The following is a 72,089-nucleotide window of genomic DNA, read 5'->3' on the forward strand; positions in this document are numbered from 1 at the left end:
GTTATTCTTAAAGCTTCTATTTCATGTACTAGAAGATCCCAATTGTCTAAATCCTTCCACATCCATTTCAACACTAAGGATTTGGGGTCATATTCGATATAATCCTTAACGTTTTCCCCTAATTATTTAGTATGAGCTCTTTCATTTCTTGGAAGTTTCCAAGGTTGAGCTAATTAGTCACCTAACCACAACCCACCACCCCCCCCCCCCCCCCCCCCCCCAATGAGTCAACTTAGAAGATTTTTCTTCTTCCATCATTAACATCCTTCATTAATTATTTTTTTATAATCAGTCTCATCTTAGTAGGTGAGGCAATTTCATATTTTGGACCCTTTAGGTGGATTAGCTATTCTAAATAGGCTCATCTAATAGTGATTATCCCTATACTTGTGGTTAAAAATCATGACCCATTTGAAAGTAGGATTCTTGGAAAAAGTCAACATCAATTTTTTTGGGGAGAGCCCTATTTTATCAATCTTGAATTCTAAACCCTGTGCCACCCTCCTCTTTTGTTTCTAAAATATTCTCTCAATCCACTAGGGAAAACTTCTTTGTATTTGTGACTCCTTGCCAATAAAATGTTCTAAGCTTAGTGTCTAGTTTGGTGTGTATCTTAGCAAGGAGAGGAAGACATGATAGATCATATTGTAGACACCTAAAAACCTTTAGAAAATAAAGTATTTTATTTTCTGAAAAATTCCTGATGACATCATCATTTATTAATTAATCATTTATTTAATTAATTAATTTATTTTTATGCCATTAAATCCCTTTATCTTAATTAAAAATATTTAATTAAGGAATCCCTCCCAAAAATGTTTAAATCTTATTTAAACATTATTTCCTTATTTATTAATTATTTAATTAATAAATTGACCAAAAATCCTAAAATTAAAAAAAAATTATTTTTTGCCCAAAACTTGGCCAATTTCCTTATGACCAATAACCTCTTCCAAAATCTTCTAATCCTTCTTTAATTTCGATTAAAGGCTAATCCCATCATTTCCTACCCCTAATCCCAACTCAAAATATTTAATTAAGATTAAATATTAATCCTCATGTTTATTAAAAAAGTTTTAATAAATATCTCCTCAACCCAAACCCTTGAAATAAATAAAACTTTATTTATTTCCTAAAAATCTAATTTATCCTCATCCTAAGAAGTTCTAGACTCTTCTAGAAAGTCTTCATCCTCATCCTAGGAAATTCTAGACTATTCTAGAAAGTCTTTATCCTCATCCAAATTCTAGACTCTTCTAGAAGATGTCTTTAAACCTAATCCTAATCCCCTCCTAACCTTGTCACATTCCCTAAAAATGGGTTAAGACTTACTAACCCAAGCCAAAGTTAACAAATATCTCCTCCTTCACCCACCCTCATTAAATGCCATCCACTTGCCTATCCCTAAGCTAATCCTAAACCATCCTAATCCATCCTCTAATCATTTGCACAAGCCTAAGCAAGCTTAAAACCTCCCTAATCAAGTCCAAGTCGAAATTGCTCTCATCACCCTCAAAATATCTCAACCATAAAACTTTATGAAGTCCACTAGGTCATAAATGACTCTTACAAGCCCTTTTATTGCTCTTACAAGTCATTATGAGGGTCTTTATGAAGATTTTATCCCTTGAGCCTCTTTTGTTGACTCATCCTTCCCCTTTCCTCCATCCTCTCACCATGTGACATGTGTCACTCCTTGATTGGCTATAAGGAAGCACAATCCATGTGCTCTCTTCTCATGCAATCTGAGCCCTCCATGAGCTTTTTCCCATCCTTGCATCTTAGCCCTCAATCCCTCAAGCCTCTTTCCTATAAATTGGATCCTTCCCTTTTGCAAAATAACACAATCCATGAAGTAAAGTCATAATGCCATTTTGAGAAGCCATTTTACATCAAAACCATACACTCACATCCAAATTCCAACTCCATTTGAAGCCCTTTTTGAAGCATAAGCTTGAGCATACATCCTATCTATTTAGACAAAGCCACTCAACAAGAGAGCTTCTCATTGAGAGAGTCCATTAATGGCTCATATTCTCAATTGAGAGTTCATCTTAGTCTATCTTGAAGTTTATGAATTTTGTTTAGTTTGTAGAAGCTTTATTTAAATTTGGTTTCTATTAGCATACTAACATTGCTCATATACACATATATCATATAACATGTTATAGTTGATAGTATTGATTTGATTGTATTTTCTTTTTGCTCTTGTAATAACCATGTTCCTTTCCATCTTCAAAGTTTATTATCTAGTTTGGAAAGGACAAAATCTCATAGCTTACTAGATTGGTTACCACTACCTACTAGAATCCCTAAATATTTACTAGGCAAGCCTTTCTTCCTAAATCACAATGTATTAATTATTTCCCTTTCAACTGCATCACTACAATTGAAGAAGAATATTTCTAACTTGTACTGGCTAAGTGCTTGCCCTAGTGCTTTAGAGTACCAATGAAGTACATGTGTTTTATATGTATTTATTATTGTCTCTTTCCTTCCCCAAATAGTAGTGCATTAGTAGAAAATTGTGGATTTATTACTAATTGGAGATTGCTTGTGACTTTGAACCCTTTGATATAGTCATTTAACCGATAATTTTATATCCCTCCCAAGGGTCTCAACCATGTTATTATGAATAAAAATGGGGATATGGGATATCGTTGTCTTTAACTAATCAAATAATTTATTATATTCTTTTTTGATATTTAATTTTATTTGTGTGCTTGGTTTTGCATTATATTGTACCGAATGAATTACTTCTTGAGCTATGATTATTTCATCAAAAATTGACCTTTTAGGAACAAATCTAATCTTCTCTACAACAATAATTATATGTAAGAATACTTTTAACCTATATTCTAATGTGTTTGCCAACACTTTGTGTGCCATACTATATAATGATATGGGTTTATACTCATCTAAGCTTTCATATTTTTCCCTCTTGGGGGTAAGTGTTACAATGAAAGGTATTATTGATCTCTCTCAAAACCCTTTCAGTTTATTGCACATTCTAAGGCCTCTCCCATCTCTTACACTGTTAAGTACCATCATTTTTAGAAGAAGACTAGAAAAATGTTTGGACTTGTACCCTTATTTGGGTGAAAAATGTCAACTCCCAAAGTTTCCCTTAGGATGGATATCAACCTCTATGAGAAGTCTAGTGAGTGTGGAACAATTATTGTGCCTTGCTAGATGACCTCTGGGATTTTAGAAGCTTTGTGGAGGAGGGAGAGGTGTAGAAAGAGATTGATGAAAACTAAGGTGATGTGCCAAAACTTTTGACTATGTGCACATGATACCCCAATGTGGGATATTGAGGCACAAAAATGAATCTCTTCGACCATAAATAATTACTAATCTCTAAAGGATGGAACTCAAGACATAGAAAAAATCATATGATAATAAACATAAACATAAAAGAATGATGCATAGTCTTATCAATATTTATTCACATATGCATATTAAAGTCAAAGTTTTGTATAGAAGACATTCACAAAGAGGATGTGATTACAACAAAGATCAAGGGTCCCAAGAAACGATTGATTATATAGAGAATCTTCAAAACTTAGTTACAATCTTAAGGTATACAGAAAGAAATCCTCTCTATCTCACTAACAATTCCCAATTTGATCTCCTTTATAATGTTTCTCGTTTCCCCATTTTGAAGATCTTGAAATATGCCTTATAAGGAAGGGATATACTACTTAAACTTATAATTTCATTTCTAATAATTCCATGGAGGAATCCAAACAAGATGACATGTAAGAAACCATGATTCACTCCATGTGTTTGATAAAGAGAAGTAAGAAGGAACATAAGAACATAGGCTATTGCACACCAATCCAACTTAGAAAGTTTTGTAATGTAATCTATATATAGAACAACTGTGCTAGATCACAAACATAGATATACAAATGTATAGATTTTAACAATATGATGTAAATCCATACAAAATATGTCTCAATAATATCTAACACCTAAATCAGAATAAAATTGTAATGAGTTGGTCTCACCAAAACCAAAATGTATAGGGGAAAATGATGAGAAATACTAAGAAGATTAGTAAATTATGTGGAGTTCACTACACATTGGAATACAGACCCTCTCTTAAGCAAGTATGATTAACCAAAAGAATGAATGGGTGCTACTCTAGAATCTATATGAAAAAATATTTAGATTCCTAAAAAAATTGTTTTTTATTTAGCTAATCCTAACATATGCATTCAATTTCACAATATCTTAGTCATCCATTCATAATTATTAATATTGATTACAAAATGAATGCATATCTTATATATACATTTAATTAATTATCCTAAGCTAATAGTAAGTTCAATCATTATTCTATTTTAAAGAGACCCTCTAGAGTAGGGTTAACTTTAGGTGGTGTTAAAACGGTGGCCGACATTGATAAACACATGCTATTGTTGGATGCCTTGTAAACAAAGAAACAATTACGTAGAGGATGAAAAGTTAGTAAACTCCTTATTAGGTTGAAACGTTGCCTTCCAAGGATTCGTTATAATGATTTGAAGGTATGCTTTTCTTTGTAATTGGGGTTTCCAATCCTCATTTCTTTGGAAAGCTTAAAATTTTCAACTATTTTTATTTTAATATCAATATAATAACAAACTCATGCAAAACCTCCTTCAAAAACAAATCTATTTAAATGCATACCGTGAGTTTTACATGACAATAATTATCAATTGTTCTTTCAACATCATAATTGTGTTGGTGACATTCAATTTAATTCGTAGCGTGTTGCTTTCCTTGTGAATTATTACAAAAAGTAGCTTAGCCACAAATTATAGTTTACATTTGATTGCTTTGCACATAACATTTCATCTACTTACACGTTTCAATTAGAGTGTTATTCGTCTAGCCACATACTTCAAGAAATATGCACGTGTTCATAGTTAAGACATATAATTTGTTTTAATACATCTAATTTATGTATGGATTTGGAAGCCTACCTAAATAAGTGACATAAAGAGAATAAATTATTGAGGAGAGTGTTCTCTTGTATTACAATCTTTCATAGATATGAAACCAATCTCAAGCCTAAACTTGTCACCTAACTCCAATTCCAATGAAATAGCACCTTTAAAATCCATTTCAAAATTGACTTTGCTTCCACTTAGGAAATGAAATATTCGTTAGAAGATCACCTCGAATATTTTGTACTACATCAAATCTATCATGGTGGATAAACAAACAAACGTAGTCCACAAGTCCCTCCAATATTTCGGTTTCACAAATGAGGAGTCTGATTAATGTCGATTGAGTGGAAATTGATTTGGCCTACATATATCCACTACTCTTGTTTTTTTTTTTTCATAAATACCAAAATACGCATTCTCGTGCAATACGAGTTAAGTTGGCGTTGTCGTGTGTACATTCCCTAGGCCAAGAAAAACAGACGTGGAGAAAGGAGAAGAATATACCGACGTAACACATAGAAGAGGGGAATCTGATAGTTAGAATATTAGGATTCCCAAAAGAGGGCGATTGAAAGGAAAGGAAAGGAAAGGAAAGGAGGTTTTATAGTCCACGACACTATGCCATAGTTTTTGGGTTTACATATGGTGACAGTGATATGAGACTACCTCGTACTCTTTTTCGAGAGGCGCTTGGCGCTACAAATGAGGCATACATACCCTACCCCCCAGTGGGATTTGAACTTGTGACCTCTCTTTCAAGAGTACAAGTTCTCCACCGCTAGGCCAACTCAGGCTATATTGAAGAAAATAATTGAGTTAGAACAGGTAGTCTACGTCGGTATCATCCACCCATTTGACATTTAGTAGGCCAGCCATTTCCTAAAGTTTCGATTTATGAACGGCATTGGTTTGGATAAGAATGTAAGAATATAAGAATATGATTGCAGATACCATAAGATAAAAGATAAACTATTTAATAGATATTTGGAAAACTATTTAAGGCATAGGTTTGAATCAATTGCAATTGTGGACAATAAAATAATGGGTGAAATCAAATACTAATTTCTACATTTGCATAAGGGGAAGGTCAAATGTTCTACATAGCGTTAAAAGTTTTTCTTGAAATTTTCAATTTAATTGTTGTTTTCTTTCTTTTTTAAAGGTAATCGGTCAAAGTTTAGATTATTTATTATTCATTTTATTATTATTGTTAGATTAATTGTTAATATGTGTTAATCTTGAGTAGATTCGAATCTAAAGCCTCTTCGATGAGAGACCCACAATTTAGTCCTCTGTCTTGAATTGTTATTCTTGTGATGTAATTCTTCCGTGATATCAGTTAATTCAATATTACTAGTAATTGTATCAGAAGGAAATATAATAACTAAGCGATAGGAAAAAAACTTGCAATAAATATAGTTAATTCGAGAAGAGAATTGCCTCCAAAAGTGTATAATTAGTTATTTGATAAGGATAATCTATGAGACAAAAACTAGTGTCAAATGAAAACTATCGTGTTCTAGTATTTGCAACTTTAAAATGCTATTACAAGAAAAATGTGGATCAATTTTTTTTCCACAAACTAGATATTGATATTATGTACTTGATAAATAGATGTTTGGAGAAAAAACTTATATGCATTTTTTTGACAATGCTAAGTAGACCTTTTTCTAAAAAAAAATTCAGCAATAAAAAATTGCATACAAAATATGTTTAAAATATATTAAATTATCTTAAAACAAAAGTAACAAGGATAAACATCATGAAAATTTGTACATTTTATTAGTTTATAGTATTTTAAAATTGACATCAGAAATGACACTTATATGCAACTTAAGTTGAATAGTTTTTATTGTGTTGGTCATTTCCTTTATAAAAATGTGACACAAGTTTGTATATAGAATTTTTAAAAACTCTACTCCAATTAATTTCAAAAGAGAAGACAAGGTTTGTGTCAAGTAGCTCCACATTTGATTGGAGAATAATAGCATAGGAAGTCATACATTCAATTCCAAGTGATAAAAAATCAAGCATGATAATTAAATTAGACATTAAAAAGTATATGACACTTTGATTGGAGGTTTCTTTACAAATGTTCAAAAGCATTTGGATTTAATTAAAGAAATACAAAAAATTGATATATTATTGAATTTCAAGTCACTAATTCTTAGTTTTTGTTAATGAATCTTCATATATTTTATTTTTGAAATATCTCAAGGTTTAAAGAAAGGAGATCTAATATCACCATTCCTCTATATAATAATGGTAGAATCTCTAGGAAGATCTGTAAGAAAAAGAGAAAATTAGAAGAATTAGAATCACCAATAAAAATTTCCAACCATATCGCACCAACAATTTGCAAATGTCATGACATGCTCTTTGATTTTGGAGAAAACAAGACATAAGACAATTCAAAAACATCCTAAATATGTATTCTAAAGCATCAAGACAACGTATTAGTCATGAAAAACTTAGAAGCATTATTTTTTGTGAATCCTAGAAAAGCAACAAAGATAATTAACAGTTTAGGGTTCAAAGGGGAAATTTTTTCTTGCAAATATTTGGATATATCATTAGTAAAAGGCATTAGATCCACAAAACTATGCAAACCAATTGGTAAAAAAAAACATGGAATCGTGAAAAAACAAGATGTCTAGCATTGGTAAGAAGAGCCACCATGTTAAAATTAGTATTATTTTCACTACCTATTTATTAAATATCTTGCATACCCCTATCAACTACATTATAAAATAAAATGAGATCATTTGATTGATTGGGAATGGTTGAAAAGAGATATAAATGATAATGATTATACAAGAAAAAATATGCAAACCAAAAGAATTAGGGGACATATGTTTAAGAAACCAAATTATGAAAAAAGATAGCATTAAGGGATAAATTAGTATGTAACATGTTTAAATAACCACACTTAAAATTCATTGAAATATAATATAAATACTTAAATAGAATAAGTCTTTGTGAAAATTTGAGAGCACCAAATTCACTAAAAGGATATAAGGCATCAAACTTCATGATGAAATGTAAAGATTTGTTCATAGAGTAGCTCACATGGGACATTGGAAATGGACATAATATATCATTTTAGAGTTCTTCTTGGATAGGATACAAGACAATAGACAATATCATGATTTTATGTGTTATGCTTCTAGATAAGATTGTGTGAGTTTTTTTTATCATGAACATTTTGGATCATACTCAATGATCCATCATCAGGATGAGAGAGCTTATTAATAGGGCCAAAGTATTATTGGAACAAGTGTGGAGAGTGCATGTAAGTGGTTATGTATAAATACCTAGTAGAGTCCATCCTTGGAATGAAAATAGAAATCACTTGAAAATATCCCACTTCCAAGAGAAGATATAAAACCATTGGAATACATTCTACAAAATAAAAAGGTAGTAAATTCAAAAATAGTGAAGATAAATTGGTGTGGCATGGGACTAAACTAGGAGAAAGTAACTTTTGAGATTGATATACTTTTGCAATTAAGAAAAAAGAATCTGAAAGATAGATATACTGATACAACATTTTGGGGATAATATGTGCCTTCCAAAGATAGAATATTGACATGGGCAACATTATAGACTTGTAGCTTCATTGTAGAACAGTTTATAAAACTTAGGTTTGTTGTATGTAATCTAGGAGTGTCCTCTATAAAAATTCCATGTCTTTCTTAATTCCCTTTTAGCTTAAAAGTGTTGGACATGGTTGTACGATAAATTAGGGTGGATAAATTTCTTACCCAATTACATCACGAGTCTTAAATTTTTGTGTAACATACCCTACTAATTCTACCTTGAATTTGTTAGTTTTGATTCAACAACATTTTGTCAAACAGTTGGTGTACAAAGTCTGATTTATAATTTCTGAGTTCTTGTTCAGATGTTATAATACTTCTCTGCCAAACAATGACCATATGATCTGAAGAATAGCAAGGACAAATATCTTGGCACTTGAACACTACTACAAATATGCAATGTAAAGAGTTCTTATGGACTGATCGTAAATGTTCCGTACACTTATTCCTCTATTCAAGATATACAAACTTCATATAGCTGTGTACAAAAGTGACTGAGTTTGTAGTGCAAAGACTGTTACACAGTGACTGAATATGCAAAACTCTTTATAATTATGACACCTATACATTCATTGAACTATTATAATCGGGTGTAGAAGAACCTGGAAATAATATGATCGCTGCTGTTCGAAATTTGAGGATGGATGTCCAGTTTAGCAACCCATCTAATAGCTGCTCGGTTAGGGTATGAAATATGACCTCCAAGTACACAGAATGAGGATTGTTCATGCGCACTATTCACATGCACTGTAGCAGCACTGTTTACCCACAAACCTGCTCCAAATCTCACCTCCAAATCTGCTGTCCATGCTGTTCAATGTCTGCAATGATATGCCTTTGGAAATGGAACAATTTCAATCTTACCTGTAGCTGAAAAATTGAAGCTGAATGCACACAGTATGAAGCTAATAGATCTTAAATCCCTTGACTCTGTCTTCCAAGAGCGAAAGGATTGTCACCAATGGAGGATTTCGTCTCCAAAAGCCAGCAACCAAACCAACCAAACTAAGCTTGAATTCATCAATCTCTTCATATCTCCACACCCCATTCATGGCTGTATATAAAGTCCTCTTAGAGGGTCGACCCCCACTCCACAAGCAATGTGGGATTAAATCTCATATTTGCATTTTAATATATTGTTTCCATTTATCACTTTAAAGTCCCAAGGAGATCATTTGGTGTCCCACTCTTGGGCACACATATAAATACAAAATATAATAAAGTAACCTTATAATATTAATTTAATTGAAGTTACTTTATTAAATAACTTCCGGCATTAAAATTCCATAGCAAATGATCTCGAAACACCACAAATGATAGCTTGTTAGAAAGAGCTAAGAAAAACACATCCAACCCCATCATCAAAATTATCATCCGGCTAGCCTGGCTGACTTACTAAAAATAGTAAGTCACATTGTAAATGCCTCCAAACGAACTTAGTTGGCCCCAGAACAAAATCGACTAGGCCAAAACACCACAAGATCCCGTCCATGTCCTTGTTAGCCCCCGAGACCACATAGAAGTAGGCTAACGACAACATATATCCAAACTGGTTAAACAGGGGACATTACAGTCCGCCCCTCTTGAAATTGCTTGTCCCCAAGCAATCTCAACTCTGGATGTTGAAGAACCTGCTCTGCCTCCCATGTTGCATCCTCAATAGGTAGGTTCCTCCACTTCACTAGGTACTCCCTGATAGTCCTCCTGCGAAGCACCCTCTCCCGGGTGTCAAGTATAGCTTCAGGAACCAAGATAAGCTTTCCCTCATCATCGAGAGGTGGCAATACTACTGAAGGCACCACATTGTGCCCCAATGCCTTTTTAAGGCGTGACACATGGAACACATTATGCACTTTACTGTCTGCAGGCAGTTCCAACTCATAAGCTACCTCGCCCACTCTCCTGATTACTCTGAATGGTCCATAGTAGCGCGGTTTCAATTTCTCTGTTCCACTCCTCTTGAGAGAGGACTGCCTATACGGCTGTAACATGAGGTACACCATGTCTCCCACCTCAAAAGACCTCTCAACCCTGTGCTGATCAGCATATTGCTTCTGCTGATTTTGTGCCTTTTGCAAGTTTTCCTTCAAGGATCGCATAATGTCCTGACACTCTTGCAAAAGATCCTTGGCCTTAGGCACCCTACTGTCCCCAAATAACAAATCCAAGAAATTAGGAGCATCATACCCGTATAGTGCCATAAAAGGGGACATTTGAATAGACATATGGTAAGAGGTATTATAGCAGTACTCCCCTAGATGTAGCCACTTCACCCAAGCCCTCTGCTGCCCTGCAATATAGTTTCGGAGATATCCCTCAACCCACTTGTTCACTATCTCTGTTTGCCCATCAGTTTGGGGGTGGTAATTGGTACTCGGAGTGAGCTCTGTTCCACATAACTTGAACAACTCCTGCCAAAAGTGGCTCATAAATCTGCTGTCTCTGTCACTGACTATGCTTCTTGGTATCCCATGTAGTCTGAATACCTCTCGAAAAAAAAGTTCTGCTGTTTGTGTTGCTGAATACGTAGACGAAATTGCAAAGAAATGTGCAAATTTCGTCAATCTGTCTACCACAACAAAGATACAATCCCGACCCTGTGCCTTGGGGAGGCCTGTGATGAAATCCATGGAAATGCTATCCCACTTCTTCTCTGGTATGGGTAGGGGCTGTAGTAAACCACCTAGAAAGGAATGTTCCTGTTTGTTCTGCTGACATACTTGGCACTCTCTAACAAATTGAAGCACCTCTGTTTTGAGTCCTTTCCAAGTGAAGCGCTCTCTCACCTGCCGATATGTCTTAAAGAATCCAGGATGTCCTGCCAATGGTGAATCATGAAACGCCCTCAAAATCTTCTGCTTCATAGCAGACCCGGGTACTAAATAAATCCTTTCCTTGTAGATGATCAGATCATTTACAACAGTGTATCGGCTATCCTGAATAGTTCCTTCAATAATACTAGATGCCCAACTATCCTTGGCATACTCTGCCAAGATCAACTCTCTCCAATCATCCATGACTATCCCAACAGCAAGCAAATGAGGCCTTCTGGATAAAGCATCTGCGACAATATTTTTCTTCCCTTTGACATAGACTATGTCGAAATCATAAGCTTGTAACTTACTCACCCATTTCTGTTGCCTGTCATTAAGATCCTTCTGCCCAAGGAAATGTTTCAAGCTGTTATGATCTGTTTTTACTGTGAATCGGCTCCCTGCTAAATATTGCCTGAACTTAGCTAGCGCGTGCATGATTGCTAGCATTTCTTTGTCATAGATGCTGTAAGTTCTCTCAACACCTCGTAATTTCCTGCTCTCATATGCGATGGGATGTTTGTCCTGCATGAGGACAGCTCCTACGCCCTCTCCCGAGGCATCACACTGCAGCTCAAAAGGCCTGGTGAAATCTGGAATGGCTAAAACAGGACACGTACTCATCAGCTCCTTGAACCTGTCAAAACAATCCTGAGCCCTCTCTGACCACTTGAAACTGTCTCTCCATGTCAAATCTGTAAGTGGTGCTGCTATTTGTGAAAATCCCTTCACAAATCTGCGGTAGAACCCACAAAGCCCGAGAAATCCCTTGAGTTGTGAAGTGTTCCTCGGCGGTGGCCAATCCAGAATGGCCCTGATCTTGTCTGGGTCAACCCGAACACTTCCTGCACTAATAATATGCCCTAGATAGAGCAACTCTGTCATCCCGAACTCGCATTTACTCATCTTGGCATATAATGACTCCCTCTCTAGAATACTGAGCACTGTATCAATATGCTTCAAATGTTCCTCCCAAGTATGGCTGTATATCAGTATATCATCAAAGAATATCAACACAAAATTCCTCAGCTGATCTCTGAACACTCTATTCATACAGGACTGGAAAGTGGCGGGAGCATTAGTCAACCCGAAAGGCATGACTAAGAACTCAAAATGTCCGTAGTGGCATCTAAAAGCTGTCTTCTCCACATCCCCCTCTCTAACCCGTATCTGGTGGTAGCCAGATCTCAAATCAATCTTAGAGAAGTAGCATGCACCGTGCAATTCATCAATAAGCTCATCGATGCGCGGGATAGGGTATCGGTTCTTGATTGTCTTCTTGTTTAGCTCCCTATAATCAATGCACATCCTCATTGTACCATCCTTCTTCTTCACCAATACTACTGAAGAAGCAAAAGGACTCTTGCTTGACCGTATGTGCCCCATGTCAATCAACTCCTTGATTGCCTTTTCTATTTCATCCTTATATCTCTTGGGGTGGCGGTAAGGTGTGATGATAACTGGCTTAGCCCCTTCCTCTAACTCAATAACATGCTCGATTCCCCTATCTGGGGGTCTTCCTGGAGGTATCTCATCAAACACCTTAGTATGTTTGGTTATTATTTTTTGTACATCAGGTGGATACTCCTGTTTATGCTGCTCTGTCACCTCAGGCATTACTTTGAACTCTATTGCCCACTGCACCTGATCATGTCTAAAGAAACTCTGCATTCGTTTGAGTGAGACCACTCGAAGTCTCCCATCTGACAAACCTCTGAGCACTATCTTCTTACCATTTGCCTCAAACCTCATTTCCATTTTCTGGAGGTTAAACGTAAACTCTTCCAGAGACTTCATCCAGTTCATTCCAAGCACCATATCCTGATCACCAATGTTGACCACAAAGAAATCTCCTGTCATGTCATAATCTCCCAAACGAAGCTGCAAGTTGGAGATTTTCTTGGTACAGTCAATTTTGAAGCCATCGGCAACCATCACCTTAAATCCCCTATGCTCCTCTGTATGTAGCCCTCTGCGTGTCACAAACTTCTCATCAATGAAGTTATGTGTTGCCCCTGTATCAATGAGTGCCACAAATCTCTGTCCATCCAAAGTTCCCCTAACTCTGAAAGTGACGGCCTCCTGTATACTAGACAACTGAGCTATCGTGCCATCACTACGTGCTTCCTCATGTGAAGAATTATCATCATCTCCATCTGATTCTGATGACTGCTCTGAATCTCCATCCACTGACTCTTCAGCTGAAAAGTACTCCATCTGCTTAGCTTTTGCTTTCAATGGACACTTATGTGACAAATCCCAAGGCTCCCTGCAATGAAAACAAAGCTTCTTCTTCCTGAGATCATTAAGTGTTTCATTGTCCAACCTCTTACTTTCCTCCTTAGGTGGCGGAGGCTCTCTATGAAAAGGTTTCCTGTCCTTATCTTTCCTTGAAGGGAAACTCTTTGCCAGGAATTTATTTTTAGAAGCTGAAGAGGAATCCATGTCACGAGCTTTCTTAATGGCTTCCTGCAAAGTGGGAGGGTTGAGAGCTTTAATCCACCCTCTCAACGGATCAGCTAACCCATCCATAAATAGAACCAGTATCCTCCGTTCAGATACATCTGTTACTAACACTGCAAGTTTCTGAAACTCTGAAATGTATGTCTCCAATGATCCCCATTGTTTAAGCTGAGCTAACTCATTGAAATGGAGTTCTGGATCCTTCCTATCAAAACGTTCAATCAGTCTTTCCGTGAACTCCACATATGAGGTAATGTGTGCATGACCCATAGTGACCATACCATGATGCCACCACTCGTGTGCTAACCCCTCCAGATGAATTGCTGCGTACTTAATAGCTTCTTCCTCAGGCATAGGGTTCAATTGAAAGTATGTGTCAAGCTTTTGAACCCAAGCTCTTGCTGAAGACTTCCCCGAGCCATCATAATATGGTAACTGAAGTTTCCCTACTTTCTTCCGTAGCTCATAGTTCTGGTTCCTGTCATGTCCACGTGGCATATGTTTCATCCGCACATCCATATACTCCCTAAAGGTAATTGCAGCAGTAAAATCTGGACCTCCGGCTTCCCAATCTCTCCTCAACTGGTCCTGTATATCAATGATCTGGGGTTCTGGTACGGGCTGCTCTGGAGCTCTAGGAGGGAATGTGGGAATCATGGGCCTCGAACTCACGGTCCTAGCTTGCTGAGGTGCATGACCGAAATTGTTCCCAACTTGTTCACCTCCATTATGTGTCCCATCCTGATTATTCCCATTCTGATTGTTACCATTCTGATTATTACCTCCACCCATGTTAGCATTCAACCCCATTTGACGAGCCATCATCTGCATCATAAGCTCCAATCTCTGATTCTGTTCCTGTGCCCTTTGTTCTGCTAATCGCTGTCCCTGTGCCAAGGTCTCTAATAATTGTAAAAATCTTTCCTCTCCAGGCTCTGGACCGGCATTCCCGCCTCCACCTAATCTTGTATTCCTGTCATCTCGGTCACCCATATTGCTGTCTTGATCAAAAAATACCTCCGCTGTGTCTGTATGACTGGATTCTATACCCCCCTGTACGGATGAACTAGACTGTTTGCTTTGCAGGTCTGAACTCCTACTTTGTCTTGCTCTGGTATTGCGAAAATTATAAGGCCCCTGTCGCATGCTCAAACATAAATGCTCTGATTTTAGTGTTTTGACAAAAACACTTTCCCCTCTATCCGCCAGTTCCAAATTTCCTATAAGACCTCCACAGGATGGCAGGACTTATAGCTCTGATACCACTGTAACATACCCTACTAATTCTACCTTGAATTTGTTAGTTTTGATTCAACAACATTTTGTCAAACAGTTGGTGTACAAAGTCTGATTTATAATTTCTGAGTTCTTGTTCAGATGTTATAATACTTCTCTGCCAAACAATGACCATATGATCTGAAGAATAGCAAGGACAAATATCTTGGCACTTGAACACTACTACAAATATGCAATGTAAAGAGTTCTTATGGACTGATCGTAAATGTTCCGTACACTTATTCCTCTATTCAAGATATACAAACTTCATATAGTTGTGTACAAAAGTGACTGAGTTTGTAGTGCAAAGACTGTTACACAGTGACTGAATATGCAAAACTCTTTATAATTATGACACCTATACATTCATTGAACTATTATAATCGGGTGTAGAAGAACCTGGAAATAATATGATCGCTGCTGTTCGAAATTTGAGGATGGATGTCCAGTTTAGCAACCCATCTAATAGCTGCTCGGTTAGGGTATGAAATATGACCTCCAAGTACACAGAATGAGGATTGTTCATGCGCACTATTCACATGCACTGTAGCAGCACTGTTTACCCACAAACCTGCTCCAAATCTCACCTCCAAATCTGCTGTCCATGCTGTTCAATGTCTGCAATGATATGCCTTTGGAAATGGAACAATTTCAATCTTACCTGTAGCTGAAAAATTGAAGCTGAATGCACACAGTATGAAGCTAATAGATCTTAAATCCCTTGACTCTGTCTTCCAAGAGCGAAAGGATTGTCACCAATGGAGGATTTCGTCTCCAAAAGCCAGCAACCAAACCAACCAAACTAAGCTTGAATTCATCAATCTCTTCATATCTCCACACCCCATTCATGGCTGTATATAAAGTCCTCTTAGAGGGTCGACCCCCACTCCACAAGCAATGTGGGATTAAATCTCATATTTGCATTTTAATATATTGTTTCCATTTATCACTTTAAAGTCCCAAGGAGATCATTTGGTGTCCCACTCTTGGGCACACATATAAATACAAAATATAATAAAGTAACCTTATAATATTAATTTAATTGAAGTTACTTTATTAAATAACTTCCGGCATTAAAATTCCATAGCAAATGATCTCGAAACACCACAAATGATAGCTTGTTAGAAAGAGCTAAGAAAAACACATCCAACCCCATCATCAAAATTATCATCCGGCTAGCCTGGCTGACTTACTAAAAATAGTAAGTCACATTGTAAATGCCTCCAAACGAACTTAGTTGGCCCCAGAACAAAATCGACTAGGCCAAAACACCACAAGATCCCGTCCATGTCCTTGTTAGCCCCCGAGACCACATAGAAGTAGGCTAACGACAACATATATCCAAACTGGTTAAACAGGGGACATTACATTTTGGCCCAATTTAAACAAGAACAATCCATATTGAATAATGTGGATTGCTTCACTCTTATCATTAATGTGGGAATTATGAAAAGAAAGGAATTGATTTTTTTTTGAAAAAAATGGTATTGAGATCTCTAATCAACAAGATACAAGAAACAATATTAAAATTCATCAACCAAAAAATTGCAACATATCACCCAAAGATGCTCAATTCACCAATTGGGATGGGTAAATCAGGATTAGATGATACAAGCTCGTGATTTCTACATTCTATGGAAATGGGGGAATAACAAGAAAAAATGATATAACCCAAAGTGTATGAACTCCACCAAAACTAGGATGGTTTGTACTAAATTTTTATGGAGCCTCTCAAGGTAACTATAGAGCCTCATGAATTGGGTGTGGGATTCATCTTAAGAGTGGATTAGCTTTAGTTAGATTGTTCAAGACTCTAGAACAGTAAACAAGCAATATGGAAAAATGAAGGCATTATCTGGAGGTTTACATCCATGGAATGATTTAGGTATTTAGAAGATAGAGATTGAAGAAGATTTATTCACAACAATAAATTATCTTAGAACATGATCAACCCCAAACTGGAAATTGAATGCCTTATTCAGAAGATCATTAGATTTATTATAAAAAAATGAAGCAACAAAAATCAACCATACATATCGAGAGGCTAATATGGAGGTTAATCGAATATATTGAAGTTGATAGAGTGGAGCTTGAAAAATTTGAGGCAACGGATTAGAATATTTACAACTTAAATTTAGTTTGGAAAGAGACTGGGCACCATATAATAGATTAAGAATCACTTTGAAAAAATGAATAGACAAAATAAAAAGAGGCCAGACTATAAAAACAAAATAAACTAAAGCTTGGAGCAAGCTACATGAATGACAATGTTAGCACTTATTGGGGTACAACAAGGACAAAAAGAATGGTATTAATAAATTGATTAATCACAATGCAAGAGGGGGGAATAATCATTGAAATGTATTACCACATGATCAAGACAAAATACCTAATGATATGACCACATCACAATTAAGCACATCATTCCTACCTTTTCCTCAAACTTAGTGGGGATTGACTTGTTATTGATTTATACAATAATTTGTAGACCAAGAAACACATGGTTGGTATTGTGGACTATAAAAGGACCTTTCCATTTTCCATCTTAGTATTTAAAGACATTCATTTGAGCATATATTATTTTCTAGAAACCATTTAAAACCCTATCAAATAAAAAAATTAATCTACAAAAATTTAGTTTGGAGCACTAACAATTATCTAAGATGTATGTGTGTTTGATTACTATTAACCATTATTGTTAAATGTTATAAAGCTATTAAAATAAGATGTTCACTATATAAATTGTTAAACATTATTAACAACAAACATAAAAATAAAATTATATTTTTTGTAATATCAAAAAAAAGAAAAGTGGACACTTTATTTATTTATAGCAAATGCTTTAGGCTAAAGTTAGCCCTAGGTGGCATTGGCTATTAAACAAAGAATTTTTTTTTGTAGATAAACAATATCTTTATCTTTATTTTTTTTATTAATCATTTTGAAAAATTAAAATAAACAATAATATTGTATAAAATAAAATAAAAATAGATCAAATTAATTGTACAAAACTTAAAACTTATGTTTTCTTGAGTAAACCGATATGTATTAATCAAATAAAGTATTAAAATTCTAATATATTATAATTGCAAAAAAAAAATCTCATTCTAATTAAAATAATATCCTTAAATTAAAAAATATAGAAAAATCTAAATACAAATATAATGGTAATATCTTCACATTAAAAAAAAAATTATAATAATATTTGAAAAACTTTATAAACTAAATTTTAGATTACTTTTATATGAACAATTAAATAAATAGTTTCTCAATATTTTATTTTCACAAAAAAATAACTCATCTATTTATTTAATTTAAATAAACAAAATTAAAAAATATTTTCTCAACATACATTTTTTTGTCTATTTGTCAATGAATAAAATAAATAAATAAAATAATCAAAATAAAACATCTTTTATGAAATAAAAATAAACATTAATAAGATATCTAAATCTCTAGAATACTAAATAAAATAGATTTGTATTAATTGCAAAATTTATATTTAATTTTAATTTTGGTAATAAAACTTTAAAACAATATTAATAATTAAAATAATCAATATAAATTGTCTATTTTATTAAATAAAAATACAAAAATTATATTAAATAATATGACTCGTAAATCTTTAAAACAATAAATAAATAAATCATTAATTTTTTATTATTATTTTAAATTTTCCTAAAACCTATGCATAAATCTTGTCATGTGTTGAACTTTTGCCTATAAACATAGGGTCAAGAGTATTTCAAATAATCAAAAATTTGAGAAGACTCATATACTAAAAAGTATTTGATATTTCATATGAAAGAAGTTCAAACTAGATTTTTAATTGTCAATATTTTGGTAGTTGTCTATTTTGTAGAGTGTTAAGTATCAATTGTCCATTCAATATACCGATTATCGTTAAAATGGAATAGCTGTTGCAAGCACTGATATTCAAGATTTATGGGTTTGTGTTTCAAGGCCATTTGAATAGACCCAAAGTATTTTTTCAGAGACAACTTGTCACCTGGTAATATATTATAGAATGTAATAATTTTTTTGGTTTATTGAATGGTATGATTTTAGGTTCAAACTAGTCCTCTGAAGAATATTGCAAATGTTTTCAATTCACTTTTAGTAAGTAATTATTACATGGATGTTATTTTTTTGGGTATACTAACCTTCACTTTCCTTACTTTTTGAACATTTTGATCAAGATTTAATGGCTTCGGATGCAAAATGTTTCATTAGTATCTCTATAATTGATATGAAAAGTAGAGTGTGATAGACACTTGGTTTATTTGAGCTAACTTTGATAAGAACAATTTTTCCTAAAAATAAGTCTTTAAGTAGTGTTACTATATTTTTTCCTTCTTATTGCATCTATAGGTTTGCAATTAAGTGGAGAGATTCTGGCAGTTGGTCATCAAAATGTTTTTCATACCTCCTTTGGGATGAAGGGGAGTTTTATGTCCAAGATTGGATATCAACATGTGGGAAGGGTCCACTCGACAATTCTCAAAATATTAAACCATCAAGCAGACAACTACAAAACATGAAAAGACAATTGGGAATATGCTCTCAAACATTTTTTTTAACCTGATAGTTTGTCAATTCCAATCATTTAGTTTCCTATGAACAAAGTAAAGAGTGTTGAAGCTTTGAAAGGAAAATCACACTTGCCTTGATACAACCATGACAAATGACAAGGGAGACAAGAAGGCTTTGTCTTAGAGGCATCCTTCAATGTCACAATGAAGGAGAATGGACTTGATGCTCTCTATAAATTTGAGAGTCAAGATAGTGCATGGTGCTTTTCCCTAGAATTTTCCACGGTTGAGTAGGCTGAGATACCTTTCCTTTTCTTGTTTCTTGAGTTATTGGGTTCATCTTACATGACAAGAATTTGTGGCAAAGAAACCTATCTATTGAGAAACTTTGTTTTTCATGCCATGACTACAAGAACCAAAAAAACTCTTTGATTGGGGCAAATGATGAACACAAAAAGAATTACCTTGATAATTTGTACAATTTTACATAGTTGAATATATAAGTAATTAAGTTAAAACATACAAAATTACCTATAGACTATTCCCCACAAGTTATAGTTATTAATACTAACTATTCATACTAATGAACACTTTATTTATTTATAGCAAATGCTTTAGGCTAAAGATAACCCTAGGTGGCGTTGGCTATTAAACAAAGCAACAACTTCGTAGAAGATGGAAAACTCGTATAAACCTTACATAGGTTGAGACATCGCACTCAATGGATTCGTTATAATCATAGAAAGCTCTCTTTTTCTTCATACAAATGGGGCTTTCAATCCTCGTTCCCTTCAAATGCATTTTTCAGAACTTGCTTATCTGTTAGCATTATATTAACGAAATCAACTAAAACCTACTTTTTAGAAAATCTATTAAAATGTATAGCGTGAGATCCAAGCTTGAAGACTTTTCATGACAATAATTCTTATTTCTTCTCTCACATCTTGAATGTGTAGGTGACGTTTAATCTAATTTGTGGCGTGTTGTTTTCCTGGTGAATTATTATTACAAAAAGTAGCTTGGTCAAGCGCCTTTGCCCACGTCCATTTGATTGCTTTGCACATATTTTTTTATCTACTTACACGTTTCAATTACCGTGCTACTCATATAGCCACATATTTAAAATATATGAACGTGTCCATGGTTAGTCCATACAATTTCTTTTTTAATACTTCTCATTTATTTATGCACGGATTGGGAGGCTACCTAAACAAAAGGCATAAAGATAAGAAATAATTTGGTGAAAGTGTGTACATTACAATCTTTTCTAACGATGTACCCAATCTCAAGCTTAAACTTGTCACCCAACTCCAATGAAAGACAATTGATCTTCCTTCCACCTAGGAATTGAAGTACTGGTTACAAGATTACACGGATAACATGAAATCTAGAGCGGATAAATGGAGTCCACGAGCCCCTCCAATATTTCGGTTTCACAACTGAGAACTCGATGAATGTCGTCCGTGCACAAAAACAAAAGGATTTTAAACTAGGAATATGCCGTAGTGGTGTACGTTAAGAAATAATAATTAGGGCCCCCCCTTGAATTTAATTTTAATGTATGGGGTCAATTTTGTCAAAGTAAAATCATAGGGCGAGCTTTGTTTGTACGAAAAGATTATTAAACAACGGTTGTCCACGATGCACGTATTTAAAATCAATATTGGAATGGGGTCTCACCCGTTTGTTTTTGTCAGCAAGCAATAGTTTTGTTTTGCCACGAGGATGATCGAAGAAAAGAATTGAGTTGGGATAGGTACTCAGTGTTATATGTCGGCATCTCCCACCAATCTGACATTGAGTAGACACTCAGTCCCTTGTTTAGATGCAACTTCGATGTAGGTTGTTCTCGTTTCAGCTGAGATTTCCCTATTGCGAAGAGTAAAAAAGTGAAGAATATCAAAAATATTTGTTCTTTTAAATTTATTCTTCTTATTTGGATGTCCATTCGTACACTTAATAAGACTTGATTTTTGGTTGGCTCATTAAGAATCACCATTAGAACAATGGCATGTTGATATTTTTCATATCGTCTTTTCTCTTTTTCAAAATGGAAGGAGATGAGGTTAAGAAAGACAAACTAACAACTTAGGAAATATAAATAATAGTATTTACAACCAACAAAAATTTAGTTCTTTTTTTCAAAATGGATTGTAAAGGAGATAAGCTTAAGAAAGACAAACTAACAACTTAGGAAATATAAATAATAGTATTTACATCCAACAAAAAATTAGTTAGATCTAATCTGGATTTAACCAAAAAAAATGAAGCGTTCATTCTATCTTGGTAGATCTGGCTCCACCTCCTACTAGTCTGGTCCCCTCTAACAAATTAGACCCTTCTTTGACTGTTATTGCTCTTGATTTGCCACAACCTTCGATTTTTGAAGTTCAACATTGTCAACACTCTATTTCTGGTGTTGTTTGTGATTCTTCGTCTTTAGGGATTCATTTGCCCTCTTCTTGTGGTGAGACACTTTCAATAGTATCACCTGGATGATTGCCCTATGGTGAAGGAAAAATGATTTTGTAGTCTCTCATTCTCCTCCCCATGTTGGAGGTGAGATACATACCCACTTTTGGTATGGGTTACTAGCTATGCTACTAGTATATTGTCAGTGATCTCCTTTGACCTCATTGTAAATAATTGCTTTTCTCTATAATTTTAGCACCTTGTAGCTATATTGGTCTAAATGAAATCACCCTTGGTTTGTTGCTTTTAATATAAAAAATAACTCATTTCAATGGATGTAATACCACTAGTTGATTTAATGCTCAATATTCTAGGCAATATAACACTAATATTTGTGACTTTAAAATTGTTATTAATGATGCAACTAGACTTAGTTGAATGAAATGTATCCCTTAGTTCTAAAAAGAATCAAATAATACTATGACACATCAACACACCAATAAAGTATGACTAAATGCACAAGTGTCATTCTCATTTTTTATTGAGTTGTTCTAGACACCTTGACAAAAAACATGTTGAAGTATCATATTTGATAATGTGGTTGTGAAGCCTTAGTAATAAGTAGCGCACTTGCTAGATAAGTAGTTGTAAAAAATTGAGACTAGTTTGAAAATTCCACATAAGATTTTGATAAGTGAGAAGTTAGAATGTTTAATGGATGCGTTCTCTCCCTTAAGTAGTATAAAGAAACCCTATAACAATTGTAACCATCTTATTTTAACAAAAATGCCATCACATCCATGAGAATAACAAGCAGTCAATCTTTTCTGTCTTTTGTGTTGTCCTTTTGCTTTCCTAGTGCTATTTCTTTGCTATTTTTTTCAGCAGTTTTGTTTGTGACCTCTTGTGTTTCTTTTTGGAGGTCTGTTTTCTTTTTGTTCCTAAATGATCTATCTTTTCTGAGATTGTCTTTTTGTAATAAGGTTTCGGGTCCTTAAAACCTATTTTTACTTAATCAAAACAAGCAATCAATCTTGAAAGGATGTTAATTCCTTTATCGTGATAACCCTCTTTTGTAGCATATTTTGATGATACTTCCCATGTTATTTCTATTGTTGTCACAAAGTATGGTAATTTATTCATGATCCATTTAATGGTTTGTGCATTGCATGTTAAGTTTGTGTTATTATAGTAATAGAAAATTGCTTTCTCCATCTTCTCCTTGTCATTTGATCTATGGTTTGGGTAATTAATGTTCTATACAAATTATGAAAAAAGTTTTCTTTCTATTAAATTTCATGAAAAAGTCCAAATTCAAAATAGATTTGTCAAGTATTCATCATAGGGATTTCACTTACTATACCTAAATCATATCACGTGGATTCATATCATACTAAAGCCCTAGTTTCAAAAACTATTGGCCCAACTACTTTTTTGTCACCCTCTACAATACCCACTAAATACCCTTTACACATATTTTCCTATATGAATCCCCATCCCATGTCCCAAAACCCCCCTCACCCTATTTAGGCAATATATTTCTCCCCTTATTTGTTCATTCTAAACCCCCCAATATGAATGTATGCGGCATTGTATTGCCTCTTCAATGAAGACTACCCCATGGTATTCATTATGTTAAAGGTTGAAGAGTTCATTTACTCCAAGAACTGTAGCTAGTTTTAAGAAGGAAACATTATTCATGATGATGGATCACAAAGTATGATATGAAATATTAAAGTTAACCAAGTTCATCGATCTAATCTAATGATTTTTTGGTAGAAATAAATAAAGCTATTGGTCCATATGGTGCTTTCTAGTTGTAGGACCTATTGACCTACTAACTTTGATGATTTGTTGAACCAAGAATGGGAGAAGTAATGGTTTTCTTGCGTGATTTGATCTCCATGATCGATCCCAACCACTCCTAAGTTATGGTCATGCTAGAAAATCATGAAAGGCACATTGCTTGCCTCTTAGTTATCCATTTAAGGGATTTTTGCATTAATGGCACCATTTCATGTCAAGATTAGGGTTTCTTCCATTAGGGTTTTGATGATTTCCATGCCTCTAAAGATGTACTAGATTAGATCGATCATCAAATTTCATCCAATCACCCTCTGACAGTCTTAAATGCATGAATGAAATTGTGAAGCAGCGGGGGAATTATACTTAAACTATAAAAGCAAGTTTTGTTGTCTTCTCAAGGGTCTCTCTTTTTTTATCTTCACAACTCTTCTGTAATTTAGCCTATGCTCAATAGAGATCTTCTCTGATGTATCCATTCTCTGTCAGCCAAGTGTGTGTATACTCTTGTGGCCTCACTCGCTCAATGTATTTTGACAGTTGAAATATCATATGATCATGTTCATATTTGGTGACTGATTAGATCAAGTGAATCCATTGCATTTGTTCTCTGATTGTGTTATCTTTTGGCTTATCTAAGATATTGAGATTGAAAAGGTGTAGATAATGGGATATTTTGAGAAATCTATTAAGTTTTAGTACATTAATTGGAAAAGAAGTAGACCTACATACTATTTGGTGCAGATGTCACCCTTTAGATTAGATTAGGTAGTTTTTCTTGCATGCATTCCTTCCCCTTTTCCTCTCAAGAATCAGTTAGGTACACCTTGATAGTAAAGAAAGTTAACCTTCTCTAGAGACTCAATCTCAAGTTGCAAAGTCCCACACTTTCAAGATTGTTTCCATGTTATATGAGGTTGCCTAAGAAGTATTCCCTCAGGCTAGGGTGCAAGCTTTTGTGTCAAAAACTAGCATGATAGGAGTGTAAATTAAGGCCTAGATTAGATAAGTATCAATTAAGTGCCACGTCATGGGTATATGAGTGATTGACACTGCAATTACATAAGTAAGCATTATATCCTAATTAGGTAAAAATTTCCAGTGTCTCCAAATGTGAAACTCGAGAAGAGATAATGTAATATATGAATAAGGAATCAAATCCATTGACTAAAACCCATCCATTTCAAGCTACCTATCCCTAAGTTTTTCTTACAAAAGTGTTGATGCATGTTATTTGATTGAATTAATTAGCCGATAGGCTATTATAGGTGGGAACTTCAACAAAACCTGTCTATTCATGGAAAACCAAAACTAGTAGTTGTATTTGGAAATTGCTCATCAAGCAATAAATGAAAATCTTATCTAAATCTCCAACACCAACCATATCAATTCATTTAATTTATTTGGATAGATTTTTTGCCAAAGAGATCGAGAAGACACTCCTAGGGGAAATTGAGCAGCAAATTTCAACACTCAGACGCTGACTGGAGGAGCTTTATCAATAGAGGAAATTTGATGTTCTTGTGAAGAAGCCAAGTTTAACAAAAAGTGTTCTTTTTTTCGTAAAAACATATGATCAATGGTGGCAAGGAAAGGAAAAAGAAATTCCAGTGGGAGAACAATCTGAGATCAAGCTCATGTGAAAGTGGGTCAATGAGGAGACATCCATGGAATGATCAAGTATCAAATTCCTCACCTTGGAAATAACCAATGGTTAGTAATGGTAAGGAAATTGCAAGAAGAATGGTTTATTGGGCACCATTGTTTGTCACAAATGAAAGCTCTAAGCAGAGTTTTGTGATGTTGAGGAGAAAGTAAACGCAGATTTAGTAATGAGGGAAGTATAGTTGTTAATGGGAAGAAGGGAATTAAAGGGTATTTTCTTTCACCATTTTCATGGGTCTGTCTACTTTGTTAAACATGATTCAAAGTCCTTTTTCCTTACATAGGTCTAAACTCAAGGTTCCTCCCCCAAGAAGAAAATAAGATGGAGGGTGAAGTGCAACATACTTTATTTACTATTAATACTAATGCTCATCTTGTAGATGAGATTTACAAATTGGAAATGATTTTATATAATACCAATCAGTCATGGGCAAAGAATGTGAGAGATGTTGTTTTATTGGAATCCAAGAAATTATGGCAACTTGTTGTACCCATAGTAATAGTTTATACAATAAATTATGTAATGAGTATGTCCACACAGATGTTTTGTGGACATTTGGGCAACCTGCAAATTTTTGTATCCTCTCTTGGAAATATAGGGATCCGAGTATTTGCCTATGGTCTCTTGGTATGTTTTTAAGTTTCATAAGTTGTCTTTATATATCCTATAGGTCTTCTTTATTTGAATAATCAGATGTATTTTATACTTAGAAAAGTTCTTTATTAAATAAATTATGTCTGTGTTGATTCTTATAGTTTACTAATGGGGAATGTATATGACGTGTAAAAATCTATGATATCTTATTAATCTCAATATTCTATTTAATATTATTTTTTATTCAATTTTCTTATATGTTTTGTGGACCTTCCACCACAATAATTTAAAATATCACAACATTTTAAAATTTTTTTATGGTTTTTCTATTTCTATATTAAATTATAAACCTAGTGATAATTAAAAAGTGTTGTTGTCAATCAACTTTATAATGTTAAACTAAATATGACTAAAAATATTTGGTTTTGTTATTCTATAATAAACACTGAAACAATTTGTGTTCTTGATTGAGAAATAGGGGAGATGACCTAATAGTTGCCCTGGCTAATAGAGTGCGACGTGGTTTAAAAGTGTCATTTTAAAATGTTGGCCAGGAATGTTATGTTCACCCCCAATAGCCACTCACAAAAAAAGTAGTACTTTTTACACAAATGGACCAATCAGCAACCAAGAAAGAAAAATAATATCAACTATTGGTACATGTCCTATCATTTTTTGAAACTTTTTATAAATGATAATTAGAGGAGATCTACTATAATATAACGTAACGATCATTAGACCCTAATAGCTACTAGATCATCTCTCCAATTGACACTCATAGGGGAGGGATTAAAGAAAACTCAGAATTTATGTGATAGAGAAATGAGCACGCAATGGTAGGTTGACAATTATTTTAATAAATTATAAGAAAATTGGTGAAAGCTTTGAAGTCATCCTATGTGATAGAGAAAAGGTTTGAGATCATCTTATCTGATAGAAAAAAGCTTGGCAAGGATTTGAATTGGGTCCATTCGTACTAGGCTAACAAAGTAGAACTTTTGTTTTTAGTCTATGTTTCACTTCATTTGTGAGATCAGTTGATGATATTATTAATCACTGATCCCCATTACAAAAGAATTGTGGTCATTAAGATCTTTGAAAAGTCAAATAAAGGATTATGTTATTAATTCTGTTATGCAATCATAGCAATATGTAATCAAGGTTGTCAGTTATTTGTTGTGTTTACAGTATTTATAATGATAGCAATTTTTAGAATTATTTAAATTTGTTTCTAGATTAATGTTTTTAAACATACTCTTTAATTATAGTATGATTCATTATTCAGATGAGAAAGAATGTAAGAAATAGAAAAATGATAGATCATAGACCATTAGAAAACATAGGAATCAATTATGAGAATTCACCATCTCTATTCTATGCATGTAGTTGTATGCACGTCAAGCCTTCTATACATTTCTGCATATCTATAATGATAGGCAGATTGATGTATGTATGCCTCCTCTGTAATGGAGTAGAATGGAAAAGATCAACTGGAATACTCAATTTCAAGAAACCAAAGCAACCACCGAGGGCACCATGGGAAGATTTCTAGGTCAAATCTTACCACTCTCAACATAAGAAATTTGTCAAATGCATAACCAGTTGCTTAACCAATTGAATAAGCTGCCAGCAATCAATGGTGGCTACTAAAGCATAAACTGCTAGTCACTCCTTCCACGTGAGTCCTAAATACCAAAGGCTGAAAAAGCTACAAAGAATCACAAAAAGAGAACAACACTTCTAAATAAAGTAGCTCTGAAGAAGAAAGAAGAAAATTTGATCTACAATTGTTGGTGCCGAGTGAGATTAGTTAGACTAGAGATTGTGCAGGAGGATGTTCACAAGATGATGATTGAGGTGGAGAACTTTGATTGCTTTGGAGAAGATGATGTTGGATATGTTACAATTAGAGTTGATCTTGGATGCATGGCTTTTGACAAGGGTGAAAAGGTCTTGCATAAAAAGCCCCCTTCCCCACCATTGAAGAGAAATTGCCAGAATTGCCCCTCGAGACTTGATATTCTCCACCCATTGTTTATTATGAGAAAATAAAGCTTCATGAATTCTTTAGAAACTTTCATGCAAAGGCAACTGCCAGGTGTAAAGGCAAAGGAAAATCCTTTGCCACAACCCTTAGTACATGTGCCCAAATGTAGGCTTCAAACAATGTGTGCACATCCAATTATTTTTTAGATATTATAATTATTGCAATAATTGGAAATGTTATCAATGGGGAAACATAGACAGAGAATTTTAAAAGATTAAATTTAATTTAAAACAAAATTATATTAATATAATTACTTTCTTAATTCTTAAAATGTTAGACAATTGCATATGTAAACATCTATCTGCATGTATAAATTGATTTGATAGCTTACAAGATTAAAAAATTATCAATTTGTAATAAATTTTAATTTGTATATTATAAACTATTTAAAAATAAATAAATAAATTTATCTATAATTTTAATCTTTATCTCAAATGAACTTAAGTTAAAAAAAATAAAATTAATTAAATTAAATATACAAAAAAATTATTCTATTTATCATTCTTATTTATCTATTTACAAATCATCTTTAATGAAACTAAATTTATCAATTCAGATTTGATTTATTTTCGTATAAACCTGCTTTACGTTTTTCAAGAGGCAGCGACACAAGCTTGAATAGAGCTCTTATTAATTTGTGTTTTCTCAAAGATTTTTTCTTCGTTCTATTTTCCTTTTAAAGTTGTGTTGGAATGTTTCTTTTAATCTTTATAAAATGTTTTTTACACTTTGTCTAAAGTTCTTTTGTACTATTTATTTTGAAGGTCATAGTTTTTAAACTAATTTGAAATTAGAATTTAAATAATAAATTGAATACTTTTTTTTATAAAAATCTAATTTTATAATAATTTTAAATATATATTATAGTTTACTAATTTTAGAAATATACAGGTTAAAGGAAAAATAAGCATGTACAAATTTTAAATTTAATTCAAATAAATTTTATATCATTAAAAAATAAGTATTATAAATTTTAATTTTGGTATTATCATACAAAATAGTTAAAAATTCGATTAAAAAGGATTTACCAAATTTGTTTATGACATGGTTGGAATTCAATATTTAGTTTAAATGTTGAATTCACCAAAACAATATAGTAAATATGTTATTATCCATTTAACTCTACCGAAAATTTAAGAAATGGTTTAGCATTGATTATAATTATTATTTTTATATCTGTATATTTTAAAATATTAATTTAATCAAATAGATTGTTAAACAAGCATTTGCTTTTCTCCTAACATATTGGCATGAGATTAGTTTTTCTTTTCCTTGTTTCATTTGTTTTAAAATGCTTATTCCCCATTGTCCTTTATGAGATTTAAATAATTTATTGAAATTTTTTCAGTTAGTTGTGGAAAAACATCAAATTCTATGGATATTATTGCGATAAACAGTAGCAATGTGCCCCCCCCATGTTACTAAATGAGTCACCACCATCGATCAATTGGGGAGGTGGTAGATATTGTGTACACACCTAGTTGTAAACCTCTAGAACTACCTCTATATGTGGTTGTTTGATTTGGGAATTCCAACGACCCACCTTGGAACCAAGATCACCAAAAGCATTAACCTATATAATACATATATCCCTAGGTAATCTTAGAAACATACTACTATCCATGTCATCAACACTCACCATACAAAAATCCCAAGGATTCGCACTTCAGAAAACAACAATTGATATTGGTTCAAGAGTTAAATCAATAGAAAACCTTCCTAGAAGGCAACCAATCTCCTTTGATTGATATTTAAGAATGAAAAACAATCCATATACAATTATCAAGGAAAAGGAAGATTACTCGTCACTTTTTTTATTGGTTACGTTTATGCATTTCAATATCCTCTTTCCCTAATGAGCAAAGTTGTTGTGGTATAGGTATGGTGAGAAAATGCCCCCTACGATGCAGATTGTGTTTTTTTAAAAGCATTTGTACTACCGATTCAAACTTCTACTTTTTGAAATCCATTTGTTCTTGCAATTAAAGTATCTTTATTTTTTTCCCTCTTCTACATTTCTTTTAAAGTTTTATGATGAATATTATGAATTGAAGAACAATCAAATTTAACTATTTCAAATTAACAACGTTTAATTTATTTATTTGAATGTTAAGTTTCCTTTTATATTAATTAAATGTCTATAAAAAACAAATATATGTGTGCAATCATCTTATAGACTTGTAACCTTTTCGACTATCGACGTACCCCTTGCTCCATCGGGTGCAAGTTCTAGTTTTATTATTTTATTAGCCTATATGCATCTACTTAGTTATGGCAAGCTTACTTGGTTTTTGGTATCAATTAGTCACATGCTTTCAAATTATGTACATAATAAACACTTGTGTACTTTTAATCATTTAATCGCCAATTCTTCTAGTCATCTTCATTTATTTTTCACATCTAGATTTAACTAGATCAACTATCATGAATTAATCCTTCATATATTACTTTATATTACCAACTATTAAACCTAATTCATAGATTATACAGTTACTTTACCACCACCACCACACCCTTAAATATTTGGAGTAAAAGTTTTATGGTGGGCATTCCAACAAGGTCCCATCTCCCACTTTTCCCACCTCCACCAGCATGTCAAAATACTGCTCCAACTCCCATGAATTCCAACTATTTGGAAGATATATAGCTCAAAAATACCCGTGTTCAACAACAGGTATCCACTGAAAAAGACTATTCTATTGAGATCCCATACGTCTGTGTGTGTCAGCAAGCAATGATACTCATTTGATTTCGCGAGGTTGAGAAGAAACTAGTTTGGCCTACATCTACTTTTATGAAATAAAATATAAATCTAATCATCGCCAGATTACCGAAAATTATATTATCATACCAAAAAGAAAGCTAGCGTGGCGTTGTCGTGTCCATTTTCATAAAGTGTAAAAGTAGACTTGGACAAAGTACAAGTATCGGTGTCCATCTCAACACAAAGGAAGGGAAGGATAACAGAGGGGGCACTTATAGTTTAATATTCGTGTTTGTCGGCATAGCCCATTGGACATTGAGCAGTAGGTCATCTCTTAAAGTTATGACGTGATTATGACGTAGGTTGTATGTATTATTATTTTCTTTTCTAAATTTGTAATTTTAAGATTTATTTTACATTAAAAAAAAAAAAACTTATGGAGTTCATTTAGGAAACTATTTTAGCCATTCAATACTCTTAAGAACACAACTCTTAGGCTAAACCTTTTAAAGTGAGAGTCAATGACGTTCCCATTCCACTAAATTTGGTCGAGGTACAATTATGACCTCATCTCTTATTTCTATGTCAAAACCTTACACTCATAAAGGCTTGATCCATGGTGGGTTTATTAAAAACCTTTCAACTTCGACAACAGACTAGGGCCTATTAGCATTTTCAAAGTTTTAAGATAAGGATTTGCTCTGTAGGGCTCACTTCGTGTATAAACAATTCTTATTAATATGTTTCTTTTATTAATTAAAAAATACATATTACAATGATTATATTGTTGCTACAAATTGCAAAAGAAGACTAAAGAGTACAAAAGAAACTAGTTGAACCTTACAAAATAGCAACTAACCATTACATGACAACAAAAAGGGCACTAAATACATAACAATATAAACGACATCTTCTACAACAACACCATTAAACACATTGTATAGCAATACATTCACTTGTCTCGTTTTTTTATTTTCAACAAAATACATATACTGTTTGTTGTTGTAATTTCATTCGCAATGATAATCCTTCCAAACAGGATCAAATAAAGACCAAAACATATCTTGAAACCATCATAATACCTTTGACTCTTAGCCATTACAACCATCTTCATTTTGTTGAGCAAATGCTTAACTTGAAGTTTGATTTGTTGGATTTGGAGATCAATCTTTAAGTTTTTTTCAACCTCAACCTATAGTTGAGAAAAGTTGAAGTCAAAGAATAAAAATGTCTAAGTAAAGCCCTAGGAATGCAACTTCTTAGTGAGCATCATTAAGATTAATGAATATAACTTTGCACTTTTTATCTTCATATATGAGACAAAAAAACATGCTTGACTTCATCAACGATACTATTACCATGTAAACCCACACCAAGAAGGGATTCTTTCAAATTTAGTTGTGTTAAAAAAAAAGATACTAAGTCAATATGCACAAGATTCCATTATTTTCTATCAAACTAACATCCCCAAAAGATAAGCCTTAATTTTCTTGTCTTAAAGAGAAATGACAGTTGAATGGTTGATCCATCATACATTTCAACATGTTCGCAACATGCAATTTGAAATGTAAAATATTTCTAAGTAATCAAGTGTGCATTTGCACTCCCTTTACATTTCCATATTTGAGATCTACAATCAATCCTCCCTTGGAACCAACCCCACACTAGTTCAAGCCATGACAAAGATGTCCACCAAACCACCTTGTCAGTCCTTATAGACCTATTCTTTAACAAGCCATTGAGCATCTCCAATCAAGCCCACCTGCAAATACCAGCATAGAAACAAAACGCTAACTCCACATTGGTTGTGTATCTCCTTTCCTCTGAGACATGATAATTTGCGAGCATGATCATAGCTTTATGTGAAATCTATTCATGTTCAAAGAAAAAGATGATCTTATATGTAGACACCTTAGCATGAAAGTTAGAACGTTGATATAAGATTGTTTTGAAGTGAAGAACCTATAATGGAACAATCATTATTTTGTCAATGATATCAAACCTACTACTTACTAGTGAGACAATTGCTTTTTGGTCTAAAAGCTATCATTTAGTTGATTGATCAAGAGGATTTGAGAAGAGGAGACAATAATAGCACCTAGAGAAAGGTTGAGTTATTTGGTATGTAAAAGCCTTAAGACCAAGTAAGAAATTGATACTATAGCGTATTGTTTTTCTACTTAAAGTTTGAAATGAAAGATTACTCAAGTTAAGATTGGAAGGAGATCAAGTATGAAAAGAGTCTGTCGAGCCTTGTCGAGCAGTCAATGCAAGCTGAGTAGAAATCAATGGAAGCCGAATGAAAAACAAGAGGTGCTGAGCAAAGATGAAAAATAGTGCAAGATGAGTGATCATCAATAAATGCTGAGTAAAGTTTAGTTGATGTTAAGCATCAGTAAAATTTAGTTTTCGCTAAGTAAACTAGTGAAAGCCAAGTGGAAGAACAATATAGAAGCCGAGTGACAACATATTGATGCCAAGTGCAAGTATTTGTGTTAAATCATAGATTTGACGAGTCTAAGCCAACTATTTTATTTTCTTGAATTATGTGAAGTGCATGGAAGATAACTATGATGAGATGGTGGCACAAAATTCAAGGTAAACTAATTTGTGGCAAATTCAAGGAGGATTGAAGAAGAAGTTTCTAGAGGAAGCAAATAGAAAAGTGGGTAGATTTATTTTATTTTCTTGAATTATGTGAAGTGCATGGAAGATAACTATGATGAGATGGTGGCACAAAATTCAAGGTAAACCATTTTGTGGCAAATTCAAGGAGGATTGAAGAAGAAGTTTCTAGAGGAAGCAAATAGAAAAGTGGGTAGATTCATTATATCCTACCTAATCCTACCGAACCCTAAAATGGATGATTGTAGTTAAGTGGCAAAAGATCATAATTCTCTATTTATAGAGAGAGTTGGTTAGAAGCAAAGGTTCTCATGTGCGAGAACCTAAGGAAGACAAGGAGTCTAGGTATTGCTTCATTCAATGGCTGAATAGAAGAGACTACAATTGGCATGCAAAGTAAGAAGGCTTAAGAGTATGAATGCTTGAAGGGTGAACAAGTTATCAGAGATGAAGTGTGTGAATGCCAAGCAGAATGGAGGACTGAAACAAGGATATGTAATCTACAAGTGAGTTGTAATTTACTATCCGATCAAGCCTTACTGCTACTTTCTAATCATTGTATCAGTCTAGGGTAAATCCTTTGGATTAACATTAACCTAACAGTCATTTGTAAATCCTTTAATTGGGTGACATTCTAATGGAATGGTCTAAAGTCCTCTAACAAGGCTCACTCCTAACAAGGTGATTGAAATCCTTTAACCGGGTCACATTTAACAGTGTGCATTGTAACCTTTAACAAAGTTGGCCTTTCCTAGGGCATCACTTCAGAAGAGTGAGAATTAGTAGCATGTTACTAGTGGTTTTCCCCAAATTGGGTTTCCACATAAAATCCTTGCGTCCAATGTGTTATTGAATGTGTTATTTTTCATGTTTACATTTATGCAAAGTTATTTTGACCTAGGATAGTAACCTACAAGTTTAAGTATTGTATGATCTAATGGATGCATGCATAATAAGGTTTTATGGATATGACTCTACTAAGCATTAAATTTTTTTATTTGTACATATGGACCTTGGATAACTGATTCACCCCCCTCTCAGTTATTCTAAATAATTCCAACAATTGGTATTAGAGCCATCATGCTTAAGGGGACTAGTTTGAAGGTACTAGAAGCAAAAGATAAAGATGTTGAAGAGAGAGGTACCCAAGCTTAATAAGGAGAACTTCCTTGCATGGAAAATTCTGATGAAGCTACACCGAGGAGGTCTTGGAGATCATGCACAATCTACCATCATCACTGAGCATGTCAACCTTGCTGGAGCCCTAACTACTGATGATCTAAAAAAGAAGAAAGAACATAATCAGGCAATGCTGGAGATTGTCTCTGCCCTAAGTTATTCTAAGTTCAATGACATCAAGGGTTGTGATTCTACACAAAAGATGCGGGATGCTCTTCACACCATTTATGAAGGTGATGCAAATGTTTTGAGAGCCAAATCTAAAAGTCTTAGAGGTAAGTTCGATGACATGAGGATGCAAGAAGGTGAGAATGTTGCTCAATATTGATCTAGATTAAACAATGTTATTAATGCTATAAGAGGAGCTACTAGTAAAATTGAATATGAGACTGTATTAGGCAAAGTATTGAGAACACTGCTGCCCATCTATGCTATTAGAGTTTCTACCATACAAGAATTAAGAAGTATACCAGGTTCTAATCTAACTCTTGAAGGTCTGGTAGGTAGGCTCACTGACTTTGAGCTCTCTAATTTTGATAATTTCAAATCTGAGAATATTGAATCTACTTTCAAAGCTAAACTATCATTAAAGAAACCTAAAGAGAAAAAGAAAAAGGTAAAATACGTTTCTAATGACAGTGATACAAATGAGGAACATAGAGGCAAAGGAAAATTTAAAGGTAAGTTACCTATCATGTGTTTTAATTGCAATGAGGTTGGTCATATTGTTGCTAGATGTCTGTTGTCACAAAAGTTTGCACCCTTGCCTAAGGAACTACTGTAGACACCTAAAAATCCTTTAGAAAATAAAGTATTTTTATTTTCTGAAAAAGTCCTGATGACATCATCATTTATTAATTAATTAATTAATTAATTAAATAATTTTTATGCCATTAAATCCCTTTATCTTAATTAAAAATATTTAATTAAGGAATCCCTCCCAAAAATGTTTAAATCTTATTTAAACATTATTTTCTTATTTATTAATTATTTAATTAATAAATTGACCAAAAATCCTAAAATAAATAAAAAATTTATTTTTTGCCCAAAACTTGGCCAATTTCCTTATGACCAATAACCTCTTCCAAAATCTTCTAATCCTTCTTTAATTTCGATTAAAGGCTAATCTCATCATTTCCTACCCCTAATCCCAACTCAAAATATTTAATTAAGATTAAATATTAATCCTCATGTTTATTAAAAAAGTTTTAATAAATATCTCCTCAACCCAAACCCTTGAAATAAATAAAACTTTATTTATTTCCTAAAAATCTAATTTATCCTCATCCTAGGAAATTCTAGACTATTCTAGAAAGTCTTTATCCTCATCCAAAGTCTAGACTCTTCTAGAAGATGTCTTTAAACCTAATCCTAATCCTTTCCTAACCTTGTCACATTCTCTAAACATGGGTTAAGACTTACTAACCCAAGCCAAAGTTAACAAATATCTCTTCCTTCACCCACCCTCATTAAATGCCATCCACTTGCCTATCCTTAAGCTAATCCTAAACCATCCTAATCCATCCTCTAATCATTTGCACAAGCCTAAGCAAGCTTAGAACCTTCCTAATCAAGCCCAAGTCAAAATTGCTCTCATCACCCTCAAAATATCTCAACCATAAAACTTTATGAAGTCCACTAGGTCATAAATGACTCTTACAAGCCCTTTTATTGCTCTTACAAGTCATTATGAGGGTCTTTATGAAGATTTTATCTCTTGAGCCTCCTTTGTTGACTCATCCTTGCCCTTTCCTCCATCCTCTCACCATGTCACATGTGTCATTCCTTGATTGGTTGTAAGGAAGCACAATCCATGTGCTCTCCTCTCATGCAATCTGAGCCCTCCATAAGCTTTTTCCCATCCTTGCATCTTAGCCCTCAATCCCTCAAGCCTCTTGCCTATAAATTGGATCCTTCCCCTTTGCAAAATAACACAATCCATGAAGTAAAGTTATAATGCTATTTTGAGAGCCAAATCCATACTAAAGCCATCTATCCACACCAAAAATCCACAATCATCCATTGAAGCCCTTTTTGAAGCATAAAGCTTGAGCATACATCCTATCTATTTAGACAAAGCTACTCAACAAGAGAGCTTCTTATTGAGAGAGCCCATTAATGGCTCATATTCTCAATTAAGAGCTCATCTTAGTCTATCTTGAAGTTTATGAATTTTGTTTAGTTTGTAGAAGCTTTATTTAAATTTGGTTTCTATTAGCATACTAACATTTTCTCATATACATTTTGGCACGCCCGGTGGAACCCCGCATGGGTCATCTTCATTAGCTTTTTTAGTCAAATTTTGTATGTTATTTGCTGATTTTGGCTAATTTTTCTTGTTTTTGTGATTGGTAGGATTGTATAAATTGGTTTTGTAGGTCCACATGAGCATGAAGAAGACAAAGGAACTCATAATCTATCTTATAGTGTTTGCAGATTTTTCAAGCTTATAGGTGGACAAAGAACTTGAAATTATTCTTCCTCTTCTTGTCTATATTCTTCTTATTCCATCTACTTCTTCTTCTTCTTCTTGTGGGAGATCTTGGCTATTTTTTTTTTAAGGAAGCAAAATCATACACACTTCTTTTTAGTGCTTAAAATGAACCCCCAAATCATACTTAAATCCATTGAAAAATTAAAAATTTGCAAAAAAGAAAAAATCTTTTAAAAAGTGAAAGTAAACCAATCTAATCATTTGCATCCTTGCAACATCAAGGTTTTAGATGCATTCATGCAAAATTAGGAACACTTCATTTTTGAGAATTTAAAAAGAACTTCAAGTTTCCATTTCAAAAGGTTCAAAATCAACACTAAGTGCACACTAAAGTTCTTTTAAAAAAATCTCATGAAAACTAAGAGTCCTAAATGGTTGCCAAAAATTGTCCTAAAAGCTTTGTTATTTGTTCCAAAAAAATTTCTTGTTGCAAAATCTTGAATGTTTCTTAGGTTTTTCATGCATCAAAACAATCTAGGAATATCTTTTTTGGGCTTAAAATATGCAAACTAGAACACAAAATCTTGAATGAAAACCAAAATCCAAAGAGTCATTTTCACTTTTGAGTCCAAAAACAATCTTGAATGATCTAAGGTTAAAACAAAGCACTTCAAAGTTCTTAAAACAACACACAAAATCTCAATCTTGAATGCTCAAAAGAAAAAACTTGAATGTTTAATCACTTGTCTTTGAATGCGTGTTGCTAAACACAATCTTGAATGCCTAACAATCAATGAACATTGCATGGTTTTGATGCATTTTAATGACGCTCGCATTTCTTATGCTGACGAATTCTCGATTTTCATTATGTTGACGACGCTGTCAAGTTGGAATGAACATTGTATGTCCTAATCACGAGTGTCTTCAATCATAGCTTACAAAATCTAAATCATCAATTGGAAAAGAACAAGCGTGTTTTTTAGCCCAAGATCATCCAAGTCTTCTCTCCCCTTGTCGTCTTTCGAGGCCATCTTGGGTGCATAAGATTAGGATCCAAAATCTTGTCTTAGCTTTTTAGGAGGCTTGCTTGGGGATTTCATCACCCCTTGGGACGACCTCAACTCCAGCGTTCCGGCGGAGTATAAAAATCGGGAGGTGAATCCAAAGACACCTCTCTTGGGATCAAAATTTTGTCACTCGGGCTAAGCCTCAAGGAACTTTATACCCTTGAAAAGTGAAAGAGGAGAAGTGGGTTACCGCTCCTCTCGGCTGTGTGACATCTTTTTGGTTTCATCTACGGATTTGGGCCTCACGTACCTTGCGTATATCGAGGACTCCCTAGCTAAACCAAATTTCATCCTTGTAGAAAGCTTCCTAGGATGTTGGTGTGTTTGACGTGCTTGCTGAAAACTTTTGTCTGCTTGTTTGTTCATAGCTTTTGAATGAATGTTTTCCAATTTTGGTCAAAATCCCAAAAAAGTAGAAATCTCCCAGCTCAAGGCATACTTAGCGTAGTCACTGCCTTATCAGAAAATTATCCAAGCTCCCCTGCTGCAACCGAATCTATCTAGTTCTTTGCCTTAGAACAATCCCAAATCCAAAGTCCATCCAAATCATCCCCCTAGCCAGCTAGCAACAGAATCCAAAATCACCCAAGCCTTTAAAGAGTTGTTGTCACTTTACCAAAATTTTCTATCCAATCAATCTATCCTACCAATCCACCAGCCTCACCAAGGTTATCCCTTTGACAGAGCTTTGTCTAGGGTAATCTAGCTTTGTCACTTGTTATCCCTCATCACCTTGAGCTAAAGGTTGGGATCCACAAGTGGTCAATCTCGTGTCATGCCCATAGGATCATTAGTCTATCCTTAAGTTGACACAATCTCCACCAATCCAGCGCATAGGAAACCAAAACTCTCACTTTTTGATAGCATTCCCTTGAAGTCTTCCATCCACACGAAAGCCAAAAATCTCCAGCCAATCCTCCTTAGGTCTGTCATACAGCTTTGACTCTCCCTAGGAAATCCTTCATCAACCAATCCAAAATCTGTGCTTAACCCAAATCCAACCATGAGCTTCCGTGTTCATCCATACGCAAGACCCCATCCCCATCAAACTCATCATCAAAGCATGAAGTACCAATCCTATCATGATGTGTTTGGTCGCATTGTCCTTGCTCCCGCCACCTCCTATTCCAATGATGATGAAAATCTTGTTGACTATGACGGGTATATTGAAAGCCTTAGAAACATTTCCCCAAGCATCCCCCAAAATCGAAGAGTTATTCCAAACTATCTAGTCATGCCATCTGATATTCCAGCTTCCCCTCCATCACCTCATCAACCAAGCTTCCAATCTTCCACCCCCATCACACTAGCTATTCCTGTCAATCCACCTCCACCTTCGACACACGAGTCTCCAAGGAATCTCCTAGAGGAAATACAAGAAAAGTTGCCTCCAACAGTCGTTAAGCCATGTCATCTAATCCAACCATGTGAAGTAGTCAGTGATGAAGCTTCCCCATCTATAATATCACCTCCATCTCCCATAGCTATCATCCCCATACCATCCATCAAATTGCTTAAAATCCTTCCACTTCCCGCAAGCATCAAAATCCCACCACCTATCAAATCCCTCCAAATTCTATCCACATCGCCTCCAAGCATTTCCCAAATCTCTCGTAATGACCCTTATGCATCCATCTTCTACTCACCCATCTCCACTACTGAATCTCCCATCTATCCATTCGCTGCCTTTGAAGAATCCATCCCTTCACCTCCTATCGCACCATCCACTCCAAACCAATCCTATCAAGATCCTGCCCAAAAGCATGTTGACATCCCCCAAAGCATAAATGAAGATATCATCATACCATGTCTTCCATCCATGGTGCAGTCACCATCTCCTCCATCTCCAAAACCTCGAGCCATATCTCCTCCACTACAAGATATCTTGTCATCCCACCAACTACATCAAGATCCTATCCTTCCATCTCCCCCACTCCATGCTTCCATCTTACCACCTATCCAAGCTATTCCACCATCTATAATCTACCCTCTTGGTTCACTTACATTCATCCACGGTGGCCCTCTCTTAGCAGAAGAATTAAGAACAGTATCTCCCCATTGCAATACACCTAATAAATCACTTCTACCATTTTCTGCAAGCAAAAAGTTTCCTCAGCTTGTTCAAATGCTCAATCGATGGCATTATCAAGGTCAAGGTTTAGGACCACAAGAGCAAGGAAACAAAGAGCCTATTATTGCACAAAAAAATCTAGGATTTCATGGTCTTGGATATGTATCCAAAGGCTCACCATCTAAAGGTGTTGGTACACCACACCCCCAAACCAAGCCTATCACCAAGCCCACCATGCCAGCCTCCCATAACTCCTTCAAGAAATCTTATGTCATCCCCCCTCCACCATCTTTGCAACCCAAAACAACCTACCATATCCCCCCTTCATCCACTAAATCCATTTTGGGTCCCTATGTCCCAAAATCTACCATCCTCCATCCTCCTATCAACCATCATAAAAATCCCATTCCATCCATTCCTATGCAAGATCAACAAAGGCACATATCAGGGCACATCATCCATCATCATCCCCCTACATGCTCTTTCATATCCTCTCCATCTCACAAAGCTTCTCCTAACCATCTTCCCAAAGCTTACCACAACAATGTGAATGCCAACTTCAAAATGCATAAAGCTAAAAATCCACATCCTAGGCAATCATATGTCTATTCTAAAAGACATACTCCAAAAAGGCAAAATCCAATCAAAGAATGCAAAACAATGCAAAAGCCTATGAAAAGAAAATCCAAAACCATGTGGATCCCCAAGAAAAAAGTTGAAACCCAATGCATAATGGCATCCACCATTGCTAATCCCCCATCTAGTGACTCATGTCCCCCATCTCCTAACTCCATCTTGGGTGCCTATATCCCCAAGCACTCTTCCACAAATCCTCCATCATGCCCGCATCTACCATCTATCCCCCATATGCTCTTTTCACACCCGTCCCAACATGTGCCAATGTTGCTCTTGCAAGCATCCCCATCTCATGCTCCTTTCTAGCATTTTCATCCCTCCATCTCCTATCATCAATTCCATCTAATCCGATCTATTGCATAAATCACACATCCGGTGTACCAACAGCTAGCAACAAAATTGAACATTCCAATAGCCAGTGAAAAATCCCAAAAAAGCCAAAAGAGCTGAAGAAAGCCAAAATCATTCCAGCTAAGTCCAAAGTCAAAAAGTCAAAAAATAAAAGAAAAATAAAGCGTCCACTGGTGAAAACTTGGCAATTCAAGCACCTTGGACAAGTACCATGATGAAAACTTGGCAAACAAGCGTCATGCGTAATCCCGCCATCCCCAGCTTAGCCTATCACCCTCATGCTTTTGGTCATCTCTTGACATCCAACTCCATCTTCCAATCTATCCACCTATCCTCCATCCTCTAGCTTCCATCTCACACCATCCACTAATCTTATGCAGCTTCAGCCAATCATCTCAGCTATCATCCATCTCCCTAGCCCCTTCAGCTTTTTCCATCCTAGCTTCAATCCTATCACATCCATCATAAGACCTCCTTCCGCATGTTATCTTCTGATTGGGGGCACTATATTCCTTGGAGATCTTGTCTTGTCCATCCTCCCTTGTCATTGGTATCTAGCTCTAGGCTATCCTCATGCAAACCCAATGTCATCTCTTTATATCCATCATAATCCTAGCTATCTACCATCCTATCCAGCCATCTCATCCTGCTCCTCTAGCTATCCTTGGTCACAAAATCTCTCATCATCATTGGATGCATCCTGCCAAATCCATATCTTTCGCTATCACCCCACCCTTAGCTTTCGCATCTTGCACCAAATTGAGCCATCCCGTATCCTCTCATCCTGAGCTTTTTATCCATCTGTATCATCCCTATCATTGGTATATTAGCTTGTACCATATCTTGATTAGCTCGCTTGTAAATATCTTGGTCCGTCAGCTTGTACATCCTCTTTAGCCTAGTACCATTGTATCTATCTAGCTTTTGAGTCAGTTCCTCCTTGATCAGCATCTTGCACACATCGCACAACCCTTGGTTAGCTATTCCAATGCATCCTTTAGCTAGATCTCCTGTCACCAAAGTGCTATCCTTCTTAGTTCAGCTTGCCAGACGCATCACCCATCCAAATCCATCAGCTTAGGTGCTCTCCGATAGGTCCTTGCAGGATATAGCTTTCCTCATGTCTGATCTTGGTCCGTTAGTACCTCGTCCTACCCATCTCGTTGGCAAACGGTTCTCTTTTGGATTTTCGCTTTCTTTTGATTTGGAATCTTCCCTTTTGGGTCTTGAAATATCTTTTCCAAGCAATCTTTTTGTTTCCTCCTCAAGGTTGCCACGATCTTCCATATTATGGTATGCTGCGAATGGGGCAATTAGAGCGTAAGGTCTTGATCAGGTCTTTTGTTTGTTTTTCTTTTCTGCTTGTGGGTTCTCCAGTGTCGTTTTCACGCTGCTTCCTCTAGGATTCATGTGTGATGCTGAGGCAATCCTTGCATGTTTGTTTTGAGTTAGTTTGTTAGTCCTTTGGACAGTTGGTGAAAAGGCCTTGATGTTCTTGGTAACCTTGGAAATTAACCAATAGTCCTATAGCAAATCTAGTGCTCAACTACATGGTGGTACTTCTCTTTGAAGTATCCCCCCGCTCAAAAAGCTTCAATGGGTTTCCTTCATCTCCATTATCCCCCATCCATATCCAGCATCCGTCTCTCCTACCCCAGCCTATGCATCAGTATCTCTTAGAATCACTCATCACTCTTAGCTTTATTGATCCACAATCCTAGTCTTAGGGATCCACCAATCCAAATCAACCCACCAAGCCTCATCTTTCGAGATCCACAATCCTAGTCCTAGGGATCTCCGAAACCCATCTTCCGCCAATCTAACTCTTTGAAATCCTGTTGCATCAGCTTTATAATCCCCTCATCCATCTCCCTATCCTGGATTCTTTTTTATAGCGCTTCGCTCCTTCATCCTCTACAATCCCTGAGGTCTTAAGCTTGCTTCCTCTTGTGCATCTGATTCTCCTTTATCATTCTCCCACAGTGAGAGTTTGAGCTAATTCAACCCCTTCTCTTTGCCAATCTGAGTTTCCTTGCTTATCCGAGATTCTTGTACTTTTCAAGAAGCCATCGAGCCTCGCTTTCTCTCCCCGCTGCCTTCTTGAGGGGGCATCTCACTGTCCATTCTCTCCTCTTCTGCTCTAGCCTTGGGCATCTTATTTTCTTATCTTTGATGCCATGCCACTTGCGGCATCACATCAAAGAGGGGCAAAATGTAGACACCTAAAAATCCTTTAGAAAATAAAGTATTTTTATTTTCTGAAAAAGTCCTGATGACATCATCATTAATTAATTAATTAATTAATTAATTAATTAATTTTTATGCCATTAAATCCCTTTATCTTAATTAAAAATATTTAATTAAGGAATCCCTCCCAAAAATGTTTAAATCTTATTTAAACATTATTTTCTTATTTATTAATTATTTAATTAATAAATTGACCAAAAATCCTAAAATAAATAAAAAATTTATTTTTTGCCCAAAACTTGGCCAATTTCCTTATGACCAATAACCTCTTCCAAAATCTTCTAATCCTTCTTTAATTTCGATTAAAGGCTAATCTCATCATTTCCTACCCCTAATCCCAACTCAAAATATTTAATTAAGATTAAATATTAATCCTCATGTTTATTAAAAAAGTTTTAATAAATATCTCCTCAACCCAAACCCTTGAAATAAATAAAACTTTATTTATTTCCTAAAAATCTAATTTATCCTCATCCTAGGAAATTCTAGACTATTCTAGAAAGTCTTTATCCTCATCCAAAGTCTAGACTCTTCTAGAAGATGTCTTTAAACCTAATCCTAATCCTTTCCTAACCTTGTCACATTCTCTAAACATGGGTTAAGACTTACTAACCCAAGCCAAAGTTAACAAATATCTCTTCCTTCACCCACCCTCATTAAATGCCATCCACTTGCCTATCCTTAAGCTAATCCTAAACCATCCTAATCCATCCTCTAATCATTTGCACAAGCCTAAGCAAGCTTAGAACCTTCCTAATCAAGCTCAAGTCAAAATTGCTCTCATCACCCTCAAAATATCTCAACCATAAAACTTTATGAAGTCCACTAGGTCATAAATGACTCTTACAAGCCCTTTTATTGCTCTTACAAGTCATTATGAGGGTCTTTATGAAGATTTTATCTCTTGAGCCTCCTTTGTTGACTCATCCTTGCCCTTTCCTCCATCCTCTCACCATGTCACATGTGTCATTCTTTGATTGGTTTTAAGGAAGCACAATCCATGTGCTCTCCTCTCATGCAATCTGAGCCCTCCATAAGCTTTTTCCCATCCTTGCATCTTAGCCCTCAATCCCTCAAGCCTCTTGCCTATAAATTGGATCCTTCCCCTTTGCAAAATAACACAATCCATGAAGTAAAGTTATAATGCTATTTTGAGAGCCAAATCCATACTAAAGCCATCTATCCACACCAAAAATCCACAATCATCCATTGAAGCCCTTTTTGAAGCATAAAGCTTGAGCATACATCCTATCTATTTAGACAAAGCTACTCAACAAGAGAGCTTCTTATTGAGAGAGCCCATTAATGGCTCATATTCTCAATTAAGAGCTCATCTTAGTCTATCTTGAAGTTTATGAATTTAGTTTAGTTTGTAGAAGCTTTATTTAAATTTGGTTTCTATTAGCATACTAACATTTTCTCATATACAACTACTTCTTAGGCAACCTTATGAAACATGGAAACAATCTTCAAGTTGTGGGACTTGAACTATGAGATTGAGTCTCTGGAGAAGGCCGGCTTCCTTACTATCAGGGTGTACCTAACTACTCTTTGGAAGGAAAAGGGAGAAGGAATGCATGAAAGCGAACTACTTAATCTAATCTAAAGTGGGTGATACACCAAAATAGTTTGTTTAGTCATATCTCTGCATAACAATGCACTATTTATGAATATGATCTTAGAAGACACTGATTCAACCTTTTTTTTTTTACTCAACAACCACATACAAATAAGAAAACCAAGTTGATATTATGTGGAAGGGACTTCACTCCATAAAATTCGATGGGGCAATAGTAGATACTCTTATGCATCTTGAAGAATGAAAACAAATACATCAACAAAGGTAAGAATATTTTACACTTATATTAATGGAGAATAAGGCATAGTAGATATTACATTCACTCATAGAAAAAAAGAAATATACCATAGAAGACTATAGAATACTGCTGTTACAGAATCAAAGAAGAATTCACTGACCCTAAGAAGGGTTACAAAATTTGCTTTTATAGTTCAAGCATAACTTTGATAGCTTCTACCCTAAGGCAAAGCACAACAATTATATTTAAGATGATAGAGAACAATCACTGCAAATATGGGGGAAGAATCTGATCATGGTACACATTTAGACATAGAAAAATAATATCTATTCATCGAATAGAATCCTGAGAAGACAAAAATGACAACCATTAATACTTCAAATGAGTAGATGGATAACCAGGTGATGAAAAGAATATCCTTTTCATTTATCAAGCATGAAGAACAATGAAGAGTGGTTTTGAATGATTGAGAAGATTAGATTTGCCATCAAAAGACTATATTTCTTTGTTATCAACACACCAATTCAGACAAGTCAGCAAGTTGGATGGGTTTGACTGCTGAATTTGCCATGTGGTCCAATTCCTTTTAAATATTCTGCCATCTTGTTTGGCTTCTAACTCCATGTTGACCTATTAACTATTTACACGGTATGATTTCACCACCTTTTATCTTATTACCTATTAACCTTTGCAAAACTATGAACCTAACCGTAATAGTTACTACTTTACTCTCCACCTAGGCTTGCTGAGACATGTGTCCACCTATCGTTATGTCACCATGGGTAATGACCTTGCATCTTTAGTTGGCAACATAACAATGATGCTCGATCTACTTTCAATCTAATAGTCCCAAAGATGCGTTGATTCTTGTCAGTACTTCGACCAATAAAAACCTTGCCTTGTGCCAACTCATCTGATACTCTTCCCTTTTCTTGTGGCAGAAATGGAAATAGGACCCACATGTCCATGTGTCACATCATCACTATCTTGCTAAGGAAAATGAATGTACATTTTCACATAGCAATATAGCAACAATCGTTGATCAATTCCAATCTGATGGTGGACAAGGCATATTAAGAAAATGGCCCACTTTCATGAAGCACCAATAAAATCTCACTTGTTGTACTTCATCTGACAACTCCACCAGTCACAGAGAAGGAAGGCTCACCTGGGATACATGGCATGTTTTTGCTATGTCATTATGACTTTTAGTCATGCAATTTATGAAAACAACAAAGCGACTGTAGATCTTGGAAGATTGGATGGATGAAAGGATGCGGGCCCACTAGAATTTTAATAACACATGATCACTTGGAGACTTAGGAAATAAAACATAACCTAAGGTGCTAAAATGTATTTTTTCATGACATTGGGCCATTTGAATATTTAAATAAATGTGATCCTTGGACATATTTGATAGACAAAACCTAATTTTGGTGGGATGGCAAAAATGACTAACAATTCTGGCAACTCAGAGGGGATGCAAGCCTGATATGCATACAACCATTGACTTTAAGTATCCATTGGGCTACAGAGTCATAAAAAACATGAAATTTTCTTTGCAAAACTAGAACACTGAAGAGCTATAAACTCTGTAACAATAAAACTCTGAAAAATCTGCCCCTATCTTTTCTGCAACCTTAAAATTTTCAAAACTTGGTTATCTCATAGAGAGATAACCTATGCCTAACAGTTATTGGAAAATTGGAACCAACCTAATATGTACAATAAACCCTAACTCTCACTAGAAACAAGGTTTTAGATAAATTCCATTGAATGGAATTGGTAGGATATCATCGTTGGGCCTAGATAGTTGGAAAGCATTAGCCTACTTGCAACTGGTGATCATATAAGGTCCACTCTTAGCATCAAATTTAGAGTGCCTTCTTGGTTTAGCTTTGTCTACATCCCACTTGAGAACAAGATCTCCCTCTTTGAAAGCCCTAGCTTTTGCCTCCTGTCAAAGCTCTTCTTGACCTATTACTGTTGTGTTCCAAGTGTATGCATAGCCTGTTGCCTCTGTTCCTCCAGCTCCATTAAAATTTTTCCAACCTCATAGTCATGGCATCATGGCTCCAATTGATGAGATAATTCTAGGGAAGGGAACTTTAGTGAGATAGGAAGTCTGGCCTCTCTTCTACAAACTAGCATAAAAGGTGAACTCCCAATAGCCCTCTTAGGTGTAATTTTGTTAACCCAAAGGGTAGTCCTTTATTTTGAATGCCAAAACCTCTGGTTGTCCTCAATGGTCCTCTTCATGATTCTGATCAGGTTCTTATAGGAGGACTTAGCTAAGCCATTACCATGGGGGTAGTAATTTAAGGAGGTTCTCAAATAGATACCATGGTTTACCCAATAAAAAATGTAGGTCCCAACAAAAGACTTAGCATTATCAGATATTATGGTTGAAGGAGTACCAAACTTGGTTACAATTCCATCAAGGAATTCTACCATTGAAGTCTTTGTGGCATCCTTCAAGGTTTCTACTTTTGTCCACCTTGTAAAGTCATCTATAGTAGCTAAGATCCACTTATGACTAGAGCTAGAAGGTGGATTAATAGGACCAATAAAATCTATGCCCCCATTGAGTAAATAGTTGATCAACCTAAAGAGGATGCAAGGGAAGGGCTGCTAACCTTTGTTTTCTTGAGAAGAAGGCACATTTCTCACATTTCCTTACATGTTTATAATAATCATGGAACCAAGTTGGTCAATAATAACCAACTCTTATGACCTTCACAATTATTGTTCTAGCTAAAAAATGGCCACCATTAGGACCATCATGGAACTCAATAATCATCCTATCAGTTTGATCAGTGCTGATGCTCAATAGGGCTCCATTGAATTCCTTTCTAAAAAGAATCCCGTCGAGTAAGATAAAGGGGATAGACTGTAATCCGAATTTCCTTCTTTTAGCTCTTCCTAACCCTTGTGGATATCCTCCTCCTAACAAGAAGGTTGTCATGTCATGTATCCAATCATTCAGATTTCCATCACCTATTGGTTCTACATTTTCTATAACTAGAGCAACCTTAATTGGCTCTTGGGATGAAATTGTCTATTCACATAGTCCTTTACCTCTAACCAAGTTGGTGATCTTGATATCTATGTCATACTCCATGACTTTAGTGATCCATCCAATCCTCTTCTCATTGGCATCCTTATTTAAAAGAAAGTCCTTCATAGCATGAGGAACTAGGAGTTGGATCTTATTATGTGACAAAAGATGTCTGAACTTCTTTAATGCTCTTATGATAGAGAGGACCTACTTTTCCACATAACTGTACTTATCTTCATAGTCCTTTAATCCTTCATTGGAAAAATCTATGGGTTGTTCTTCATTTTTATCATTTGATTGAGTCAAGATAGCTGATATAGTTGACTCACTAGGAAGGGTATAGACAATGAAATCCTTATGAAAATTGGGATTGATAAGGGTAGGAGATGATGCTATTTCTGCCTTCATTTCTTCAAAACAAACTCTCCCCTCCTTTGTCCATGAGAAGATCATATTCTTTTTTAGCATAGCTATAAGGGGCTTAACCATGGTAGTAAGACTACAAATAAATATTCTTACAAAATTAATTCTACCAAGGAAGCTTTGTAGCCCTTTCTTATGTGTAGGAAGTGGGAGAGCAAGAATTGCCTTTGTTCTCTCTGGACCAATAGTCAAACCCTCTTTAGACACAATATGTCCAAGTAATTTCCCTTGATTAGTAGAAAACACACACTTTCTTGGATATAGGGATACACCATATTCTCTACACTTAATAAATACTTGCCTCAAATGACCAAAATGATCTACCACAAATATTGGAGTAGACTGTTATATCATCAAGGTAGACCAAAAAAAAATTCTCAATCATATTCTTGAAAGATGTCTCCATTGCCTTTTGAAAAGTAGCACTTGCATTAGTTAGTCCAAAAGACATCTTTCTATAGGCATAATTACCCCATTTGGTAGTGGAAGTAGTCTTGTATCTATCAGATTCTTGGACCAACACTTGATTATAACCAAAAAACCCATCCAAGAAAGAGAATCTCTCTGAACCACTAACTTTAGACAAGATTTGCTCCATGGAAGGGAGAGGATGGTGATCTTTGAGAGAAGCCCTATTAAGGTCTCTAAAATCTACATAGAATCTAATTTCTCCACTCTTCTTCCTAACAAGAACAAGGTTAGCTACCCAAGAGGAATGCTTAATAGGAAAGATAACATTACCCTATATTAGCTTGGATAACTCATTTCTCATCATAGGCTCAATCTTAGGGTTGACTAGTCTCTGTTTTTGTCTAACAAGTTTGGAATTAACACTCAAATATATGGTATATTGAAACAAACTTGGGTTGAAATCCTTTAAATAATTATAGTTCCAAGCAAATACATCATTGAATTCTTGACATAGATGGACAAAATTTTCTAGCTCAATTTTAGAACATACCTTTCCCAAGCTAAGAGTCCTTCCATCAGCAATAGTGATAGGCATATGATCATCTTTTTTTGTAGCCAAGTTTGACCCTTTGCTATTTACTTGATCATCAGGGTTGAAGATACTTTCCAAAGTGATTAGGCCTTTTGGTAATTTTTTTGAACCAAGGTTCTCGATTTGGTCACCATACTGGCCCTGTACTTTAGATTCATTCCTTTTTGAGAATTCTAGCTCATTTTGTAGGAAGTTGACAATATGTACATTAGAATCAAAGACTTTCCAATTTGTGCAATTGTCTAGAACAACATGCCTTACCACCATTCTGATTTTTTGTTCCCTATTACCTTCAACAAGTTTTGGCACATCATAATGAGCACCAATGGCTTCATTTCTATCAACACATTTGTTTTCTCTTCTAGGAACACTTTGGACGTTGAATTCTAGAAAGCTCTCAAGTAGATCCCACACTCTATGTTTGTATGCCTTGAGGAGGTTGTTCTTGGTGATGTTCTCACTTCTTACTTGATTAAGAACCAACTCACTATCCCCAAATACCTTTAGAGCCTTGATTCCTCTTTTTTGTGCAAGTTAGAGACCTTGGATCAAAGCTTCATACTCTGCCACATTATTAGTCCAATTGAATTGGAGCCTATAAGAGAAATAGTACTCCTCTAATTTAGGAGAAATGAGCATGACACCAGCCCCTGAACCATTTTTATTTCTTGAGCCATCAAAAAACATACTCCACAACTCATCCATATTCTCTCCCTTTTTCATTAGATTAGGGATAGAATCATCCCTCTTTGATATGAAATATGTGCTAAGGCATGTCTCTAGAGCTTCTTGTATTAGATCAAACTGATAAGTAGTGGCTCATTCATCCGAGAGATAATCAGACACCTCTACTAAAGAAGTAGTATGACCCTTTGCTATATTTCCATCCTCATCTTCAAAAATAGTGCAATTCATGTTTATAGGGCTTGGTGTATAAATCTCTATGCAATTAAGAGCCAAAGGTTTTTTCTCTTAAGGAAGCTCTTGCCCCATATCTTGTTCTGAAAAGCATATAGGACCAATTTGCTACAATGTGGCCCCCTATTTGTGTAGTGAAATCTCTAGAAAGACAAATGGAAAAATAAAGTTCTACCTTTGCTATTGATATATCTTGGGTTACAGTGCAACCAGAGCAAGTATGCAATGCCATCTTTACATTTCTTAGGATTCTTACAATCTTGACAGAACTACCATCTAACTGAAGGAAATCCCTAACTATGGGCTCATATTTGATGTTAAGGAGATTAGCTACACATTTAGGTATTACAAAGCTACTAGCCCTTGAATTAACCATACAATTATGGACTATTTTATCTCCTATGATTAAGGAAACATATAAGCGAGGAGCCTTGATTTTCTTACTTGATTCTCCTCCTTCAATTGGTTGCATTGGGCTTGTTGCATTTCCTTCTCTAGGTAGTTGTTTCTTTACTTCTATTCATTCTAAATCCTGCTATAACAATTTCCTTTGGGATGTCATAGTAGTAATAAAATCCACATAGGGACATTGACATTAGTTTTCTTCATTCGGTCTACAATATTAAGAGCAGTATCAATTTTTTTTCTTGAGGCTTTGGGAGCTATAGTGACTGCTGATCAAAATTGAGCACTCTGAGGTTCAACAACACCCTTATTACTTCTGTTTTGCTCCTATTGAGGGGCAACATTAGATTGAGCATTCATCACTAGCACATGAGGAGCAACACCTAAAGTTGAAGCTTGATTAGGTGAGGGAAGTGTAGCATCATCAATATCTCTTCTCCTACTTTTGGTATTGTAGGCTACAACATCATAATTGGCATGACAATGCTCTTCTAATTGATGGTTCATAAAAGAAAAATCACTCTATTGTTTTGTATGTGAACTGTCAATAGGTTGATTGACATTATATTGCTATCTTTCTTCTTATGTAGTCAAAGCTAAGTAAGAATCTTCGTTTTGGCACATACAATATCCATATGAATAAGTGCAAGAACAGAAAAAGTCTTCATCTTGAGCAAGATTATTTTGAGGGACTAAAGACCTACTTGTATTTGTAGTAGGGGTATTTCCATTAGGTCTATTCTAATTATGTGAAGCATAACTCTATTTTTGATTTGGGGGCCTATTGTGCATAGTGGCTTGGTATTGAAGTTGGGGAGGCTTGTTGTCTTGAGCTTGTTGCCTTTCTAGAGTCCCCACCTTGTTGCTCATCTTTTGTGCCACTGAGAAACTATCCTCTAATTTCTTATCTTGAATCTGTAACTTCTTGTCAATATTTTGCATCAAGGCCATCAAATCACCCAATTCATTAGAAGATGTAGAGGCTTGAGGAGCTATAGCAAGGGGTTGACATGTAGAAGTAGTAGGAATAGGGGCTATTGTATGTTGATGATTGGGCATGTTAGGAAGGAAAGGCATTGGAGGTCTTGGAGCTAACTCCCCTCCTTGTATCAATATTTTTTTTGCTCTTATAGAAATTTCATTAGCATCTTGTAAAGTATCCCTCCCATAGTTTTCATTGTGATAGCTATATCACTATTGAAAGCTCTAAGGTAATGCAAGAAAACATTATTAGGTGAAGGCTTTACTATAGTAGGTATTCTATCCCATGTCTTTTGAAATCTATAATTAAAATTAGTCATATATTCATGGGGTTTTCTCTTTATAGTTGTTAGCTACTCTAAAAGTGATAGGTGATCATTTTTATTCTCAAAATACCTACAAAGCCCTACTCCTAACCCATCCCAATCAGTAATAGAGTTATGAGGCAGACCTCTATCCCATTGTAATGCTTTTCCTTTTAGGGATGAAGCTAGAAGCCTAATAGAAACACCATCTTTAGTAATACCATGTATATTGTAGATATTTGATATTTCTTGGATATGCTCTATAGGGGAAATAGAGGTTTCACCAGTAAAATAAAGTATGCTTTAGAGGGCTGATACTAGGATATCATGTCTTTGAGCCAAAAGGAGAGGACTTCCACCATTGAAGGTGGCAAAAACATGTGCTCTAGGCTCTACCATATGGAATAATAACCTATTCAAATGGAAGGATGGAACCCTAGGCTATGATCTATCAACACGAGGAGTGGAAAGAGATCTTGTAGGTGTATGAGTTACTATTGCACTCCTAACTAGTGATAGAGATAGTCTATTTATCTTTCTTCCAGGGTTTGAAAATGAGAGCTCGATGTATTGAAAATTACCTCTAGAAGATTCCCTTGTATGAGCTTTGGTCACGAATTACAACAACCTTGGTCTAAGAAACCGGAATGTAGAGTTGGATTTGCCAAGTACTTGAAAATGAGCCTCTTGAAGGCCTGAAATACTGAGAGTAGCACTATTTCCTTAGCATGTATTTTAAATTCTTGACTTTGACACCAGTGAGATTAGAATGTGTTGAATATGAGTGTCCCACTAGGCTTTCCAAAAACTATTGTCACAAAAGTTTTCACCCTTTCTTGAGGAACTACTTCTTAGGAAACCTTATGAAACATGGAAATAATCTCCAAGTTGAAGGACTTTAATTATGAGATTGAGTCTTTGGAGAAGGCCGACTTCCTTAATCTCAAGGTGCACCTAACTACTCTTTGGAAGGAAAAGGAAAAGGGAATGCATGAAAGAAAACTACCTAATCTAATCTAAAATGGGTGATAGAAAAAAATAGTTTGTTCAGTCATATCTTTGCCTAACAATACACTATTTATCAATATGATCTTAGAAGACATTGATTCAACCTTTGTTTTGACTAAAAAATACATACAGATCAAAAAACCAAGTTGATATTACGAGGAAGGGAATTCACTCCATTACATTTGAAGGGGCAATAGTAGATACTCTTATGTAGATTGAAGAATGAAAAAAAATTAATCAAAAAATATAAGAATGTTTTACACTTATATTAATGGAGAATAAGGCATAATATAGATTACATTCACTCATAGACAAAAGGAAATTACCATAGTAGAGTATAGAATACTGCTATTACAAAATTAGAGAGGAATTGACCAACCCTAAGAAGGGTTATAAAATCCACTTTTATAGTTAAAGCATAACTTTGATAGATTCTACACTAAGGAAAAGCACAACAGCTATATTTAAGATGGTAGAGAATAATCACTACAAATATGGGGGAAGAATTTGATCATGGTATGCATTCAGATGCAAAAAATTCATATCTGTTTATCGAACATAACTTTGAGAAGACAGAAACGATGACCATTAATACTTCAATCAAGCAGATAGATAACTAGACAATGAAAATAATCAAGCATGGAGAACTATGAAGAGTGGTTGCAAATGATCAAGAAGATAAGATTTTCCATTAAAAGACTATATTTCTTTGTTATTAGCATGCCAAGTTGGACAAGTAAGCAAGTCAAATGGGTTTGAGCACTAAATCCTCCATGTGACCAAATACCATTTAAATATTCTTCCACCTTGTCTAGCTTCTAAATCCATGTTGACCTATTGACCATTTATACGACACAAATTCACCACCTTTTATCTTATTAATTATAAACCTTTGCAAAATCATGAACTTAACCGTAACTGTTATTGCTTTACTCTCCACCCACACCCACTAAGACACATGTCCACCTGTCATTATGTCACCATGAATAATAACCTTTCATCTTTGGTTGGTGAAATAACAATGATTCTTGATCTACTTCCAATCTGACGATCCCAAAGATGTATTGATTCCTGTCAATACTTTAAGCAATGAAAACCCTGCCCTATGCCAACTTATTTGACAATCTTCCCTTTGCCTGTAGCCCACAACAGAAATTGGACCCACATGTCCACGTGTTACATTGTCTCTATCTTTCTAAGGGAAATGAATGTACATTTTTGCATAGCAATATAGTGATAATCGTTGATTGATTCCAATCTGACAGTGGAAAAGGCATGTTAAGAAACTAGCCCACTTTCATGAAGCACCAATAAAATCTCACCATTTGTACTTTATCTAACAACTCCGCTAGTCACAGAGAAGAAAGGCCCACCTGGGATATGTGGCATGTTGTCGCTATGTCGTTATGACTTTTGGTCATGCAATTTTTGAAAAAAAAAAAGCAACAATTGTAGATCTTGGAAGATCAGATGGATGAAAGGATGCAGGCCTGCTAGAATTTCAATAACACATGATTATTTGGAGACTTAGGAAATAAAATACAACCTAAGGTTTTAAAATGTATTTTTTCATGACATTGATCCATTTGAGTATTTAAATAAATGTGACCCTTGGGCATATTTGACAAAAAAATCATAATTTTGGCAGGAGGGCAAAAATGACTAACAATGTCCAGAGAAGAAGAACAATAGAAGTGAAGACAAATTTAGAAGTAAAAGAGATGAGGACAACAAAGATTACAAAGAACAAGGAAAGAAGTCTTTCTACATTGCAGGAGAGGATACTAGAGATGGATTTGATGACCATGATGATGAAGTGGTGTATGTTGTAATGAAGGATGATTCTAATGAGAATGATGCAACTACACTGGTATCTTATGTAAATAGGAGTAATAGATGGATAATTGATAATAGGTGTTCACATCACATGACTAGAGATAAAAGTAAGTTCATTACCATAAATTATTATGATAGAAATAGTGTAAGGTCTGGTAATGATGCACCCTATCTAATAAAAGGAAAAGGATCTATCAAACTCACATAAAAGATTATGTGTGAAAATGCTTATTATGTTGAATGAATTAACTATAATTTGTTGAGTGTGTCACAATTGAATAGTTCAAGTTGCAAGGTTGATTTTGAGAATAAGAGAGTTAAGATATATGACACTAATGGGAAACTAATTGGGAAAGGTGATTAGACTAGAGGTAATCTATTTTGTCCTGATATGAATGATGCTACTTGTCTTGTTGTAGAATTTGATGATGTGTGGTTATGACACAAGTGGTTATACAATGTTAACTTTGATAACTTGATAAGTATCAGTAACATGAAAAGAGTTAGAGGTTTTCCTAAATTGAAGAAACCTAACAATATAATTTGTATACAATGTCAGTTAGGCAAGATGACAAGATCCAATTTTAAGAGTAAGACTCTCACCTCAAAAGAAATTTTTGAGATTGTTCATACTGACTTATGTGGACCAATTAATATAAAAAGCTACAAGGGTGAGAAGTAAATTACCCTATTTTTTGATGATTGTTATATGATGATAACAATTATGTTTCTAAGACAAAAATCTGATGCTTTCAAAATGTTTAAGTGGTACTTAACGAGAGTTGAAAAGGACACAAGCAAAAGCCTAAAATGTCTAATATCTAACAACGGTGGAGAATTTACATCAAATGAGTTTGAGATGTTCTGTAATGACAGAGGAATCAAAAGATAGACATCTACACCTAGGACCCCTCCACAGAGATCTATAATTTGCAAGTGAGTTGTAATTTTTTATAAAATCAATCCTTATTGTTACTTTCTAATTATTGTATCATTCTAGGGTAAATCCTTTGGATTAAGGTTAACCTAAAAATCCTAGGTGATATTCTAATGGAATGGTCTAAAGTCCTTTAAGAAGGCTCACTCCTAATAGGGTGATTGAAATCCTTTAACCAGGTCATATTTAACAGTGTGCATTGTAAGCTTTAATAGGCTTAGCCTTTCACAGGGCAACACTTCAAAAGAGTGAGAATTAGGAGCATGTTACAAGTGGTTTTTCCAAAATTGGGTTTCCATGTAAAATCCTTGTGTCAAATGTGTTATTGAATCTATTATGTTTCATGTTTACATTTCTACAAAGTTGTATTGATCTAGGATAGTAACCTACAAAGTTTAAGCATCATAAGATCTAATGGATGCATGCATAATAATGCTTTATGGATATGGGTCTACTAAGCATTTAAATTTTTTATTTGTACATCTAGACCTTGGATAAATGATTCACCCTCCTCTCAATTATTCTAAAAAATTTCAAAAGAGGAGAATTTTGACCACATTTTCACAACATAGGTGGAAACAAGTAACTACCTCCTACAACACAATATTATCTTTAAAAATCTAGGAGTGATCAATGGAAGAAAAATGCATGCATCACTGAATTCATACCATTTCCAATTCATCACCTTTCAATCAACAAGGATTAAATGCAGAAAGATAAAAGAGACTATACTCAATCTATGTATCAACATGAAGGGTCATAATTCAAATGTATTGTCATTGCTTAGTTTCAAAAAGGCTATACCATCCACATCATGAGTCAATTAAACTACTACATTGGTTAAGTGATTAGCCTCCTTTTTACCTTCCTTCCTTACATAAGGTACTTTAAAAAAACCTAAATGTTGTCAACAAGTTTGAATCAACCTCATCATCTTATCAATTCTTTAATACTTTGATCTCTATTTGATTATTTTATTAGTTATTATGTGGAGATCACCTTCAAGATGCACATGAGGGATTGAGGGTGTGACCCTAACCGGTGTTGCTTTCCCCTCTCCAATGTTATTGTTACCACATTTTGTTACCACATTTTGTTTGCCCCGCCAAGTTTCAAAGTTTGAATGTTACCCCGCCCAACGGTCACCTCCCCAATTACTAATATTTTAATACCCATGAAGATATCAAAATTAGCTAAGTTCCGAACCTTATGATATTTTTACGCCTCGCAAGTTCTCCGCTGTTAGATCAGGGCTGATCAATGGTCATCGCCATCTCGCTATGATAAAGTTGTGCGAGGGTTACGATGGCGACATAGCGACTGGTCGATGCATGTCCGGTAGGTCCAGCTTGTAGGGCAGAGGATGGTGCAGGTCAAAAAAGTTTTATCGCGGGTCAAAAATGTTCTGTGGCATCGTAGGTGCTATGTCGCTACCACGCGTTGGCCCAAAAATTTCCATGGCAACATAGCTCCTGTCGAAAAAGGTGTGCCGACGACGGTGAGTCAACATGTTCGGTGGCAAGGTTTGGTGGGCCGGAGAAGATAGTGGCAAGGTTTCAGGCAAGCGGTTGGGTTACGTCAGGTACTTCATCTGCCCAGTTGGTAGAGTTTGGTGTCACGGTGGCAAATCAGAGGGAACCAAGTGCATCGGATCTTCAGTTCAGCCAGCACAGAGGCGAGTCTTCACGATCTTCAGATCTACAGAGATCTACGACTGACGCTATCTCACCATTAGAAACCACTTGAGAGATAACATCGGCGATGTAGCGATAGGTTGCCATGTGTCAGTGGGGCCAGGTCTCATTAGGGTGCGGTCACTGAGGTATTGCCAGGTGTCAGTTGGATACGACAAGGTTGTAGAGGTGGCACCAATTATGATGGGCCCGAGGTAGGGACAACATGGAGTATGATGAGTCTTCACAATCGTCGAATCTAGGCCGATCGATGGTCGTCGCCACCTCGCTATGGGTAAGTCGCTCAAGGTTTATGTTGGCGACATAGTGCCTTGTTGACACGTGTCTCGCTGGTTCGGTCAGAAAGGACGGTTGGTGGCTGGCGGTTAATGTAATCGTCACAGTTAATATGAATATCTGCAAGGGTGGCACGGTTAGTTCGATGACGGAAGGTCAACCACGAAAGACTTCCCCAAGTGGCAGAGCAAAGAAGGGTGATTGGCCCACATGACCTAGCTGGCTCGTATAGCCTGTTTGACTTGCTTCAACCCTGTTGATTCATGAACTAGGAAGCAAAAATGATCAAGGTTATCTTGCGATCTGATCTTTGCAATCAATTCTGATCTACCTGAAATGAATGCAAGGCATAGGGAAACACTCCACCGTCTCAATCGATCCATCTACTGTGTTAGGATCATTCATTGGCGCCACTTCTGTCTACTCAAGGTGTTCTTTCAGTTGAATATCTAATTTTGTACTTTAGAACCATGCTCGAGTGTGATCTTTGATTGGATATTTTGGGGTTCAATGGTAGTAGTTGAGCAGTTAATGCAAAATCATTTCCCTCAGTTATGCCTGAACTATAAAGGCAATTTTGTAATCTTTTCCAAGGGTCGACTCTTTCTGATTTCTCTGATATTGCTCTGCAACTCTCAATGTAACATTCCCTGTGCCTTTGAACTGAATGATTCTCTGTTTTATCTCCTTCAGCCATCAATGTGTATGTGCATCCTGTTTTGCCTCTCATTGGTGTATTGTCGAGATCTGTAGCCTACATATTGTATCTATTTTTTGCCTACTGGATAATATATGAGTGAGATTCCTCTTTCCTTGTGTTATTCAGTTTGGTTTCTTGATTTGCATTAGGTTATTAGATCAAAACAAGCCTGTATGTATATATCCTTAGTTTCATTCTGGTTCAATAGTGCATATATGGGTAGAAATGGGTCTGAACAATCTATTTTGGTGCATCACCTCCGTAGTTTAGGTAGGGTAGAGTTGTTTTCTGCATCTCCTTCTTCCCCTTTTCCTTTCGAGAGTAGTTAGGTGCACCCTGATAGTAAGAGGAAGCCGGCCTTCTTCGAAGACTCAACCTCGCAGTTCAAGTCCCATAGCTTGGAGGTTGTTTGCATGTTTCACTAGGTTGTCCTCACGCATAGGCCTTGGACAAGGGTGCAAACCTAAGTGACAATAGTTTTTGGCATGCCCAGTGGGACAATCCTATTGAAGATTTAAAGTCTACTGGTGTTAAAGAAGGAAGAATTTTAGAGATTAATAGTGAAGAGGTAGTGCTGTCTTTAGTATTCAAGCCTTCGAGAGGTTGGTCCTTCAAAGTACTTGGTGACTCTGAACATCAACAAACCTGGTTCCAGGCCAAAGTTGTAGTGATTCATGCCCAGAGCTGAAACAAGGGTGTCTTCTAGAGGTAAATTTCAATATCAAGAGCTTTCCCTTTCAAATCCTAGAAGAAGGAGGACTAGAATTTCATTATCACTAGTTAGGGGTGAAGAAACAGTTAATATACCTATAAGGTCCGCCTCTACTCCTCCTACTACTCGAACTCAACCTAGATTGCCATCAACGCTCATTAATAGAACACTTGTTTATATGGCACAACCAAGAGTTCATGCTTTTGCCACCTTTAATGGTGGAAGTCCTCTGTTGTTAGCCAAAAGACATGATATACCAGTATCTACACTAAAAAGCATACCTGATTTTACTGGTGAGACTTCTATCTCCCCTTTAGAACATATCCAAGAAGTAGCAAATGTCTGTAATATTCATGGTATTACAGAGGATGATGTTGCTGTCAGACTTCTAGCCTCATATTTAAAAGGAAAAGCATTAAATTTGTATAGAGGCTTAGCTCAGGGTTCTATAACTAATTGGGATGAACTAGGAGCAGGATTATGTAAACATTTTGAGGATAAGAGTGACCATTTGTCACTATTAGAGTAGCTAACTACAATAAAAAGAGCCCCCCATGAGTGTATGACTAATTTTAATTATAGATTCCAAAAGACATGGGATAGAATACCTACTACAGTGAAACCTACTCCTGGTAATGCCTTCTTGCATGACCTTAGAGCTTTTGATAGTGATATTGCCACTACAATCCAAACTATGGGAGGGGATACCTTGCCTAATGCTTATGAGATAGCCATAAAAGCTGAGAACATCCTAATACAAGGAGGAAAATTGGCTCCAAGGCCCCCTATGCCTGTCTTTCCTGATGTTCCTAATCACCAACCAGCAATGGCCCCTCTTCCTACAACTTCTACATCACAAACTTTTACTCCAGTCCCTCGAGCTTCTACATCCTCAAATGGGATAGATGAGCTCAAAGAAATGCTCCAAGGTCTAGTGCTGAATACAGATAAAAGAGAGAAGACCCTGGATAAAAAATTGCAAGAGTAGGGGAGGGAGTTGAAGGACCAGGGGAAGAGATTAGAGGATAGTCTCTCTATAATACAAAAGATGAGTAACAAGGTGGTGGCCTTAGAAAGGTAGCAAGCTCAAAGTGGCAAGCCTCCCCAACAGCAATATCAAGCTCCAAGTGGTGGTAGGCTTCCTAATCAGTGGAATAGCTCCTTTGATTAGGGTAGGCAAAATAGTCATGCTTCTGCTTCAAGCTCAAATCAGAACAGAGCTATAGTCCCTCAAAATAACTTGGCCCAAGATCAAGATTTCTGTCCTTCTTGCAACTATTCTTATACCTATTGCATGTGCCAGAAGGCAGAATCTTATATGGCCCTAACTATCCAAGAACCTGCAGCAAAGTAATCATATGAGGAGGATCATCCCAAGGAGGCATCATATATTCAAGGATGTGATGATTGCTCTTTCATGAATCATCAGGATGGGGAGCATTGTAATATAAACCAGGATTCCGTTGCTCATAACACAAGGAGCAGGAAGAGAGCTATGGAACATGCTGCCCCTCTTTCTCCTAAGCAAGCCTCAACTTCGAGTGCTACACCTCATATACAAGCAACAAATGAACAAGCAAGTACTTCACAGTAGCAAGAGCAAGATCCAAGAAAGAAAGATGCAGGTGGCCCTTATGTTGCCCCACCTCAACCTCTTATAAGTGCAGCTCCCAAAGTTTCTACCAAAGTTCCTAATGCACCCTTCAGTGTGGTAGAGCAAATGAAGAAAACCAATATGAATATCTCTATGTGGGATGCTGTTGCTACCATACCAATGCAGAAGAGGATGCTGCAGCAAGAATTAGAGAAGATTGAACTCAAGGATCAGCCATCTATCATGGAGAATGCCACAAGTCTAGTACAACCAGCAAGGAATGTGGAGACAAATAAAAGGGTTAGACCTTCCCCATTTTATGTTTCCCTGATTATAGGAGGCAAATTAGTCCACAATTGCATGATAGATTCAGGGGCTAGTAGCTGAGTAATGCCTAGGTGTGTTGCTGATGCTTTAGGGATGAAATATGAGCCCATTGTTAGGGATGTGTTACAACTAGATGGTAGTACTATCAAAACCATAGGTATCCTTAGGAATGTAGAGATGGCCCTACATGCATGCCCCGGTTGCACTGTGATTCAAGATATATCTATTGCTGAAGTCAAGCCCTATTTTGCCATCTATCTTTCAAGAGACTTCACTGCTCAGATTGGTGGATTCATATCTATTGATTGGTCATATATGTCATTTAAGACCAGATATGGAGCCAATGCCTCAATTAGAGCAGAACCTCAAGCCCTTCATCACACTGAATCTTACACTCCCAACTTCATCAATATGAATTTCCCTATTCTAGAGATGGATGAAAATGACATAGTAAATGAGCCTGTCACTTCCATAGTAGAGATTCCTGATTTCTTCTTGGATGAGTGGGCAAATGCATATCAGTTTGAGCCTATGTCGAAAATTCTTGAGACAGGCCTTAGTACATATTGCATAATAGAGAAAGAGACTAAAGCTCCTACTCTTGTTGGGACTAATGATGATATAAACGAAATATGGAGTATGTACTTTGATGGCTCAAGGAATAGAAATGGATCAGGGGCTGGTGTTATGTTGGTCTCTCCTACACAAATAAGATACTACTTCTCCTTCAGGCTCCAATTCAGTTGCACCAATAATGTGGCCGAGTATGAATCCTTGATTCAAGGTCTCTTACTTGCCCAAAAGAGGGGAATCCAAGCCTTGAAAGTATATGGAGATAGTGAGTTGGTAGTCAATCAGGTGAGAGGCCAGAATGTCACCAAAAATGGCCTGCTCAAGTCTTACAAACACAGAGTCTAGGATTTGCTTGAGGGTTTCAATGCATTTAATATTCAGAGCATTCCTAGGAAAGAAAATAAACATGCTGATAGACTTGCAGCGGTGGTGCAGCTTATGATGTACTAGGGAATCTTGAGGAGGAGAAGAAGCAACAAATTAGGGTGGTAGTGAGGCCTGCAATCCCTGACAACAACACTCATTGGCAAGTGTTTGACTCCGATGAGCAAATTGTGAGTTTCTTGCAGAATGAGGTAGAATTCTCAGATAGAAACCAATCAAGGCTGCAAGATCAGTATGGTGATCAGATCATTCACTTTAGTTCTAATAAGTTGCCTAAGGGTCTCATTAATTTGGAGAGTGTTTTTAATCCTGATGATCAAACAAGGGGCAAAGGAATGAATCTAGCTGCAGAAAAGGATGATTATGCCCTAGTTACAATTGCCGATGGAAAATCTCTGAATATGGGGAAGGTATGTTCTCAAACTGAGCAAGAAAACTTCATTCAATTATGTCAAGAATTTAATGATGTATTTTCTTGGACATATGATGACTTAAAAGGGTTTGACCCTAGTTTGTTCCAGCATACCATAGATCTAGTTGATAAGGCCAAACCAGTAAGGAAAAAATAGAGGCCAGTGAATCCTAAGATTGAACCCCTAATGAGAAAAGAATTATCCAAGTTGATAGAGGCCAATATAATATTTCCTGTCAAACACTCATCATGGGTAGCTAACCTTGTCCCTGTAAGGAAGAAGAATGGGGAAATCAGATTGTGTGTGGACTTTAGGGATCTTAATTAGGCTTCTCTTAAAGATCACCATCCTCTCCCTTCCATGGAGAAAATTCTATCCAAGGTCAGTGGGTCAAGGAGATTCTCTTTTCTTGATGGATTCTCTGGTTACAACCAAGTGCTGGTTAAAGAATCTGATAGACATAAAACAACATTTACTACTAAATGGGGCACCTATGCTTACTACAAGATGCCATTTGGACTAACAAATGCAGACGCCACATTTCAGAAGGAAATGGAGATGGCCTTCAAAAAATTAATTGATAAGTTTGTCTTAGTATACCTTGATGATATAACTGTATATTCAAAAGATGTAGAAGATCATTTTGATCATCTAAGGCAGGTATTTCTAAGATGTAGAGAGTTTGGGGTTTCCCTCAACCCAGCCAAGTGTGTCTTTGCTACAAGCCAAGGAAAATTATTGGGACACATTGTATTTGAGGATGGTTTGACCATTGATCCAGAAAGAACAAAGGCAATACTTTCCCTTCCTCTTCCTAAACAAAAGAAGGGGTTGCAAAGTTTCCTTGGTAGAATAAAGTTTATGAGGAGGTTTATCCCTAATCTCGCTACCATGGTGAAACCTCTTACATCAATGCTTAAGAAAGACATGGTTTTCTTATGGACCAAGGAGGGGAAGGAGAGTTTTGAAGAGATCAAGATAGCCATAGCCTCAACCCCTACTCTCATGAACCCAAATTTTGAGAAAGATTTCATCCTCTACATTTTAGGTGGTGAGTCGAGTATCTCTGCTGTCTTGACTCAGACAAATGGCATGGATGAGGAGTAGCCCATATCTTTCTTTAGTGAAGGGCTCAAAGAATATGAAGATAAGTATAGCTTTGTTGAGAAGCAAGCCCTTGTAGTCATCAGAGCCTTGAATAAATTCAAGCACCTCTTATCCCACAATAGGATCCATTTGTTGGTGCCCCATGCTAGTGTAAAAGATTTTCTGTTAAGCAAGGATATCAGTGAAAAGAGAGCTGGATGGATCACTAGGGTAATGGAATATGATGTTGATATTCAGATTACCAAGCTGGTAAGAGGGAGAGGATTGTGCAAAGAAATGTTATCAGGTTAGGATTCTGATGAAGAGGCCGCTATGGTATTAATAGAGCAGCAAGAGGAAGGAAATGTTAACGGCCCAAAGAGCTGGATAAATAATATGAAGAGCTTCTTATCAAGAGATGGATACCCTCAAGGATTGGACAGAGCTAAAAGAAGACAATATAGATTGCAGTCCATTCCCTATGTTGTAGTTGATGGTATCCTATTCAGGAGGGATTTTAATGGGACCCTGTTGAGATGCATTGAAGAGGACCAGGCTGAAAGGATGATTAAAGAACTTCATGATGGCCTTGATGGTGGCCACTTCTCTGCAAGAACAACTGCCATGAAGATCATGAGGGCTGGTTATTATTGGCCATCTCTGTTCCATGATTGTTATAGGTATGTGAGGAAATGTGAGAAATGTGCTTTCTTTTCAGGCAAACAAAGGCTTGCAGCCCTCCCCCTTCATCCTATTCAGGTGGATAAGCCCTTTACCCAGTGGGGGTTGGATTTTATAGGCCCTATTAATCCTCCATCTAGTGTAGGTCATAAATGGATTTTGGCTACTACTGATTATTTCACTAGATGGACAGAGGCAGTTTCCTTGAAGGATGCCACAGAACCATCAGTGGTTGAGTTCCTTGATGGGATTGTATCTAGGTTTGGTGCTCCTTCTACTATCATCTCAGATAATGCTAAATCTTTTGTTGGAACCCAGATTTGTGCATGGGCAATGAATCACAATATCTACCTGAGCACATCGTCAAATTATTATCCCTAGGGCAATGGTTTGGCTAAGTCTTCCAACAAGAATCTGATCAGAATCATGAAGAGGACAATAGAAGACAATTAAAGGGTCTGGCATAAAAAATTAAAGACTGCTTTGTGGGTTGATAGAATAACACCCAAGAGATCTATTGGGAATTCACCTTTTGTGCTGGTATATGGTAGGGAGGCTAGACTCCCAATTTCACTGGAATTCCCTTCCTTGGAGTTGGCTCATCAGCTAGAATTGATTGAAGATAGTGCCATGTCAGTAAGAATGGCAGAGCTGATGGAGCTAGAAGAAAAAAGAGATAAAGCTATGAAGACCTTAGAGTTGCATCAGCAACAGGTGAAAAGAAATTTTGACAGAAGGGCTAGGGATAGGACTTTCAAAGAGGGGGATCTAGTTTTGAAATGGGATGCTGATAGGGCAAAACCAGGAAGACATTCTAAGTTTGATGCATTGTGGAGTGGCCCTTACCTAATTGCCAGTTGCAAATAGGCTAATGCATTCCAACTGAGCAGACCCAACGGTGAAGTTCTGCCCATCCCAGTCAATGGGATTTATCTTAAAGCTTGCTTCTGATGAAGATTGTGAATCCATGTACATAGTTAGTCTAGTTCCTTTTATGTTATTTCCTGCCTTTCAAGAAGTGCGTGTGCACAGGGTTCTCCTTTTGAGTTGCCAGCTTTCAAAGTTTTGACAGTCTCAAGTTGCAGAGGAAGTTTTGTTTTGCTACAATTATAGAGGCAAATCTAGGGTTTTTAATGTTTTTATTTCCTTGCAAAGAGGGGTTAGGGTTTTTCAGTTCTCGAACTTGTACCTTTCAGACCCATTTTTGACTCCATAGCCTAATGGATTGTTTACAGGCACTAGTCTTATGCATCGAGCAGGTTCATGCCCCCTATGAGTCGCCAGAATGTTACCACATTTTGTTACCACATTTTGTTTGCCCCACCAAGTTTCAAAATTTGAATGTTACCCTGCCCAACGGTCACCTCCCCAATTATGAATATTTTAATACCCACGAAGATATCAAAATTACCTAAGTTCCAAACCTTATGATATTTTTATGCCTCGCAAGTTCTCCACTGTCAAATTAGGGCCGATCAATGGTCGTCGCCATCTTGCTATGATAAAGTTGTGCGAGGGTTACGATGGCGACATAGCGACTAGACGACGCGTGTCCGGTGGGTCCAACTTGCAGGGCAGAGGATGGCGCGGGTCGAAAAAGTTTTATCGCGGGTCAAAAATGTTCTGCGGCGTCGTAGGCACTATGTTGCTACCACGCGTTGGCTCAAAAATTTCCATGGTAACATAGCGCCTGTCGAAAAAGGTGTGCTGACGACGGTGAGTCAGCATGTTTGGCGGTAAGGTTTGGCGAGCCGAAGAAGATAGTGGCGAGGTTTCAGGCAAGCGGTTGGGTTACGTCAAGTACTTCATCTACCCAGTTGGCAGAGTCTGGTGTCATGACAGAAAATCAGAGGGAACCACGTGCACCGAATCTTCAGTTCAGCTAGCACAGAGGCGAGTCTTCACGATCGTCAGATCTGTAGAGATCTACGGCTGGCGCTATCTCGCCATTAGAAATTGCTCGAGAGATAACATTGACGATGTAGCGACAAGTCACCATGTGTCAGTGGGGCCAGGTCTCGCTAGGGTGCGGTCACTGAGGTATTGCCAGGTGTCGCTTGGATATGACAAGGTTGCAGAGGTGGCGCCAGTTATGATGGGCCCGAGGTAGGGACAACGTGGAGTATGAGGAGTCTTCACGATCGTCAAATCTAGGCCAATCGATGGTCGTCACCACCTTGCTATGGGTAAGTCGCTTGAGGTTTATGTTGGTGACACAACACCTTGTTGAAACGTGTCTCGCTGGTCCGGTCAGAAAGGATGATCGGTGGCTGGCAGTTAATGTAATCGTCATAGTTAATATGAATATCTACAAGGGTGGCACAGTTAGTTCGATGATAGAAGGTCAACCACGAAAGGCTTCCCTAGGTGGTAGAGCGAAGAAGGGTGATTGACCCGCATGACCTAGCTGGCTCTTATAGCCTGTTTGACTTGCTTCAACCCTGTTGATTCATGAACTAGGAAGCAAAAATGATCAAGGTTATCTTGCGATCTGATCTTCGCGATCAATTCCAACCTACCTGAAATGAATGCAAGGCATAGGGAAACACTCCACCATCTCAGTCGATCCATCTACTGTGTCAGGATCATTCATTAGCATCACTTCTGTCTACTCGAGGCATTCTTTTAGTCGAATATCTGATTTTGTACTTCAAAACCATGCTCGAGTGTGATCTTTGATTGGATATTTTGGGGTTCAATGGCAGTAGTTGAGCAGTTAATGCAGAATCATTTCCCTCAGTTATGCCTGAACTATAAAGGCAATTTTGTAATCTTTTCCAAGGGTCGACTCTTTCTGATTTCTCTAATATTGCTCTGCAACTCTCAGTGTAACATTCCCTGTGCCTTTGAACTGAATGATTCTCTGTTTTATCTCCTTCAGCCATCAATGTGTATGTGCATCCCATTTTGCCTCTCATTGGTGTATTGTCGAGATCTGTAGCCTGCATACTGTATCTATTTTTTGCCTACTGGATAATATATGAGTGAGATTCCTCTCTCCTTGTGTTATTCAGTTTGGTTTCTTGATCTGCATGAGGTTATTAGATCAAAAAAAGCCTGTATGTATATATCCTTAGTTTCATTCTGATTCAATAGTGCATATATGGGCAGAAATGGGTTTGAACACTCTATTTTGGTGCATCACCTCCGTAGTTTAGGTAGGATAGAGTTATTTTCTGCATCTCCTTCTTCCCCTTTTCCTTGCAAGAGTAGTTAGGTGCACCCTGATAGTAAGAGGAAGCCGGCCTTCTCCAAAGACTCAACCTCGCAGTTCAAGTCCCACAGCTTGGAGGTTGTTTCCACGTTTCACTAGGTTGTCCTCGCACATAGGCCTGGACAAGGGTGCAAACCTAAGTGACAATAGTTATTTATTCCTTGATCCAATTTTTGAGTGCTCCAAACCAAAACACATCCCTTCCAACCCTTAGCTATACACCACCCTCTAGGTCCCTGGGTTTCCTTTGGAGGCACCATCAAAATTAACTTCACCTACCCTCTTTCTGGGGCACACCCCTTTGTTGGGATACTTTTTATGTAAATGAATTAACCTATTTAGGCCCAATCACATGAAAATTTTAAAATAAATTTTACTTTCAAAGACTGAAGAAAATTTTATGATTTAAAGACAAATCTTTTTCCCTTCCTCAAATATCATTAGAGTTTTTAGTTATGATATCAATTTGTAGAATATAGATAGATGGTATTGGAAGCATGAATGCTAATGATATTCCAATGGGGGAGTATAGTAGAAACATGATTAGATCACTATCATGATGATATGTTACATTCATGAGTATGTTTTTCATTGATGTCAACCTAGCAATTTTTTGTGGTATTTGACAGAAGAATAACGATAAAAATCAAGTTGGTACAGGTAGATCGTTAATAATTTTCACTAATCAAGGTTAAAGGGAGATACTACTAAGTGTCTAGTATATGTAGCTAACCTCAAAAGCATAAGATAGTAAGTCTAGAAGAAGTTATGTAAGTTTTTGTGAAGACTATTCTGAGATAGAGTTTACAAAAGCATGTTCTAGTAAACTTGTTATATCTCTTAGTAGACTTGTTGTTCTAAGAAACAATATTAAGGCATGTAGAAGACATGTTGGTGATGACATAGCTAAGCTTGTTCATACTAATATTAAACTTACATAAAGTTATTCAAGTTACAAGGTGCCATATTAATGTTATCGCTACGTATAATGTGTTCTTAATGAAGTCCTACAATAATTAATTGAGAAGGTGTGATAGCCAACTCAGGGAATTGTTTTATGGATTTGGTATAAAGATAGAAAAATTTCCTTTGTTATGTATGAATGTATAAATGATTGCAAGAAGCATAAAGAGCAAAACAAAAGAGAAACAAGTTGATATGTGAGGATAAGCAGAGTAGAGCAAAGTTGGAGAAAACTTTGTTGCCAAGCTTTTATTCTAAGATTTGAGGTTTGATATTTGGATTTGAGGTTCATGATTTGGTCTACAATGTCTAACAGTGATTGGTCTAGTTGACAAGGTAGAGGAAAGAGGATTAAAGCATAGTACGAACAAGTATTCTATAAGGAATAGTTGAGAGATCAGTTGGATAGTAACATTCAGTCATCTTGTCCTAGAAGCTATTTGGACAGTGGGTCCTTCTACCTTCTTCAACTCCTAAAGGGTTGACACAACTCATAACAGGGACTCAAAGTCTTGTAATAGGGACTCTTATGTACTGAATGTGTTTATAGACTCCTAATAGGGTCCATCCTCTAACAAGGAATATATACATCAGTATATCTTTGTGGGCATCATTCCCACTGGGGTTTTCTCTCTTACCAAGGGTTTCCCTAGTTAATAAATCTGGTGTAATTGTGTATGTGCATCTTGTTATGGCTATTTTTTACTTTGATTGGATGGTTAAGAATTAAGGTTGATACATGTTTTAATTGGATAACTGATTCACCCACCCTCTCAGTTATCTCAGTGGACTATTATTTCTAACAATTTGTATGAGAGCTTCAGGTCCTTGAAGATAAAGTTCAATAGCTTTGGGAGATCCATGGAAAACATATTCAGAAAGGATATTATGAAGTTTGATGGAACAAATTATGACAGTTGGAAGGAAAAGATGAAGACACATCTACTGTGTATGGGTCTAGGATATTGGATTTTGACAAAGTTAGAAAAGACAATTATTGCTGAAAGTGCTTTAGAAACTTGTACTAAGGATGAGAGAGAATTTTTCTTGTGCAACATGAGAGCTAGAGATTCACTATTGTCTGCACTTCCTAAAATAGAGTACAACCTAGTAAAACCACTTAATGATATAGTAAGCTTTGGAAAATAGTTTTGAAATTGATGACCATTCTAAGAAATTGAGGCTACAAAGCTAGATTTGTGCATTTAAAGATGCTAAAATGATGGAAGATGAATCCATAAGAACATATGTAGGTAGGATACTAGAAATTACTATAGGTATCAAATCTCAAGGAGGAACCAAGGAAGATGATGAGGTGATCTAGAAGATATTGAAGAGCTTAACACCACCATTTAAGAAAGTAGTTCAAATAGTATAGTTGTTGATCTCTTGTACCAAAAATTTCACTAAGGAAACATTTCTTGGGAGACTTGAAGTAGTTGTGAATGAGCTTTAGACAGTCTAGAGAATTGTTAGCTATGGCTTTATGTGCCCTGAACATTAGACCTAATCTATCAAGAAGCACAAGTGCTAGGAGATTTTGCTAGTAGTAGCAGAATCGATGAGGATAGAAAGATAGAAGAAGGAGTAGCCCTTTTGGTAAGAAGAGAAAAAGATGGTAAGAAAATATTTAAATGTTGGACTTGTAATGAGTTTGGTCATTATGCATCTAAATGTCCTAAAAGAGAGAAAAAGTATAAAGGAAAATTCAAACCTAGAAGAGATAGAAATTGTTTATATGTCAATGAGGAAGATGAATCTAGTGAACAAGAAGTAAGTGCCAGTGATGATGAAATAGGATTTGCAACTATTAAAGAAGAAAGTCCAGAGAAAATGACCCTGGTATCATAGGTTGAAAATAAATCTGGTTGGATAATTGAGAGTGGTTATTCACATCATATGACTAGTGATATGAACAAGTTTGTTGACTTCAAAAGTTATGATGGAGGCATTGCCAAAGTTGGAAACAATGCAACTTTCCATGTTAAAGATATTGGATCTATAACTCTTGATGGTAAGACTAACGTTGAGGATATATATTTTGTTGATGGATTGAAACACAATCTTTTGAGTGTTGGACAACTGGTGGATAAAGGTTTTCAATTACAATTCACATAGAAGATATGCATGATCAAAGAAAAAGATGGAAAGGTAATTAAAACAAGAACTAAATCTAGAGTTAATGTATTTCAGATGAATCACACTAAAATGATATGTTTGGTTGCAAAGGTAGATGACAACTGGTTATGGTATAAGAGGTTTTGTCCTATAAACTTTGAAAACATTGTGAAAACTAGTAGTATGTTTGCAGTTTGAGATTTTCCTAAGATTGTGAAGCCTACTAACACAATTTGCAAGGAGTGTGTATTGGCAAAGCATAACAGAGCTTCTTTTACCAACAAGAAGTTTACTACTACATAAAAGTTGGAGATTGTACACATTGATCTTAGTAGTCTTACAAAGACTAAAGGATTCTATGGTGAAAGGTATTTCTTGATTATTATTGATGACTTTTCTAGAATGATGTGGGTTGCATTTCTTAAAGAGAAATCTAAGGCATTTGATAAGTTCAAGATATGTAAGAACAGAGTTGAGAATGAATCAAGTATGAAGATTAAATGTTTAAGATTTGATAGAGGAGGAGAATTTACTTCAAATGAGTTTAATATCTTTTGAAGCTAATAGAATCAAAAGACAAATTTTAGCTCCTAGAACCACTAAACAAAATGACATTGCAGACAAAAGAAACAGGTTATCTAAGATATTTTGGAGAGAAGTTGTGAATACAATAGTCTACACTATGAATAGAGTACAAGTCAGGAAAGACACAACCAAGACCCCTTATGAACTATGGTTTGGTCACTCACCTACAATTAAGTATTTTAGAATTTTTGGCAACAAATGTTATCTCAAAAGAGATGATGATGTTGGTAAATTTGATGCTAGAAGTGATGAAGGTATGTTTCTTGGTTATTCATTAAAAAGTATAGCTTATAGATGTAATAATATGCGAACTAAGACTATTGTTGAAAGAGAAAATGTAAGTGTAGATGAGAAATTTAGGATACAAGAAAGAATAGTTTACTACAATTCTGATGTTGAGAATGTTGTTGTTACTAATCCAAGGAATGATGAAGTATTCTTTGAGACTAACAATGATTTGCAAAATGAAGGAGAGAAAAGGCAACAACAAAGTTTAGAGCCTAGAAAAGAGCTTAGAGTTGAGATAACAACTCCTACTTCTAGTAACAATATGTAACACCCAACTATAACCAAAAACATAAAAACAAACAATAAACAATAAATCCATACATAGATACAAA

This window comes from Cupressus sempervirens, chromosome 1 (assembly GCF_028749045.1).
Source record: "Cupressus sempervirens isolate cs-2001-9-10 chromosome 1, ASM2874904v1, whole genome shotgun sequence".
In the NCBI taxonomy this organism is placed as follows: Eukaryota; Viridiplantae; Streptophyta; class Pinopsida; order Cupressales; family Cupressaceae; genus Cupressus; species Cupressus sempervirens.